At 32.9% G+C, this 72,089-nt stretch overlaps 1 protein-coding gene and 1 long non-coding RNA gene across 4 annotated transcripts; both read left to right on the top strand.

Annotated features, from left to right (window-relative positions):
• Positions 1 to 16,437: 16,437 nt before the first annotated feature.
• LOC127733277 (uncharacterized) lies at positions 16,438 to 18,619 on the top strand. The gene is made up of 2 exons (XR_007997060.1): positions 16,438 to 16,558; positions 18,134 to 18,619. It is a non-coding gene; the product is annotated as an uncharacterized LOC127733277 (long non-coding RNA).
• Positions 18,620 to 26,631: 8,012 nt separating this feature from the next.
• Positions 26,632 to 63,326, top strand: LOC127733240 (uncharacterized). 3 transcript variants are annotated; one of them, XM_052242556.1, is made up of 7 exons: positions 26,632 to 26,752; positions 30,009 to 30,115; positions 32,324 to 32,419; positions 42,136 to 42,569; positions 44,350 to 44,518; positions 53,473 to 53,598; positions 55,266 to 63,326. In XM_052242556.1, the coding sequence occupies exons 3-7, from the start codon at positions 32,326 to 32,328 to the stop codon at positions 57,878 to 57,880; spliced, it is 3,438 nt and encodes a 1,145-aa protein (XP_052098516.1). In that variant the 5' UTR covers positions 26,632 to 26,752; positions 30,009 to 30,115; positions 32,324 to 32,325; the 3' UTR covers positions 57,881 to 63,326. The 3 variants fall into 3 exon arrangements, with proteins under 3 accessions (XP_052098516.1, XP_052098518.1, XP_052098517.1); XM_052242558.1 differs by lacking the exon at positions 55,266 to 63,326 and having other exon boundaries at positions 53,473 to 53,905; XM_052242557.1 differs by lacking the exon at positions 26,632 to 26,752 and having other exon boundaries at positions 29,975 to 30,115.
• The last annotated feature ends 8,763 nt before the right edge of the window (positions 63,327 to 72,089 follow it).

Genomic DNA, 72,089 nt, shown 5'->3' with positions numbered 1-72,089 from the left:
TTCGATGGGTATAAACCCTATATGACGTTCATAAACCAATGAGACAGAGTTATTCGATGGGTATAAACTCTATATGACGTTCATAAACCAAAGAGACAGAGTTATTCGATGGGTATACATCCTATATAACGTTCATACACCAATGAGACAAAGTTTTTAGATAGGTATAAACCCTATACATCGTTCACACACCAATGAGACAGAGTTATTCGATGGGTATTAACCATATTTATCGTTCATACATAAATGAGACAAAGTTTTTCGGTGGGTATAAACCCTATATGAAGTTTATATACCAATGAGACAGAGTTATTCGATGGGTATAAACCATATTTTTCGTTCATACATAAATGAAACAAAGTTTTTAGATAGGTATAAACCCTATACATCGTTTATACACAACTTAGACAGAGTTATTCGATGGATATAAACCCTATATAACGTTCAAACAACAATGAGACAGAGTTATTCGATGGGTATAAACCATATTTATCGTTCATATATAAATGAGACAAAGTTTTTCGATGGGTATAAACCCTTTATGAAGTTTATACACCAATGAGACAGAGTTATTCGATGGGTATAAACCCTATATAACGTTCATACACCAATGAGACAGAGTTATTCGATGGGTATAAACCCTAAACAATGTTCATACACCGATAAGACAGAGTTGTTCGATGGGTATAAACGCTACAATATATGACGTTCATACACCAATGAGACAGAGTTATTCGATAGATATAAACCCTATATGACGTTCATACACCAACGAGACAGAGTTATTCGATGGGCATATACCCTGTATAACGTTCATACAACAATGATACAGTTATTCAGTTGGTATAAACCCAATACAACGTTCATATAATGATGAGACACAGTTATATAATGGGTATAAACCTTATATATCGTTCATACATAAATGAGACAAAGTTTATCGATGAGTATAAACCCTATATGAAGTTTATACACCAATGAGGCAGACGTATTCGATGGGTTGAAAACCTATATAACGTCCATACACCAAAAAGACAGAGTTATTCGATGGGTATAAACCATATTTATCGTTCATACATAAATGAGACAAAGTATTCCGATGGGTATATACCTTATATAACGTTCATACAACAATGATACAGTTATTCAGTTGGTATAAACCCTATATAACGTTCAAACAACAATGAGACAGAGTTAATCGAAGGGTATAAACCATACTTATCGTTCATACATAAATGAGACAAAGTTTTTCGATGGGTATAAACCCTATATGAAGTTTATATAGCAATGAGACAGAGTTATTCGATGGGTATAAATCTTATATAACGTTCATACACCAATAAGACAGTTATTCGAAGGGTATAAGCCCTAAACAATGTTCATACACCAATGAGACAGAGTTATACGATGGGTATAAATCCTATATAACGTTCATACACCAATGAGACAGAGTTATTCGATGGGTATAAACCCTATATGACGTTCATACACCAATGAGACAGAGTTATTCGATGGGTATAAACCCTATATAACGTTCAAACAACAATGAGACAGAGTTATTCGATGGGTATAAACCATATTTATCGTTCATACATAAATGAGACAAAGTTTTTCGATTGGTATAGACCCTATCTGAAGTTTATACACCAATGAGACAGAGTTATTCGATGGATATAAACCCTATATGACGTTCATACACCAATGAGACAGAGTTATTCGAAGGATATAAACCGTATATGACGTTCAAACAACAATGAGACAGAGTTATTCGATGGGTATAAACCATATTTATCGTTCATACATAAATGAGACAAAGTTTTTCGATGGGTATAAACCCTATATGAAGTTTATACACCAATGAGACCGAGTTATTCGATGGATATAAACCCTATATAACGTTCAAACAAAAATGAGACAGAGTTATTCGAAAGGTATAAACCGTATATGACGTTCATACACCAATGAGACAAAGTTTTTAGATAGGTATAAACCCTATACATCGTTTATACACCAACGAGACAGAGTTATTCGATGGGTATAAACCCTATATAACGTTCAAACAACAATGAGACAGAGTTATTCGATGGGTATAAACCCTGTAATACGTTCATACACCAATGAGACAGAGTTATTCGAAGGGTATAAACCGTATATGACGTTTATACACCAATGAGACAAAGTTTTTAGATAGGTATAAGCCCTATACATCGTTTGTACACCAAAGAGACAGAGTTATTCGATGTTTATAAACCCTATATGACGTTCATAAACCAATGAGACAGAGTTATTCGATGGGTGTAAACCCTATATGACGTTCATAAACCAAAGAGACAGAGATATTCGATGGGTATAAACCCTATATGACGTTCATACACAAATGAGACAAAGTTTTTAGATAGGTATAAACCCTATACATCGTTCATACACCAATGAGACAGAGTTATTCGATGGGTATAAACCCTTTATAACGTTCAAACAACAATGAGACAGAGTTATTCGAATGGTATTAACCATATTTATCGTTCGAACATAAATTAGACAAATTTTTCGGTCGGTATAAACCCTATATGAAGTTTATACACCAATGAGACAGAGTTATTCGAAGAGTATAAACCCTATATGACGTTCATACACCAATGAGACAAAGTTTTTAGATAGGTATAAACCCTATACATCGTTTATACACCAATGAGACAGAGTTATTCGATGGATATAAACCCTATATAACGTTCAAACAACAATGAGACAGAGTTATTCGATGGGTATAAACCATATTTATCGTTCATACATAAATGAGACAAAGTTTTTCGATTGGTATAGACCCTATATGAAGTTTATACACCAATGAGACAGAGTTATTCGAAGGATATAAACCGTATATGACGTTCAAACAACAATGAGACAGAGTTATTCGATGGGTATAAACCATATTTATCGTTCATACGTAAATGAGACAAAGTTTTTCGATGGGTATAAACCCTATATGAAGTTTATACACCAATGAGACCGAGTTATTCGATGGATATAAACCCTATATAACGTTCAAACAAAAATGAGACAGAGTTATTCGAAGTGTATAAACCGTATATGACGTTCATACACCAATGAGACAAAGTTTTTAGATAGGTATAAACCCTATACATCGTTTATACACCAACGAGACAAAGTTATTCGATGGGTATAAACCCTATATAACGTTCAAACAACAATGAGACAGAGTTATTCGATGGGTATAAACCCTATATGACGTTCATACACCAATGAGACAGAGTTATTCGAAGGGTATAAACCGTATATGACGTTTATACACCAATGAGACAAAGTTTTTAGATAGGTATAAACCCTATACATCGTTTGTACACCAAAGAGACAGAGTTATTCGATGGATATAAACCCTATATGACGTTCATAAACCAATGAGACAGAGTTATTCGATGGGTGTAAACCCTATATGACGTTCATAAACCAAAGAGACAGAGATATTCGATAGGTACAAACCCTATATGACGTTCATACACCAATGAGACTAAGTTTTTAGATAGGTATAAACCCTATACATCGTTCATACACCAATGAGACAGAGTTATTCGATGGGTATAAACCCTTTATAACGTTCAAACAACAATGAGACAGAGTTATTCGATGGGTATTAACCATATTTATCGTTCAAACATAAATTAGACAAATTTTTTCGGTGGGTATAAACCCTATATGAAGTTTATACACCAATGAGACAGAGTTATTCCATGGGTATAAACCCTATATAACGTTCATACACCAATGAGACAGAGTTATTCGATGGGTATAAACCATATTTATCGTTCATACACAACTTAGACAGAGTTATTCGATGGATATATACCCTATATAACGTTCAAACAACAATGAGACAGAGCTTTTCGATGGGTATAAACCATATTTATCGTTCATATATAAATGAGACAAAGTTTTTCGATGGGTATAAACCCTATATGAAGTTTATACACCAATGAGACAGAGTTATTCGATGGGTATAAACCCTATATAACGTTCATACACCATTGAGACAGAGTTATTCGATGGGTATAAACCCTAAACAATGTTCATACACCGATAAGACAGAGTTGTTCGATGGGTATAAACGCTACAATATATGACGTTCATACATAAATGAGACAGAGTTATTCGATGGGCATATACACTGTATAACGTTCATACAACAATGATACAGTTATTCAGTTGGTATAAACCCAATACAACGTTCATATAATGATGAGACACAGTTATATAATGGGTATAAACCTTATATATCGTTTATACATAAATGAGACAAAGTTTATCGATGAGTATAAACCATATATGAAGTTTATACACCAATGAGGCAGACGTATTCGATGGGTTGAAAACCTATATAACGTCCATACACCAAAAAGACAGAGTTATTCGATGGGTATAAACCATATTTATCGTTCATACATAAATGAGACAAAGTTATTCGATTAGTATAAACCATATTTATCGTTCAAACATAAATGAGACAGAGTTATTCGATGGGTATAAACCCTATATGACGTTCATACACCAATGAGACAGAGTTATTCGAAGGGTATAAACCCTATATGACGTTAATACATCAATGAGACAAAGTTTTTAGATAGGTATAAACCCTATACATCGTTTTTACACCAAAGAGACAGAGTTATTCGATGGGTATAAACCCTGTATAACGTTCAAACAACAATGAGACAGAGTTATTCGATGGGTATAAGCCATATTTATCGTTCTTACATAAATGAGTCAAAGTTTTTCGATGGGTATTAACCCTATATGAAGTTTATACACCAATTAGACAGTGTTAGTCGATGGGTAAAAACCATATTGATTGTACATACATAAATGAGACAAAGTTATTCGATTAGTATAAACCATATTTATCGTTCAAACATAAATGAGACAAAGTTTTTCGGTGGGTATAAATAATGGTTTACTTTTATAACTTTTGACTTGGATGGAGAGTTGTCTCATTGGCACTCATAGCACATCTTCTTATATCTATAAACCCTATATCAAGTTTATACACCAATGAGACAGAGTTATTCGATGTGTATAAACTCTATATAACGTTCATACACCAATAAGACAGAGTTATTCGATGGGTATAAACCCTAAACAATGTTCATACACCAATGAGACAGAGTTATTTTTTGGGTATAAATCCTATATAACGTTCATACACCAATGAGACAGAGTTAATTGAAGGGTATAAACCATACTTATCGTTCATACATAAATGAGACAAAGTTTTTCGATTGGTATAGACCCTAGATGAAGTTTATACACCAATGAGACAGAGTTATTCGATGGATATAAACCCTATATGACGTTCATACACCAATGAGACAGAGTTATTCGAAGGATATAAACCGTATATGACGTTCAAACAACAATGAGACAGAGTTATTCGATGGGTATAAACCATATTTATCGTTCATACATAAATGAGACAAAGTTTTTCGATGGGTATAAACCCTATATGACGTTTATACACCAATGAGACAGAGTTATTCGATGGGTATAAACCCTATATAACGTTCAAACAACAATGAGACAGAGTTATTCGATGGGTATAAACCCTATATGACGTTCATACACCAATGAGACAGAGTTATTCGAAGGGTATAAACCGTATATGACGTTCATACACCAATGAGACAAAGTTTTTAGATAGGTATAAACCCTATACATCGTTTATACACCAACGAGACAGAGTTATTCGATGGGTATAAACCCTATATAACGTTCAAACAACAATGAGACAGAGTTAATCGATGGGTATAAACCCTATATCACGTTCATAGACCAATGAGACAGAGTTATTCGAAGGGTATAAACCGTATATGACGTTTGTACACCAATGAGACAAAGTTTTTAGATAGGTATAAACCCTATACATCGTTTTTACACCAAAGAGACAGAGTTATTCGATGGGTATAAACCCTGTATAACGTTCAAACAACAATGAGACAGAGTTATTCGATGGGTATAAGCCATATTTATCGTTCATACATAAATGAGTCAAAGTTTTTCGATGGGTATTAACCCTATATGAAGTTTATACACCAATTAGACAGTGTAAGTCGATGGGTAAAAACCATATTTATTGTACATACATAAATGAGACAAAGTTATTCGATTAGTATAAACCATATTTATCGTTCAAACATAAATGAGACAAAGTTTTTCGATGGGTATAAATAATGGTTTACTTTTATAAATTTTGACTTGGATGGAGAGTTGTCTCATTGGCACTCATAGCACATCTTCTTATATCTATAAACCCTATATCAAGTTTATACACCAATGAGACAGAGTTATTCGATGTGTATAAACTCTATATAACGTTCATACACCAATAAGACAGAGTTATTCGATGGGTATAAACCCTAAACAATGTTCATACACCAATGAGACAGAGTTATTCGTTGGGTATAAACCCTATATGAAGTTTATACACCAATGAGACAGAGTTATTCGATGGGTATAAACCCTATATAACGTTCAAACACCAATGAGACAGAGTTATTCGAAGGGTATAAACCGTATATGACGTTCATACACCAATGAGACAGAGTTATTCGATTGGTATAAACCCTATATGACGTTCATACACCAATGAGACAAAGTTTTTAGATAGGTATAAACCCTATACATCGTTTATACACCAATGAGACAGAGTTATTTGATGGGTATAAACCCTATATAACGTTCAAACAACAATGAGACAGAGTTATTCGATGGGTATAAACCATATTTATCGTTCATACATAAATGTGTCAAAGTTTTTCGATGGGTATTAACCCTATATGAAGTTTATACACCAATTAGACAGTGTTAGTCGATGGGTAAAAACCATATTTATTGTACATACATAAATGAGACAAAGTTTTTCGATGGGTATAAACCCTATATGAAGTTTATACAGCAATGAGACAGAGTTATTCGATGGGTATAAACCTTATATAACGTTCATACACCAATAAGACAGTTATTCGAAGGGTATAAGCCCTAAACAATGTTCATACACCAATGAGACAGAGTTATTCGATGGGTATAAATCCTATATAACGTTCATACACCAATGAGACAGAGTTATTCGAAGAGTATAAACCCTATATGACGTTCATACACCAATGAGACAAAGTTTTTAGATAGGTGTAAACCCTATACATCGTTTATACACCTATGAGACAGAGTTATTCGATGGGTATAAACCCTATATAACGTTCAAACAACAATGAGACAGAGTTATTCTATTAGTATAAACCGAATTTATCGTTCAAACATAAATGAGACAAAGTTTTTTGATGGGTATAAACCCTAAACAATGTTCATACACCAATGAGACAGAGTTATTCGATGGGTATAAACCTTATATAACGTTCAAACAACAGTAACATAGAGATATTCGATTAGTATAATACGGTTTATCTCATTTATAAGATAAACCAATTTAATGAAAGAGAAATGATTACTGCGTCATTCGGATCCGGTTCTCGTTTCCCGATAATCAACGTCACATGACTCTTCAGCATTACATTGAACTAGCCACTCTTGTAGATATGTAAAAGTTTCAAAAATGCAATCGTAAAAAATCATTGACATCCGCATGTCATATTACAATATTTTGATATGAAACTATCGAAGAGACAAGGTAATTCTCCAAGAAAGGATTTTCATTTGCAAGGGCCAGCAAATGGCGAAATTAAAAGGTAAACCGAACTGTCACCATACGATCCGATGCCATCAACACGAGGAACACCTCCAGTTTCTTTCGACATGTATGGATGTGTAAAGATCATAGAACAATTTAATTAATGTATCTTCGCCATAAAAATTATACAATGCACCAATGACAGGGACAGCTTCCAATTTGTCAGTGGCTCATGGACCGGTGATCAATTTAATGGCAGAACAAAATCGTCACACCAGGAGCCCCCATTTATAATTCCACACGGCACAACATGCACAAGGAAAACACGATTCAAAAGAATAGGAGAACCACTGATCCAAAGAATTCATAATCTGGTTCCAGCGGTTTGCAGATTTCGTCAAACATTAATCTTGGTATGTTGAATTTATAAAAAAGTTGATGTTTTGCGGCGTATAATTATTCTAATTGAAATTTATCTCATAACGAATAAGATTAATCTGATAGTGATAAACATAAGATTACTGAAAGGATTGTTTATTATTATTATTTGATGTCATATATTTAATTTGAATTTCACATGAGCAATATGATCGCACTGAGACTTTAATCAGAGACATAATATGTAAGTTTTACATGTCTCTGCTTTAATGTACAGTATGCTATATCACCATGCAGTCGTTTGAAAGACGCACCTAGCGCTATTACACACAAGATACACACGAGGGCAATAAGTGCAAATTCGTCAACCTTTATCTATTAATAACATTATACCACTTATTATACACAATTATACACTATGTGTTAGATGGTTCAGCTGACGTAGTAAATGAAAAACACTATATGAGATTTAGAAGACAAATGACAAATTTTGTGGCGGATGACGCTATAGCGTTAGAATAAATCCAATCAGAGTCGATGGCTTCGATTAAAGTATTTACACGTGCAAATTCTTTGAACAGTCTTAAATATTTCCTAATTCTGTTTGATACACTTAAATCGGCATTACTATAAATAAAATGTACATAATTTATGCCTACAGTTTTCTCGTTTGACTTATTTAACATTTTTCTTTTGGAGTTTTTTAATTACTCACTAATGCGGTATGGGCTCTGCTCATTGTCGAAGGCTGTACAATGACTTATTGTTATTAATGCGGTATGGGCCCTGCTCATTGTTGAAGGCAGTAAAATGACTTATTGTTATTAATGCGGCATGGGCTCTGATTCATTGTTGAAGGCAGTAAAATGACTTATTGTTATTAATGCGGTATGGGCCCTGCTCATTGTTGAAGGCAGTACGATGACTTATTGTTATTGATTTCTTTGCCATTTGGTCTACTGTGAAGAGTTGTCTCATCGGCAATCATACCAATTCTTTTTTACATGAGTGAGTTACTCAGTTACATGTATATATATATACTTTTCAATTTGCGTTTCTTTTCTTGTTAGCTTGCTTGCTTTAATTTATGCATGTTTGCCTAGCTATTTACATTTATATGCATGTGTTCTTGTTGTATAATATGCTTATAATTTGATATTTGATTTTTATATTAAATATCAAGTCAGTTGAGAGATCTACAGAGCTCATGTTTACGTTGTTGAATCATACATACATGTATCATGCCCGACCCTAAATTTTCTTACTTACGCAAAGTAGAGTTAATATAGTTATACAAGTAAATATAGTTATACAAGCAAAGGTGAGTTGATATTTTCAAAAAAGACCTCAACATATGATATGGTATAGGTTATTCAGATAGCTCACTAAAACTCATTTACCGTTGTTCTTGATAGTATATATATACACAACAGACACTGGACTTCCAGAACAACAGCATAACATGCTACGAATGAATTTAATACGATCAGAATATACCTTGCCAAAATTCACACTTTAATCAGTTCACGAAGATAAACTACGTCTTCTTCAAACCAGTAGTTAATAGGCAACTATGGACAGGTCAATTAATTTATCAACAAGTCAACTTAGAGCAAATAAGGGAATTATGTGCACTTTTGACACAATTATTAAATTACTTTATAAACTCACGAAGCAGCAGACAGAGCATGGTACACAATATCCTCTTTTCTTTGAAGTGCGATAATGTTATTGCATATATACATGTATTGTTTATAATATTTTTGATTGTCATCATCATCTAACACGGATATGTGAACATTGAGGATACCTTTGTATTTTACTATCACATTTCTTTTACATGTCAGCACGAACTATGGGCTTTCCCACAACTATTTTTAGAAACAAAACAAATATGTGGTATATAAGTTACGGTCTTTTACAGACAAACACGTATATTATCCAGATGGGAGCCTCAATGAATTTTTAAATTTATTTCAAATACTCTTGATCTATTTCCTTCTATTAAAAGGAACATTTAGCATTCCTATCTATTCACACAGCTGATGGACTCATTCTTTTTAATTCTAGTCGGAATTAATCAACTATGCATCTATATACACCCATTACTTAGAGTAATACATGGAATTTCACTCTAGCACCTAGTTCTTTTAGGTCACAAAATATATTCGACGTACAACTATTCAAGTTTGAACTTTCCAAAAAGCTGCACGGACTGCTTAGCTGTATCCGAATTTTAAGTACTAGTAGGAATGCATGTGGTTGCCGATTTAGTACAGGAAGTGTGGTACTTTCTATATATTGATTGATACGAATAAATTAATTTTTAAATTGTACGTTATACACCCATGGTTTTAAAATATTGGTCACGATACTTGTTGAAAATAAAAATTAAATATATACAAATGTACACGACTTCGAAGGGGTGCCTAGAATAGCATGAATTATATATACAGGTAATGCATTTTCGTAAACTTTGTAGAGGAACATAGATTTGAAAAACTAATAGTGCATATTGCAGATTAACAAAGCAATTAGGTAGATTCATGGTATTATACCACCATCTTGGATTGTACTTTTGCAGTGAACAAGTCTAGTTGTTACCCAAATCTCCGAATTTGTAGACAGATGTTCAATGTTATTGATTAGACTGTTTATCTCTATGAAGAAAACTTCCTGATTTATCGCATTATTAAAAACATTTTAACAAGTACCAAACATATGTGTTTTAGAATAAATTTGTTCAACTAAGCCGGTTAAGGCGAGATAACTCTTTTAGTAAACCTTTTGATAATTCATGATCGGTTTATCAGTGGATGTATTACTGCTAAAATATTGCGTTTTTATGATGATATTAAATATATATATAACATGGATAATACAACAAGAGAGGTGATATCGTCCAAAACAAATTTTGCTGAGGGGATATCATGGAAGGATAACAGCCCCATTATAACAAAGCTATTACAAAGGGAAAAATATTATTGTCCAAGTTTCAAACGTATTAACAAAGAGTAATGCCTTCTTAGCTAGTTCATTAAATGGACTTTTAGGTTGTGGAAAAGGGGGGGGGGGGGGATTCTGATGAGTGTGTATAGACACACTCAAGTGGCAAGATTAACGGGTTATGATCGTTTCCCGTAATTGTACGTCGGATCATATTAGGTTTTTACTTTCCTGCGGTACCGCAGGAAGTTCTGTTGAGACCATCTCATGTCTACCCTGAGTGGCCGGTTCTGCATTGGTACCAGTTCGAGCTTGACTGTTTTATGATACATAGTATGGACTATGTATTCAGCGTGCATATAGAGTTTTATGATATAGAAACTGTTAATCTTTACTCCCCTGAAACCAGGGGGTGATGCGAATAAGACCCGACGTATTTGGGGATCATAACCCTCGTTCTCTTTAGGATAAACCTTGAGGAACTTGAGCATCTGGTGCACAGATTTGTCAGTTAAATCAATCATGTCGGCATTCTGTTATCATGTCAGACCTCGTCATTCAAAGTGAACTGTGGCCGTTATTTCCACATTAATTATTTGTTTGTTATGTTTTTGCCTGAAACTTGATTCTTTGATTAATACGGTTTATCTCATTTATAAGATAAACCAATTTAATGAAAGAGAAATGATTACTGCGTCATTCGGATCCGGTTCTCGTTTCCCGATAATCAACGTCACAAGACTCTTCAGCATTACATTGAACTAGCCACTCTTGTAGATATGTAAAAGTTTCAAAAACCCACCCACCTCCCCCATATTCGATTAGTATAAACCATATTTATCGTTCAAACATAAATGAGACAAAGTTTTTCGATGGGTATAAACCCTATATTAAGTTTATACACCAATGAGACAAAGTTTTTAGATAGGTATAAACCCTATACATCGTTTATATACCAATGAGACAGCGTTATTCGATGGGTATAAACCTTATATAACGTTCAAACAACAGTGAGACAGAGTTATTCGATGGGTATAAACCATATTTATCGTTCATACATAAATGAGACAAAGTTTTTCGATGGATATAAACCGTATATGACGTTCATACACCAATGAGACAGAGTTATTCGATGGGTATAAACCCTATATGACGTTCATACACCAATGAGACAAAGTTTTTAGATAGGTATAAACCCTATACATCGTTTATACACCAATGAGACAGAGTTATTCGATGGGTATAAACCCTATATAACGTTCAAACAACAATGAGACAGAGTTATTCGATGGGTATAAACCATATTTATCGTTCATACATAAATGAGACAAAGTTTTTCGATGGGTATTAACCCTATATGAAGTTTATACACCAATGAGACAGTGTTAGTCGATGGGTAAAAACCATATTTATTGTTCATAAATAAATGAGACAAAGTTTTTCGATGGGTATAAACCCTATATGAAGTTTATACACCAATGAGACAGAGTTATTCGATAGGTATAAACCCTATGTAACGTTCATACACCAATAAGACAGAGTTATTCGATGGGTATAAACCAAAAAACAATGTTCATACACCAATGAGATAGAGTTATTCTATGGGTATAAACCTTATATAACGTTCAAACAACAATGAGACAGAGTTATTCTATTAGTATAAACCGAATTTATCGTTCAAACATAAATGAGACAAAGTTTTTCGATGGGTATAAACCCTAAACAATGTTCATACACCAATGAGACAGAGTTATTCGATGGGTATAAACCTTATATAACGTTCAAACAACAGTAAGACAGAGATATTCGATTAGTATAAACCATATTTATCGTTCAAACATAAATGAGACAGAGTTTTTCGATGGGTATAAACCCTATATGAAGTTTATACACCAATGATCAAAGTTTTTAGATAGGTATTAACCCTATACATCGTTTATATACCAATGAGACAGCGTTATTCGATAGGTATAAACCCTATATAACGTTCAAACAACAATGAGACAGAGTTATTCGATGGGTATTAACCTTATTTATCGTTCATACATAAATGAGACAAAGTTTTTCGATGGGTATAAACCCTATATGAAGTTTATACACCAATGGGACAGAGTTATTCGATGGGTATAAACCATATTTATCGTTCAAACATAAATGAGACAAAGTTTTTAGATAGGTATAAACCCTATACATCGTTTATACACCACTGAGACAGAGTTATTCGATGGGTATAAACCCTATATAACGTTCAAACAACAATGAGACAGAGTTATTCGATGGGTATAAACCATATTCATCGTTCATACATAAATGAGACATAGTTTTTCGATGGGTATAAACCCTATATGAAGTTTATACACCAATGAGACAGAGTTATTCGATGGGTATGAACATTGTTTAGGGTTTATACCCATCGAATAACTCTGTCTCATTGGTGTATGAACGTTATATAGGGTTTATACCCATCGAATAACTCTGTCTCATTGGTGTATCAACTTCATATAGGGTTTATACCCATCGAAAAACTTTGTCTCATTTATGTATGAACGATGAATATGGTTTATACCCATCGAATAACTCTGTCTCATTGTTGTTTGTGACCTCCACAAGAATTCTTAAACATTCATATATGTGCAAAGAATATTTTTGTCGTTGGGTTGTTGTCTCATTGACATATACCTCACATTTCTGAATAGTCATAGCAGCTGTGCCTTTTCAATTTATTGCAGAAAATATTTGCATTAACATTTTTCAAAATAGGCGAGGTGAAACAGTGATCACAGAATGAGGACATGTAAAACTGAAACAACACAACAGGTAAATATAAACAAGCACCATTGCTAAAGGACTGAAACAAACATAGATGATGACTAATATGAGCGACTAGTAGTGTACAAGTAGAGTGAACATTTCTTGCTTCTTATTCTACACATTTTGTCATTTCATGTAAACAATTAAATATGTTATTTTCCGAGGAGAGGAAGGAATTTGTGAAACGAAATATTTTGCCTTTAGTACTGTCAAGTTATATATTCACAGGAGTGTTGTTGAATAAATGAACATTTTCCTTTTTTTTACATTATGCTACCTTTATGCTACAAAGGTAGCATTTCCATTCTCATGATATACAAAGATATTATAGCATTTATAGAGTGGCCTTCCAATGATAGTCATACATGTAAATCATTGTCTCATTGGCAATCATACTACATCATCATATTGTTATACATGTATGTAAAAATTATGTACATGTATACTTTGTAAACGTACAGAAGGCAAATGAAGTTGAACACAAGATATTTATTTGCATTTTTATCCATATAGTCTCTGCACAACTGCCACTTCTGTTTCAAATTCAATAGATTGAATGCGGAGTCTTGTATTTATTTTTAGTTCAATGATGTCACCATCACTTGCACACAAATCGCATACACATGTACATCAAGTTCGGCATATGAACTATGATATTTGAACTACAATAATGTGGTGTTTTCACAGTCAGAATAAGCACATGTCATTTTCTCTCTTACAAAACCATTTTTTAGTATCACATTGATAGTAGTACATGTAATTGGTCCACTACATGACTGTGCAGTAACATTTGAAAAAAGTCATCACTAATAGTTGTTCCTGTCTGCCAGGGAATCTTTTTTTCAATCAGAAAGGCTAGGGAGTCCTACATTCAGCACATGTATGATATTACATCTCTTGTATGCTGCACTGTTAGGTAAATTTGATCAACATCTTTGTTCTTTTATAACATGCAGGATCCTGTTAAAAAAAAATGCTGTCAGATACTGAATGTAAATATACATGTATATAAACTTGTAAATGTCATCAAAGTGGTAGAAATAATGAAAAAAACAATTTACATACACAAAACCGGTATGTCTTGGGAAAGTAATTCCTGTGATCAATGGTGATGGGTACATTTGTTCTTTAAAGATGGACAATTTTATAAACTGTAGCCATGGACAGGTGCCTGTCTTTATATTGAAGAGAATGAAAATGGCCGACAGCTTGAATGGTCATTTTTAATTGTAAATTGCATCAAAGCTGGTGAAAATATGTAAAAAACAACTGTTATACACAAATCCAGTATGTCATAAGAAAGTAATTCATGTGCTGGGAATAATTATTCTCTAAAGATGGAAAAGTTTATTGACTGTAGACATGGACAGGGGCCTGTCTTTATATTGAAGAGAATGAAAATGGCCGACAGCTTGAATGGTCATTTTTAATTATAAATTGCATCAAAGCGGGTGAAAATATGGAAAAAAACAACTGTTATACACAAATTCAGTATGTCATAAGAAAGTAACTCATGTGCTGGGAATAATTATTCTCTAAAGATGGAAAAGTTTATTGACTGTAGACATGGACAGGGGCCTGTCTTTATATTGAAGAGACTGAAAATGGCCGACAGGTTTAATGGTCAGTTTTAATTGTAAATTGCATCAAAGCTGGTGAAAATATGGAAAAAAACAACCGTTATGCACAAATCCTGTATGTCATAAGAAAGTAATTCATGTGCTGGGAATAATTATTCTCTAAAGATGGAAAAGTTTATTGACTGTAGACATGCACAGGGGCCTGTCTTTATATTGAAGAGAATGAAAATGGCCGACAGCTTGAATGGTCATTTTTAATTGTAAATTGCATCAAAGCTGGTGAAAATATGGAAAAAACAACTGTTATACACAAATCCAGTATGTCATAAGAAAGTAATTCATGTGCTGGGAATAATTATTCTCTAAAGATGGAAAAGTTTATTGACTTTAGACATGGACAGGGGCCTGTCTTTATATTGAAGAGAATGAAAATGGCCGACAGCTTGAATGGTCATTTTTAATTGTAAATTGCATTAAAGTGGGTGAAAATATGTAAAAAACAACTGTTATACACAAATCCAGTATGTCATAAGAAAGTAATTCATGTGCTGGGAATAATTATTCTCTCAAGATGGAAAAGTTTATTGACTGTAGACATGGACAGGGGCCTGTCTTTATATTTTAAAAATTGAACGTGGCCGACAGCGAGAATACTGAATTTTAATTGTAAATTGCATCAAAGTGGGTGATTTAATGAAAAATTCAACATATTTACACAAAACCAGAGTGTCTTGGGAAAAGAGATTCATCTCATAAATGGTTTTATTCCTTTTCGAATGAAAAGGTTTTAATAAAAAATACGTCCGTGTAAAAAAATTTCATAACGTCCATGTCGGCCAAGCTTTCCCCTTATTATTGACCACAATAAAACGTTAATCGTCACAATATTTTAACTAACAATTACTACAAACTGAATAAAACAAGGTAAATAATTTACGAAATTGAAATATGTGTTTTTAATTGGATTTCGCTGACCACTGTTACAGTTGCCAATCTCTGTGTATATATGTCTCTGTAACAGTGGTCAGCGAAATCCAATTAAAAACACGCATCACACGAGACTTTAACGAGATCGCCATTTTGCATCTGATCATGACAAGTTCACCAGCGCTTCGATTTTTATTTTACATCAAGCTTTTCAAAACAGCATAATGTAAGTATATATTTCAATTTCGTAAATTATTTACCTTGTTTTATTCAGTTTGTAGTAATTGTTAGTTAAAATATTGGGAAGATTAACGTTTAATTGTGGTCAATAATAAGGGGAAAGCTTGGCCGACATGGACGTTATAAAAAAATTTTACACGGACGTATTTTTTATTAAAACCTTTTCATTCGAAAAGGAATAAAACCATTTATGAGATGAATCTCTTTTCCCAAGACACTCTGGTTTTGTGTAAATATGTTGAATTTTTCATTAAATCACCCACTTTGATGCAATTTACAATAAAAATTCAGTATTCTCGCTGTCGGCCACGTTCAATTTTTAAAATATAAAGACAGGCCCCTGTCCATGTCTACAGTCAATAAACTTTTCCATCTTTAGAGAATAATTATTCCCAGCACATGAATTACTTTCTTATGACATACTGGATTTGTGTATAACAGTTGTTTTTTACAAATTTTCACCCACTTTGATGCAATTTACAATTAAAAATGACCATTCAAGCTGTCGGCCATTTTCATTCTCTTCAATATAAAGACAGGCCCCTGTCCATGTCTACAGTCAATAAACTTTTCCATCTTTAGAGAATAATTATTCCCAGCACAGGAATTACTTTCTTATGACATACTGGATTTGTGTATAACAGTTGTTTTTTCCATATTTTCACCAGCTTTGATGCAATTTACAATTAAAAATGACCATTCAAGCTGTCGGCCATTTTCATTCTCTTCAATATAAAGACAGGCCCCTGTCCATGTCTACAGTCAATAAACTTTTCCATCTTTAGAGAATAATTATTCCCAGCACATGATTACTTTCTTATGACATACTGGATTTGTGTATAACGGTTGTTTTTTCCATATTTTCACCAGCTTTGATGCAATTTACAATTAAAAATGACCATTCAAGCTGTCGGGCATTTTCATTCTCTTCAATATAAAGACAGGCCCCTGTCCATGTCTACAGTCAATACACTTTTCCATCTTTAGAGAATAATTATTCCCAGCACATGAATTACTTTCTTATGACATACTGGATTTGTGTATAACAGTTGTTTTTCCATATTTTCACCCGCTTTGATGCAATTTATAATTAAAAATGACCATTCAAGCTGTCGGCCATTTTCATTCTCTTCAATATAAAGACAGGCCCCTGTCCATGTCTAAAGTCAATAAACTTTTCCATCTTTAGAGAATAATTATTCCCAGCACATGAATTACTTTCTTATGACATACTGGATTTGTGTATAACAGTTGTTTTTTACATATTTTCACCAGCTTTGATGCAATTTACAATTAAAAATGACCATTCAAGCTGTCGGCCATTTTCATTCTCTTCAATATAAAGACAGGCACCTGTCCATGGCTACAGTTTATAAAATTGTCCATCTTTAAAGAACAAATGTACCCATCACCATTGATCACAGGAATTACTTTCCCAAGACATACCGGTTTTGTGTATGTAAATTGTTTTTTTCATTATTTCTACCACTTTGATGACATTTACAAGTTTATATACATGTATATTTACATTCAGTATCTGACAGCATTTTTTTTTTAACAGGATCCTGCATGTTATAAAAGAACAAAGATGTTGATCAAATTTACCTAACAGTGCAGCAAACAAGAGATGTAATATCATACATGTGCTGAATGTAGGACTCCCTAGCCTTTCTGATTGAAAAAAAGATTCCCTGGCAGACAGGAACAACTATTAGTGATGACTTTTTTCAAATGTTACTGCACAGTCATGTAGTGGACCAATTACATGTACTACTATCAATGTGATACTAAAAAATGGTTTTGTAAGAGAGAAAATGACATGTGCTTATCCTGACTGTGAAAACACCACATTATTGTAGTTCAAATATCATAGTTCATATGCCAAACTTGATGTACATGTGTATGAGATTTGTGTGCAAGTGATGGTGACATCATTGAACTAAGAATAAATACAAGACTCCGCATTCAATCTATTGAATTTGAAACAGAAGTGGCAGTTGTGCAGAGACTATATGGATAAAAATGCAAATAAATATCTTGTGTTCAACTTCATTTGCCTTCTGTACGTTTACAAAGTATACATGTACATAATTTTTACATACATGTATAACAATATGATGATGTAGTATGATTTCCAATGAGACAATGATTTACATGTATGACTATTATTGGAAGGCCACTCTATAAATGCTATAATATCTTTGTATATCATGAGAATGGAAATGCTACCTTTGTAGCATAAAGGTAGCATAATGTAAAAAAAAGGAAAATGTTCATTTATTCAACAACACTCCTGTGAATATATAACTTGACAGTACTAAAGGCAAAATATTTCGTTTCACAAATTCCTTCCTCTCCTCGGAAAATAACATATTTAATTGTTTACATGAAATGACAAAATGTGTAGAATAAGAAGCAAGAAATGTTCACTCTACTTGTACACTACTAGTCGCTCATATTAGTCATCATCTATGTTTGTTTCAGTCCTTTAGCAATGGTGCTTGTTTATATTTACCTGTTGTGTTGTTTCAGTTTTACATGTCCTCATTCTGTGATCACTGTTTCACCTCGCTTATTTTGAAAAATGTTAATGCAAATATTTTCTGCAATAAATTGAAAAGGCACAGCTGCTATGACTATTCAGAAATGTGAGGTATATGTCAATTAGACAACAACCCAACGACAAAAATAATCTTTGCACATCTATGAATGTTTAAGAATTCTTGTGGAGGTCAAAAGCACATAACGTGTACTTATATATTGGTGACCTGGTACATGTATGTACCTATTGATGCATTCCGTCCTAAACATAAATTGTGTGAAGAGACCAAGCAGTTTATATGCTTATAAAAAAACTAATATTAAAATGAATTCCTGCATAACAAATTCCGGGAATGAGACACTATTTTATTTAAACCAGATGAGATATTAGTGGTAAAGGTTTAAACAGAAGCAGGAGATGTCAAGGGGCAATACAAAAAGTACAAGGTCATGTAACACAGATAAAAAAATTACAAATGAAAAGAAAATAACAGCCCACATAGCACTGCACCGAAACATAAACCCACAAAAGATCAGATAAAACTTGTCTTCAATTTTAAATCTTTCTAATTTCAAATTCGAGTTTCACTACCCGATAGGAAAGAGTAAAGATAAGGATGTTGCAGTACTTCTGTGGTCTATGAAACAGAACATTAAAATTCTACAGTTCAGCAGAGCATTTTACTGTACTTATGATACACGTTGTTTTTAATCAGGGTCTGTGATATTAAGTCTATAAAAAACCACAAATAATGACAGATTCATATTCAATATTTCATGACAGCAAAAATAGTGATTTCGACAACACTGTACATAATGTACGTTCATTTAGGAAATTCATGCAAAGGTTCCACAAATAATGTAATTGTAGGTCAATCAAAAATTAATCATTTAATCCGTTTTCCACGAGACAAAATTCTACTGGCTACATATTTTTTTTATATAAAAAAGTTGCTTTCTGATTTCTTTTTTTGACATGTTAAATGACTATTTTTGTTCCTGATTGAATACTATAGAAGAATGTAGGACAGTAAGTCACAGGACAAAAAGTCACGGACGAAAAGTCACAATTCAGTTTTGAGATTATTTTTCTCTGAACAAGAAAACGCTAAATAAGAAATATATTATTTGCATGATTAAAATTTAATAATTTTTCATTTATCAAGGCTTATGAACAATTTCCTGAACTTATAAATGAATAAATGTAAAAAAAATATTATTTGAAGATCTTTCTCTTAAATATTCAAACAATTGTCAATAAATTATTTGTGACTTTTTGTCCTATCCAATTTGTGACTTTATGTCCTGTGACTTTTTGTACTGTGACTTTCTGTCCGTTTACCCTATTCATAGTATAGCCCAGTGTTTCTGTTAAAATAAAGTTCTGGTCATGGTTAAAAAAATGTCAGAATTTGTTTAGTTGTAAAAACAATTACCAAGTAATAATCCACTTAGAACTTCACCTCCGGCAAAATTCAGGTGATCGGAGGGCAATAAATTGCGTAATCGCACACCTGTGAATCCACAGTCACATCTCTAAGGAAATAATGACCGGAAAATCGGACACACATAATTTCACTGTGTAATTTAGAAGCAAACTTTAGCAAAGAAATTGTTCTTGTAATATCATGATCATTACCAGATTTTACTTTTTAAATTAAAAGAAATGCCGAAAAAAAGAAAAAAATATTTTCTCAATCAAATACATTAAAAAAAATACAACTATTTCAAGTAGTTTTTTGGAAAAAGAATTTATTTGATCTGAAATAAGTTTTCCTATTACTTTTCTTGATTAGCTATCGAGGTTATTCATCCCTGACTTGTCTACATGTTGTAGAATAATTATCGACGAGAATCTCATTCCGGGCCGCGTTTTTTAACGGGATTTCACGGAGTTGCCAATCTCTGTGTATATATGTCTCTGGTCTCTGGTATCACGTCGTCAGTGTCGTCCGAAGACATTTGGTTTCCGGACAATAACTTTAGTTTAAGTGTATGGATCTCTATGAAATTTAATGAAAGGTTCAATACCACAAAAGTAAGGTTGGGATTGTTTTTGGGGGTGATGGTCCCAACCGTTTAGGAATTAGGGGCCAAAAAGGGGCCAAAACAAGCATTTTTCTAGTTTCAAGACAATTACTTGTGTATAAGTATTTTGATTGCTCTGAAATTGTACCACAAGGTTCAATACCACAAGTAGAAGGTTGGGATTCATTTTGGGGGTAATTGCCCAAACCGTTCAGGAATTAGGGGCCAATAAGGGTCTAAAACAAGCATTTTTCTAGTTTTCAGACAATAACTTGTGTTTAAGTGTATGGATGTCTCTTAATTTGTACCACATTTTACAAAAAGAAAATTTCTTCAAAATTAATTTTTTTGGAAAAGGGGGGGGGGGGGGGTGGGGGGGAGGGTGTAAATTTTTTTTGGGGGGGTGCAATTTTTTTTTTCTCAAAAGAAAATTCTCTTCAAATATAATTTTTTTTGGAAAGGGGGGGGCAATTTTTTTTTTCCTCAAGAGTTAAGAAATTATCAATTTTCCAAAGAAAAAAATTGGGGGTCACAATTTTTTTGCTAATTCTTTGTATATAGTCTGAAAACAGATTTACTAAGTATTGCACAACAGCACAGTGTATTGCACAACAGCAAAAAATCTTCAATTGAATATAAATTCAAATCATACAACCAATTTCAAGTTCTTTGACTACATTTATTCTGTGGCAGAAACCTATAATGTGTCAAATATTTAATTACAATCCAAATTCAGACCTGTATCAAGCTTGAATATTGTGTCCATTTTTGCCCCAACTGTTCACGGTTGGACCTCTGCGGTCGTATCCAGCTGCGCTCGGCGAAGCAGTTTATTTATAAAGAGGAGACCGATGGTTTTCCTGTTTGAATTGTTTTCCACTAGTCATTTTGGGGCCTTTATAGCTTGCTGTTCGGTGTGAGCCAAGGCTCCGTGTTGAAGGCCGTACTTTGACCTATAATGGTTTACTTTTTACAAATTGTGACTTGGATGGAGAGTTGTCTCATTGGCACTCATACCACATCTTCTTATATCTATTGATAGTTTATATTGTCTAACCTGTGATAAAAGTCACAGAATGCTTGGCATAGGGATTAACATCTGGTGGCAAAACTATTTATTAAAGTAGAAGACCTGGATGCTTCATATCTTGTATGCAGATACCTTATGTTACGAAGTTTCCATCTGTCATATGTCTATTGTCCTTGACCTCATTTTCATGGTTCAGTGTCAGCGGCAATCATAGACGAGACACAGCGTTCTATCTTCCATGAAACCCTTTACCAAATTTTTATTATGTTAAGCTGTTACATCATTGTCCCATGTTAATGGGAGAGTTGTGCACTCACTTCACCTGGCAAACATGTTTAACCCTGCCCCATTCTTTTAGTGCCTGTCAACATACCACCTCTCCTGATTTGTTTATTAACATTATCAATGATCCATGAAAAGGAGGTCAAGGTCAGATGAACCCTTCCAGGCAGACATGTACACCATACAACCAATCTATACACCAAACATAATTGACCTATCGATAATAGTATCTGAGAAATGAATAAATCATGAAAACTTAACATTTACCAATAAACCACGAAAATGAGATCAAGCCTGTCAGACAGGTATGTACACCTTGCAATCATGTTGTGTAATACAATACTATTTACATGTTGCAATCTGTATCTGAGAAACGGATATAACAATGAAAACATTGACCAATGAATTAACCATGCAAATAAGGTTATGGTCATGTTCACCTTACATTCTGTGCACCAAATTTAGCTGACATATTGCTTATGGTGTCTGTGTAACAGAAATAACCGTTAAACTTAAACATTGACCAAACAACCAAGAAAATGAGGTCAAGGTAAAATTAATCCTGCCAGACAGCCATGTATACACTTTGCAATCATTTCATTCACCAGATATAGGTTGCCTTTTGCTTATAGTGTGGAAAAAGACCTAACCACGAACATTTAGCATTGAGCAATGAACCATGAATATGAGGTTAAGATCAAGTGAAACCTGCCAGAGTGACATGTACATATTGGAAACATTCCATACACCAAATATAGTTATTCTATTCCTTATAGAAACCGATAAAGACATTACAGCCAACTTTAAACTTGATCACTGATCCATGAAATGAGGTCAAGTTGGATGATCCCTGCCCAACAAACATTTTTTCTTATAAAATTCATCAAGAAGGTAAATAGTATTCATTGTATAGATGCACGTACTTCACTAGTGACTAATGTCAGTCTGACACATGACACTGATTATTGAAACCTTATCTAACAGATGACTTAAAGGTCAGGGTAAGGTTGCTAGACAGTGAAACAAGCTTATAGTAAACATACCTTCTATACAACTCAAGGACAAAGGAAGGATGCTAAGAAGTATGTCGCTTGTTTGAACTTGACCTCAGAATTTGTTATATACTATTTATCTAATATTAGTTGCCTAGGTTGGACAATTTTCTGTGTCAACTATCCCAATGTAAATCTTAAAATTTAATTTTCAGACCATCAGGAAGAGGGGATTTTGTTAGCGTTTATGCTGAAACTTGTTGAATGTTTAAAAACGAATGTGAATATTGATATCGAATGTTGAATGTGGAAGAACGAATGTTGAATATTAAAATCGAATGTTAGATCTTTGGATATGATAATACTCGTTTAATATGTAAAATTACTGGTTGGATTCTATTCCTCTGTTGTGACATTTTAACAGAATGAATATTCGCATGACAGGTAAAACATGCATAAGTAGAGAAGCTTAAACTGTCGTACATGTAGCACCGTGTCTCGCACCGTTGATCTTGATGCATGCGATGCCCTCTGGCTTTTTATATCTTGATTGTTTATTACAAAGGATTTAAGCGATTTTAACATAGGTATAATTATTACTGTTGCTTTACTCAATACACCACAAACCAGTAAAAATCTGAAATAGGTAATATTTGTATTCGACTATGCTAATTTTTTAATTGGTCTGAATTTTACTCGATATTACTCAACTCTAGTCTGATTCATACTCAATAGTCTGAACTTGTACTCGACCAGTTCTTAACCATTTTAAAGAGTCATACTCGACCCAAGTCTGAACCATACTCGACCTAAATCTGAACCATAATCGACCAAGTCTGAACCATACTCGACCAAGTCTGAACCATACTATACCAAGTCTGGAATATACTCGACCAAGTCTATTTTTTACAAAATTTGTTTCCTTTGGCTAGAAATTTGACCAAAAGGTACGAATTAGGAAAGTGATATGTCAGATAATAAAAATCACTCATGTAATAAACAATGTTGGTTTAATAAACCTTGCAAGAAGTTTACTTATCATGCTAAAGCTTGGCTAAAGCTTGACTAAGGGAACAATAATTTCAAAAGAATCTAAATACAATAGAAATATTTAAAAGGTAGGTAACCCTATCTAAAAATATTTAAATTAATAAAAAAATGTTTTAAAAATTACATAGTTATTTGAATTACGGTGGTTTCAACTTGAGTTGGTCAAGATCTGCTTGTTTCAGAATTTCTAAAACACACAATGAATATTCCTTTTAAATATATTGGTCCACTGAGTCATGCTTTTAAATTTTTCCAGTTGCAACATTTGTGGTGTAAATATGGCCATATAAGATGAGAAGATGTGCTATGATTTCCAATGATCCAGCTATCAAACAGATTTCAAATGAAATTGAATTAAGCATATATATATATATCGTTTAACAAAACCCAACCATATAGTCAGCTATAAAAGATCCTTACATGAATATTTACTATGTCTTATGATGAATCTTAAAAAGTTGCCTATGTTTTATATATTTGAATTGGTACGTTTTACTATAAAACACGTATGCATGAATTTTCTTTGAAAAGAAAATCCTTTATCTTATCAAAATCTTCAGAAATGTTCTGCTATTGAATTATTGTCTTCTTGTACTCTTATTCGCCAATAGCTTTTCCGTATGCAGTGACCTCAACCACGAGACCTCTCGTTAGCACTTCATCAACCACACAGCGCAAGTGCGAGGGAAAAACCATGATGAAAGCAATAACCAACATTGAAGTTAGATAATGTTAATTGATTCTGAAAGAAAAAAAAATAATATACCAAATCATTTAACGACTGATAGGACAAAGTTTAATTAATAATAGAAACGCATGGAAAATAAAAAAGAAAATAATCTTAACTCTATTGCATCACTTATTTTTAACGCTTAATGATTCTGTGCTTATTGTTTAACAGACATGGTAAATAAATGTTTACAATTGACAATTGAGAGAGTCGAAACCTTTAAATAAGGGATCACACCAAGTATTAATTTAATTATTGATTAAAGCATTTTAAATATGTTTTCTACAAATATAAAACATTGTGGGTGAAGTGCAAAAAGAGGTAGGACCTTGATCCCCTTACACTACAGGTTTTCAGGTCAGTACAACATATTCTAAATCATGACTTTTCTAGGAACATTCAAGTATTTTTAAACACCCCTCTCCTTTTCCCCTTTAAAACGTATCCTTGTATTTATCTATATAAATTTAAATGGGAATGTGCAAGGATTAACACCCTCTCCTAGAATATACTATAATCTTCATTTATAAAAAGTTTTTTCTAGGGATGATCGGAATTTATTATTGTTGTGTGTATTTTTGCTTTCAGTGTTGTAAAAAAACGGACCTAAATTTTAACTTTTGTTTTTGTTGGTTTACGTTTCTATGTGAATCTGACAATTTCATGGTACATTCTTTTTCACTTCACGATTCCAAAAGAATCTTCCTCGTTTATATAACCGAGAGGTGATACTCGTCCTGTTTTTCTTTTGTCGGTGTGGGAACATTAAACCGGTTTCTCTGAGTAAAGAAGATCGGTTAGTTAAATGATTGTCACTGGACGTCACAATAACACCTCGGCAATAAAACACGAATTAACAGGGAAAGTTTTCACTGAATGATTTTTTTTGTCGATTATATGTTATGGATTCGTTATATATATAATAGTTTAGTTCCTGTCACGTAATCTTGTCATTTTCGCGGTATTTTTAACATTGACATATAAGCGGGAGGTTTGGCTAGCCATAAACCAGGTTAAACCCAACCATGTTTTCTTGAGATGTCCTGTACCAAGTCAGGAATATGGCAGTTGTTATCAAATAGTCCGTTTCTATGTATGTTTGCGTTTGTTTTTGAGCAGTTCAGTGTTTCTGTTGTTCTGTTGTTTTCCTCTTATAGTTGATGTTTTCCTCGGTTTAGGTTTGTGACCCGGATTTGTTTTCGCTTAATCTATTATGACTATTGAACAGCGGTATACTACTGTTGACTTTAATTAATATATAATACATTATTGGTTCAATGATTTCTTTAACATTATAATTTTAAAAAACTCGTTTCTTATTACTTTAAAGACGTGTATTCTATGTAACCCATGTCAATATACAAATAAGGAAGTCACATAATTATCTGTCTGTGGCACTAAGTGATTTCTTGCATTTTCAGTTTGATAAATCTCGTTCTCATGGATACAACGAGGAACATATACAGTGAACGATTATACGGCGTTGTTTGCAATATTAAAACCAATATCGAAACATTGGTTTGACAGGTAAAATAGGTTTAGTTATGATTCATGATTTGTTTTCCACTTTGAACTTTTACAGGGTCAACAACACAAAAGTAAAAAAAAAATGTTTTTATAGATGTTATAAAGAATATTTTTGCGGAAACAGATATAAAAGAAGTGAACGTAATTTGATATATTTCATACTTTTTTGAGGTTTTGAAACTGGAATTCCCATGCAATTCAATAATTGCAAAATTTAAAACTTGTGAATGTATTTTGATAATAAAAAATTACATATTTTATCTGACACCAACACAGATGTATTATTTAAATTGTAATAAATGAATAAGATATTTCTGAAATGGACATTACAATAATACTGATCAATACTCCAAGTGCTTAAAAAAACAATCACCAAAGATACTAGACTTATTATTTTGTACGCCAGACGCGCCTTTCGTCTAAATTAGACTTGTCAATGGCGCTCAAATGAAAACCGTTTGAAAGTTTTATATTGAACTTTGAAATAGCGATTGGTTATTTTGAAGAAAAAAAATCTAATGTTGAATGTTGAAAAACGAATAATGAATGTTGAAATCGGATGTTGAATGTTGAAAATTGAAAGTTGAATGCTACAAAGAGCAATTAATAATATGAAATACTGTTTATTCTTGTTAAAATGTTATTGCAGGTTTTGGCAACAATATTACAAATATTGATATTTTTGAAAAGATAAATAAATTTTTCTTCATCAGACACATTCAAAAACATACCATAATACAATATATCAATAAACATAGCATGTCTTAGATCCTCATATAATGGCGGCAATGGACATTTGAGAGATAAAAAAGGACATTTGAGCGCAGAAATTTTAGGACATTTGAGCGAAAATAAGAAATAAGCAAGTTATTGATGGGAAAAGAAAATGTCACCACTTCTCAATCCCATTCAGATACTTTTCTTACAAATAAGGCCTCTAATCAATCTTCACACCAACGCAAGAGAACAGCTGGTGGTGCTAAAAAATCTTTCAACAGGTAAAAAATCCAAAGTGATGAAGGGAAAAGTGTAGTTAATGATGTTCCAGTACTGTCTCAAAAACTAGTCGTCCTACATTCAAGTTGGAGGCAGATTAACTCATTTTCTAGATCAGTGGAATCTGATCACTTCAGACAAGTAGGTTCTTTCAATACAGCTTCTATTTTTAAAATTTTATCAGATTGATTTTGGAGATCAGAGAATACTTTTTATTTTCACTACCTCCGTTCTATGCCTCTACATTCAGACAACCTCTATTCTCTGGGGCTTCATATGTCAACGAAAAAGTAAATTTTCCCTCCGAATTTAAAGTGGGATTCAGCGCTACGCTAAATTTTGTTATCTAACTTGAAAATGGAAACGTATTCTTTGGAATAAACACATAATTTTTAGTATTAAAATTTGGGTTTGTAAAATAAATACTTCAAAAATCAGAGGTCTATTCTACCTCCACTTTATCTCTCTTTAATGCTATTTTTTCGTAAAAGCGATAAGGGTAAAGGTCGCGCATGCGCCACATAGGGTTGGGGTTGTCTATAGGGATATTGGCTTATAAATAAATTTGTTGTGTTTCTTTTTTTTTCCTGTTCTTGGGAGGTGCAAGTGACTGTAATCTAAATTTATAATGGTACGTGTTTATTTTACAAAACCAAAATTTAATACTAAAAAATCAGTGATTGACATGGACAACACATATCTACAGAACAATAGATGATTTAAACTGTGTAACAGAGTCGACATTAGGGACTTATCATTTTTTATCTGAGAGGGGGGGGGGGGGGGGGGGGGCTGGTCAAAATGCAGGGGGTCAAGTTTTTTCTGTATGTGGACAAGGGGGGGTTCAAATTTTTTTATAAATTCAAAGTGGGGGGATCAATATTTTTTGCACTTGGAAATAAGTAGATCACATACTTCAAGAGACAAAATGTCAAGAAGAACATTACAACAGTCAATTCGAAATATATTAACACCATTCATATACAATTAAGTAAGACATCACAAGACTTTGGTGATGTAGGAAGCTGCCATTTTGTGTCATTTTGTCCTATATAAAATACATAGGTGCTTCATAATCCGAATAATTCAGTTGTTATATTTAACTGACGTCGATCACTAAATTAACAAGCATTGTTGCCAATGTATCTTTTTGTTTTCATTACAAGAGCCCTTTGGGTCCATTTATACCTCTCACTCCCTCAAAATTTGTACTTTTTAGGCTAATAAATCAAAAATTTGAGGTTACTATCACACATTTATGAATGAAATGTGACAATAAATGAGTAATTGAATTGTTCAAGCTGAAAGCATGAGCTATCCATATAAAAGTTTAGCGACTCAATGGAGGTTTCAATAAGGCCATACGTAAAACTTAAGTTTAAGCAGCGTTCAAGAGAGGGACATATAAATAATGTGTTGTTACTGTTTCAAAAAGTTTACTTTTTAATCTATATTTTTTACAGTGTTACTCAGAATCAAGTTTTCTTTCATAGCCTAATATAGGAAATAAGAAAATAAGTCAGAAAAAGCAACTCAAAGCACTTGCTTGCTCTACCTACTAATATTATTCATAGAAGAGGCCTCATGGAAGAGCCCTATTTCAATGCATTTTCCCCTCAAATAAGTTTTGGGACTCAATCCACTGAGAATATTTCATTTTCAATATTTCCTTGAAATAACATGATAAGTGATTTGCATGTTAAAATTTTGGCATGTTTAATAGAAGGGGGATCACATTTTTTAAATGTTTTTACAGGGGGGATCACATTTTTTAAATATTTTTACAGGGGGGGTCAAATAAAAATAGTGAAATATTATGGGGGGATCAAGAAATTTTATATGTATGATTTCAAAATGACCAGCCCCCCCTCCTAGGTAAAAAATGATAAGTCCCTTACCAATTCATGTGTTTGTTTATTCAACCATCTACTGCAGATAATTTTCTGAAACACACAAAGCATTTAACTTTTATAAATCTAGTTCGGGAAATATCTTAAAACTTCTCAAGTTGCACATGTTTGTCTGTACTAAGAGTAACTGTTGTTGTGTAAAAACTGATTAAAGATACCAGGTTATATTTTAAACGCGAATATATTCAATACCTTATGATGAAACTTTAAACGTGGATTTTCAATGTGACCCATATTTCAATGTGACCCATATTTCAATGTGACCCATATTAAGACATGGAAGTAAAATAACTTAATTCATGTCTACTAACGTCAATTCACCTAGTGCATTCATGTTTTACATTTTTCAGCTTAGTCAAAGCACCTTCTCGTGGATAAAGCGAGGCATATATACAGCTAAAGTTAGTGCAGCGTTCTTTGTAATATGAAGATCACCATCGAAATCTTCATTTGACAGGTAAAATACGTATAAAATGTTTTCATGATTTGTTTAACACTTTTAAAGGGTCAACAGAACAAAAGTTAAAAGAAACAACAACACATTCGATATATATCCTGCCTCGATTATATGTGTATACAGTTTTAAATGTATTTTGATAAAACTGTATTACGTATTTCTTCCAATCTTAAGAAAATGTAACATAAATTTCATTTATTGAAAATTTATTTATTCAGTTACTTTAGTTTTCTATGTTGCGTTTTGTGTACTATTGTTTGTCTGTTGGTCTTTTTCTTTTTTAGCCATGGCGTTGTCAGTTTATTTTCGACTTATGCGTTTGAATGTCCCTCTGATATCTTTCGCCTCTCTTTTGAAATTTGTTTATCAATAATACTTCTCGTGCTATAAAGTGTGACGAATCATGGTTATGGAAATCAAAATATGTTCCTTTAAGACTGTAATTTTAAGCTTTGTGATTTTATTTGAAACGACCTAAATTGCTTACATTCATTTCATTTGAACTCTGGTGGATAGTTGTCTCGTTTACAATTATACCACATCTTTTTATTTTTATAACCGAGACATCGCCTGTCCCTGGCTGAATAAAAGTACCTACGCCTTATATATAGCCTGGATGTTTAGTATTCGTATTGTTATTTGATAAAGTCATGCTGTTTATAAAGTGCACAGATTTCTCTGCTTTCAAAATCTTTCTGTTTGAACCCGTCGACCGGGAACTTGTTAGTTATAGGTAATATTAATTATGTGGAAAACAAAAGGGCTTGGAATGGTGTAATTTTTAATCAACACCATTGTCCAAAATTAGTTAAAATATCTAGTTGAATTCTTTGATTCGTGATTCACAGTCTAATAAATCAGAATGGAAATATATCTTAATTTGCATTTTTAGTCGATTTATGACATGTGAACATCAATAAAATACCGTTGCCTTAATAAATATAGCAAAAATGGACTAAACCTCATAATAAACTCATCATAGATACCAGGATTAAAAAAATTTTCGCCAGACGCGCGTTTCGTCTTTAATAGAATCATCAGTAAATATTTTTACTCAAATCTTAATTATGAAAAGAAAACTAGTAAACTTATTTTATGATAGATTGATAATTCTTTCATTTAACTTTTACGCAGTCTTCTCTATACCTTATGTTCTTAACATAACACCACTTTTAACAAAAAGACAACTAAAACACAAAGTATGTTTGTCGACTAGCTTGCTGCTTGTATATTTTCTGAGCTGCCGAGTTTATTCAATACATATATACAAACATGTCACATCAATACACATTAAACTGTGGCAATCATAATGACTCCTAATTTCTTCTACATTTATATCTAATTATTTCGTGGCCGACCAGGAAAAACTTTTTTTAGAAACCTGTGTCCTTTTGTCAATGCCAGGCGAAACCCAAGTGTTGGACCTCACTTGGTATAAGAAAGTTCAAAAAACATTAAAGAAAACATTTAAATGCAAAAAATCTACTATCAGTCAAAAGACTGCGGCTATATGAAAATAATTTGAAGACAGAAATGAGTCTGAATAAAAACAAATCCGATTTCGTTTGTATAGCCATACAACCTAACCTTACGATCAAAAATTGTAACTTTAATGCCAATATGAACACACTTATATTAAAAAAAAGATCAACATACATTAACGTACATGTTAAAAATTTGATGTTCAAATTAAAGCTCAAGTAAAGCAGGGCTAGATTCGGGGTTTCGGAAAGTCAGTTTCAAGAATGTCCTATATCCAATAACCGTAGAAACCAAAATGTATCGGTCACGCATTGTTGTCAATGTAATGGAATTCTATGCGACTGTCATATTAGTGAGAGGTTAAGCTAGCTATAAAACTAGGGTTATTCTACCATTTTCTACATAAGGATATGCCTGTACCAAGTCAGGAATATGACAGTTGTTTTCCATTCGTTTTATGTGTTTGAACTTTTGATTTTGTCATTTTTGATAAGGGACTTTCTGTTTTGAATTTTGGATTCGAGTTCGGTATTTTTTGTTATTTTACTTTTTTTCAATCAAATCTGAGACACAACCGCCGATATGATAATTAAAGACGATCGCTTTATTACCAGATTCAGTACTTCGGGTTTGCTTCCAGAGAGCATTATCTTTTTAATACGTTATTTACCGTCATCAGTATAATAAAGGTTCTTATAATATGTGAAGTTCATGTATTAATATTAGATATGGAAGAAACAAACGCCAGCTCTACAGTTCAAGTTGAGAGTGATTCTTCACCAGAAATTCCAGATACATACACAAATGCCTTATGTTATCAAGGTAAATATATCTGCTATTTAACTGTATTGCCTCATGAAGGAAATAAGTGTCATCGTTGAATGCAGTTTTGGTTTAGGAGACATTTAACGTGATCATATTCACAGTGGTATAGCTTCCAGTGAGGCGGTGGGACAACTGCTTGACCTAATTTAATAAAAACAACAGAGAGAGAAAAGATTGATAAAATTGATTTATTGGTTGATATATTGTTGCTTGCTTAACGCCCAGTTGTAAATATTTCATGCATATTTAGGACGAGGGTGAGAGACAGTGTATGACTTGAATTCGGTCTGAATGTAGAATGAATATGGTTCCGAACGAAAATGTATTTCCTTAACGTTTGGCGAGATTTACTTGTACATGAAGTTCTAATTATAAGTCTTATAATGTATGTGTTTTTTTAACCTTTGTTAAAAAGGAAATCTTTTACCTTCAGAGTCTCTCTACACAAGGCATCGGATTAACGTCCCAATTCTGACCGGACTTGACTTTGTACTTGTACATCCCGCACAGCCAAATGAACCCCCCACTTTGGCAAGAGTTTTATTGTCGATCGGAAGAAGACCAAGAATTACCATATTTCTATTCCTCAGTCACCCTTGGGGTGGCATGGGTTTGAATCTCAGCGCTGATCTATTATTTTGACAGGAGTAATATCTCTTTGGAATTTTATTTCTATTGAACATTGCATTGTAACCATTCTCACACCGACAATTCTTTTCGAGATGTTATAAATATTAGAGGCTTATTTAATTAAGGTCTTGGTAGAGTTCCGACCAACTTTTTTTACAGGAGTTATTCCCCTTGGAAATAGAAATATACGAAAAAATATCATTGTTAGGGATCGATCGCATGTCTGCATATCTAATAAGATATATACCAAAAGTTTAAAAATTTTCTTTTTTTAACTATTTCAATTTGACATATAAAATATTTGCAACACAGGGGACATAGAACGATGTTCTGTTATTAGTCTTGTTTCCACCCTCTTACGAATGCATGTATCATGTGAATTAATATAAAATGACTCTTGATAGAAGTTAGTGCCAATGAACGAGGAATTTGACAAAATTAAGTATATTGGTCTATTTAATATCTTGAAAATCATAGTGGATAAACAGAAACTGTAAAAACAAATATGATCAGCCGTACAAGATTTACTACTTCATCTCTAAATAGTTCTACACGATTAAAATTTAATTGACTCCTAATAACAATTATTGCACCTTAATCGCGATTGTTACCCATTTTTTTTCAAGTTCGCCTTTATATTATTTTCAAAACTTTAAAGATAGACAGAAATCTATAAACAGCTAAATGATCAGCACTATCTTCAAATAAATCTAATGATTGAAATCGTTAATTGATTTCTTATTGAAGGTATTGCCTATCAGTTTGTTAAGCTTTATGGGCCAATTATAACAACTAATTTTGCAATATTTTTAAATCTACAAAAGGATCAAAAGACATGTACAATGTTTTAAAAGATAAAATAATAAATATTACATCATATGAAAAGTGGTCCTTAATCCTAAATAGACATAATATTATCTGGAATAAAGTGTATAGAATGCCATTTTACCTAACTAAAAATTCAAAATTACAGTGGCTCCAATACAGGATCACTCACAGAATTTTGGGGACAAATGAATTTCTCTATAAAATTAAAGTTATACAAAACAATAAATGTACTTTCTGTACGGACTCAATAGAAACCATAGAACACATATTCTGGACATGTCCAAAAGTATTTGATGTATGGGAAGAACTTAATAGATGGATATATACAAAAGTCCAAGTTGAACTACCACTTAACTTAGACATAGTCTTATTTGGGATATTAGAAAAAACGAAAAAATACTACATAAGAAACCTCATAATACTATTAATTAAAGGGAAACTCCGCAAAAAAATGAAAAATTGATATTTTGTTCTTTAAGCATAAAAAACAACATGTTCATAAATAAAAAAACTTTTATTCTCTATGTAAAGAGATCAAAATCGATTTTTGAAATTCACTATCAGTTCTCGACATATCGCCATCTTGTCGGCATGTTCGATCTAAAAAGTCACGTGATATCTATAAACCACAAAGAACAAAAAGAATCGGGGATTTACCGACCGTGCGTTAAAAACTCCCATCATCAATTGGGGATTACCGTAGACGGTTATTCAGTGTCAAAATGTCTTGTCAAGCATAAGGTTGTTCTGTCAGACAAAGTTATGACAAAAGTCTACATAGTTTTCCCAATCCCACAAAAAAAGAAAGAATTGTATCAGACATGGTTGTACAACCTTAAACTAACAGCAAATAGTTGCATCTATAGCAAGCACAAGTTGGTGTGTGAAGACCATTTTGAACAATGTTGTTTCGAGGGAGATTCGATGGTAATTATCCTTTTTTAATAACAAAATAACCTAGCAGTTCTGATAGCTATAGTTATCAAATCCTTATATGATAAGATCTCCTTGAATAAAAAAATATAGATTTGATGAGGAATAACAGTTTTAATTATAAGAAAGACAAATGCAGTGTTCTTGTAACAATCACTGATTTACAGAAGATTCATTTGTATGCCTCTTTTATATAAAGTGCATTGATTTGTATAAAGAATAGTTCCGTATTTAGACGAGATAATTTTTCAATTAATAAAGTTATACGATATAAAATAACATTTTTTAAATTATGATATTTAACGGCTATTGACAAGGAGCAATGTTAGGAAGAGGTTTAAGCTGGGACATAATATGTTGATATAGTATAATATTCCCAGGTTATAGATATGTAAATATCGAAATATCGGACATCTCAATTTTTTTATTAAAAGTGGGTTTTTTTAACTAATCTTTAAATTATATCAAATTGATACGGGATCAATTCGGAACGTTCACTTATAAAGACACTTAGCTTTACAGTTAAATGTGTGACTCTATCTGGTATGTTCGGTGAACAATTTATAGTTTTTTTTTCTTTTTAAATTTTATTTACGTTATCTTATTATATATATATTTTGGCTCCTACCGAATTGATAATAGGTATGTCAGAATTATTGATAGATGTCGTGTCAGAGCGACACATTCAGTTAGGTATTCCAGGGACGTATATTAGATATACGTCCCTGGGTATTCCAGTGACATCCTGTCAACTAAAAATTCGTATTACACAATTATATAATACAGGTTCATGCATGGCCTCTTTATTGAGGTACCCGGTGTGCACAGATAACATTTATTGAACAATATATTTGTGTCTAACGTTGTTTATCTTGTGTGTGTTTGAAATTATAATTCCACCTTTTAATGAATGATGTTCTGATAATAATATTATCCACTATTTTTGCTGATAATAAGTTTAAAGAAAATTATAAACATGACCTTTGAACATTTTTGTGAAATGAATATTGTTTTGTCATGATTCTGGACCATATTTTTGAAAGAAAAAATTCTTCTTTTGTTGATTGGCAAACATGCAGGTATTTAAAGTAATGCAGCACTTATAGTCACTATCAACATTAATTCATTGAAGATAAGAGAGCCCCTTCTATGTCTAATGTCCCTATCTTTATAAGGATTAGGACGACAGGGGAAAAAGGAGCGGAGATAGAGTGGCATAGTGAAAAAAAAATAACCGAATAGAGAACAATATAGAGAATGATCGACAAAAAGCGAAATAGTTATTGTAAAGGAGCGTAGATAAAGAGAGGCATAGTGAAAAAAAATGTTTGCTTGACAAAGTTATTGCTCGCTTTGATATTTTTAGTTATACAAAATCACACATCGTGTTCCTAATTGGTATTCACCTGCACTAACTTGATGCTGGGAACAGTATATTAATATATATGTTCCTGCTTGATGTGTTAGGTTTCTGCATAGCATGGTTAAAAATAATTAGTATCCCATTTGTTATATCGTAGTGTCACGGTGTTATTTTGTTAAATTTATTTAGTTTGTTAATGATTGTGTAAATAAGAATAAATCTGTATAAAAGTATAAAAACTTCATACCATTTTAGTGATTGCCTATAGGCGTTTGATTATTGTTACATTTAAGATATATATATATATATATATATATATATATATATATATTTAGAACCGTTCATACATCTTAAAGTAAAAGATGTGTGTCTGAGTTAAACGACACAAGAACCCTGTAATACTAGTACGAGAGTAAAGCATGTAAAAATTCCTACTCAATATGGTTGTATTGGAAATCTTTTCATACAGATTGACAACTCATGGTCCGACATGCATGTAATATTTGCCACATGACGCTCATAGTTCTTTCTACCATCATCATCTAATTCATTAAATATTGCGGTAAACATCGATGGTTCACACCCAAACAAAATGGGAGTAATATACCTTCAGATCTTCTCCGTGGTATACACTTGTGAGATATATAGACGAAATTCGGTATTGAAGTGAATCTACATCTCACAAACACAATTTTTGAATTACGATTTTGAGTGAACACCCACCAAACCAATACAAACGTATGGCAAGATATAACCATGCAGGCATTTAGTTTTCGTCAGACATAAGATAAATAATCACTCTCATAAACGTATATATGCATGCAGTTTCAAATATCAAGAACAAGCGGTCGATGTCTATAGATCATTGTTAAATCCGTTTACTAACTGTTCAGAGCCAGATATGTCAATAGTTCATTCTTGGAACCTTCATATACCCCATCCGACGATGGGAACTCTTTCTGATAGTGTTGACAACATAAGCTTGTTTATCTGTACAAGTGGTTGCATGGCCTCTCCTTCCCCAACAAACAAAAACGCTACTAGTCTGCTATCTCTGGAGCTCATCCTTAATGGCGCTTATACGTCAGGAAACTTACAAGTATACTAGTAAAGATTGTTTCAAGAACAACGAGGTTAGGACGAACTGTTCTAAAATCGTCAATATCAGTAATACATTACTAAGATATGTCTTTAATTACAACAACTGTATTACTAATTTGGATTAATGACGGCTATCCTAAAAAAAAATCCTCAAACAAATTAATGTATTAGCTTAGATTTACAATGTATGTATATTGCTTAATGAAATAAACGATAATTGGTATTCTTTTCACAAATAATTTGTGCAAGTGATTGTCAAATGAATTTAATTATGTAAGAATGAAATGTTAATAAGAAAATTAAAAAAATCATGAATGTTGTGCTGTTGTATTTTTTCAATTAACTTGAAACTTTAAAATTGCGATAGTTTTACGATTGTTAGCATTTAAACATCGCCAGATTTAAATACAAGTTAAAGAATTCCGGTAAAGTAAATTAAACAGATGTGCAATGATTATTAATTGAGAAATGTAACATTTAATTTTTAAGATTAAAAGTACTATTCTTTTAACTTCATATCTTAACTTTATGCTAATTGCATAGAACGTAACCGAAAATTGTTCCATTTTAATATTGTAACACTTCCGGAATTAAAAAGTTGAATGTTAATTTTCAATTAATTTATACAATTTAATTATTGTTTCTCTATTGTCATCGGGTATTTCATCTGGGTATATTAAACACGCTATACACTTTCTGTTAATCCATTCAAAATGATAATATACACTCCTGTGTACGCTTGAATTCACACCTGTGTACGCCTGAGGCTAAATTGCTGCAAGGTAAAGTTCAAACGAATTCTCATCAAATCGAGAAATAAACAATGACTTTACAAAATAATATACACACTCTGTTCACAAAGATTTTGCATTGAAATGGTTATCAAAGTTATAACGGTAAATAAAACTTAAAATATTTTCAGTTCAATATCAGTAAAAATGTTCTATAGATATTTTATGAAAAAATCTCAATAATTTATGAAATTAATTCGAAAATATTTATATTTAGATAACTTCATATAGGAAGTTTTATTTAATCAATACAAAACGGTACACACATATTCATTTTCTTTCATTCTTATATTGTGGTTATTAACTACGACCAACGGTCATCTATGCGCTTTTAATTACGTAAAATTCTGATAAGCAATTAAGACTTTAACAGATTTTATTTTTTCCCATGATTCAACAAATCGGGTTAAAACGTCACAACCCAGTGACGTAGGTCAACCAAAAAAGTTACAAATACTTGATTTTCTCCGTTATTAGAAAGAATATAAATTTAAAACTTTGTGAATGTGTTTTTTTATGTTAAGATGAACATATTTAGATGATAAGTAAAAAATCGCGGACTTTCCCTTTAAATATTATATACAGAATAAAAATGCAAAGTGGACAAGTAAATATTGTAGCTTTAAAAAATTATCTCAAAGAAAATTTGTTTATTGAAAGAATAATATTTTATAAAAAAAATAAAGCGTACTCCTGCTGAAATCCCTGGCTCCAACTAATAGAATAATTACACAAGTAAATCTTTAAGTAATAAAAATATCTTCCCAATCTAGGCTGCCTAGGTTTTTTTTGTACCATTATTAATTATTTATAAGTTTGTCAAATGATTAAAAAAAAACAACTTTATGTATTTGTCTTGATTTTGCTGATGTACTATGGACTTACTATCATAATTATACCATATACTATGATTATTTATATATGTAGTTTTGCCAATAAACAACTTACAAAAAAAATAAAAACATTTTTATAACAGCATATAGTGCAATAAACTTGATTTTAGAATTGAAAAAAAAATGTGTAAACAATGAAGATGTTGATCTTAAAATAAAGTTGTTTTATGGTCCCGCAACAAAGTTGTCGGGGCCATATAGTTTTACCCTTATTCGTCATTCTGTCATTCCGTCATTCTGTCATTCCGTCATTCTGTCATTCTGTCATTCCATCATTCCGTCATTCCGCAACGATCGAGTTTACGTTTGATTCCGTTCCGATGATGTTTGCCGAAATTACGGATTTTCTTTTCTAAACACCTTCACATATTAAGCTGATTTTTAGTATGTGAGTCTTCTATGATGAGTTACAGATCGAGTTTACGTTTGGTTCTGCTGCATTAAATTTTGCTGAAATTACGGGCTTTGGACATTGAAAAATTTCGTGAGATTAACAGTTAAACGGATTTTCAATCTCAAATTTCCACTCATAAATATGGCTCCAAGCTTTTTATTGCGAGCGGGGCCATTCGTGTCGTTCCGACACATCTATTTTTTTTTTTAATTATTTCATATATTCACCAATAAGATATGCGTATAGTTTAAGAAAGAGAACATAAATTAAATTCTATTAATGTTAATAAAAATCTGGAGAGAGAAAAAACACATTTGAAATTATTTACCAAATTCACTACAATTTAAATGTGATTATTCTGGTAACGTTACATGTTATACATAACTGAAGATAAAAAAAAATAATGTTTTTTATTGTTATCCTATTTTTTTATGTCGAATCCTATTTCGATCGGATACTGGATATAAAGATTAAGATAACATATGACCATCGCACAGGATAACCCATTAAACAGCCTTATTTGCAAAAGGTTACCGGGTGAATGTGGATCCCACAATCACGATTTCCCACACAAATACAGTTATTCGATCGGAATTAGTTTTAGAAAATAGTATTATAACATCTACAATTACTACAGACTTACCATTGTATCACTTACTAGTGTTTTTTTTAAACTGATTCGCTTCAATTTCATTCTGTAATCTATAACCTTTGAAATGATCGTGCAATGCAGGTTTTTCGATCAGTTTAAGGGAATACATAGAAACATGTTGGGAACTATAATTTAAATGTTTTGATTTTTTTAAGAATTAAATACAATTGCGACTGTTAAAAGAAAATTTAATGGTAAAATGCATTGAAATATAACAATATGTACAGCTTGAAAGTATCCAAACGAAGGAATACCCACATTACGGGAAATTTTATATCGCGTTGACATGCAGCCAAAGTTTTCCACTGTCCTTTTTGACCAAATATAAACTTGACTGAGGGTGGGAATGATGATTAACTATGGAACTTTTTAACGATATATGTTTTACTCTATTTTACGCAAATGGTAACTGACAAACACGATCTAAAGAATAACAATAAAAAATAAGCTCATGTGACGTTTGCCATACTAATAGTAGCGAACAAATGGGGTGTATAAACGCATGGCGAGAAAGAACTTCACAACCCTCTTTTCTATCAAAAATTGGCAAATGTCCTATCGTTGTCAATATAATCGAATTTGATGCGACTGTCATACAAGTGAGAGGTTTAGCTAGCTATAAAACCAGGTTCAATCCACCATTTTCTACATAAGAAAATGCCTGTACCAAGTCAGGAATATGACAGTTGTTATCCATTCGTTTGATGTGTTTGAGCTTTTGATTTTGCCATTTGATTAGGGACTTTCCTTTTTGAATTTTCCTCGGAGTTTAGTATTTTTGTGATTTTACTTTCTATATTTACAAACAACGAGTTATTCTAATCATAAACTTGCTTTGAATCAAAGCAGTGATCGATACAGATCAGGATTCCCCCTTTTCTAACAATTTATTTGTACAAAAATGTTAAAATATTAATATAAGACTGGTTTCAAAAGAAATTTATTAGAATACTTTGAAATATCTGCTGGATCTTTCCATATGTATTGTGAAATATATTGTTTTAAATTCATCTCAACAGTATCAAGGAGTATATATGCAATTTGAGATGGTCCTCAGTAAAGCCTGTTGTAGATTTAGTATTCATCAGCGCCGGCAGCCGTATTGTATTGACTTTTCTAACACGTCTATTAAATCATTCAATTTAATTGGAGACAAAGCGATTTTAAGGATTACATTTTGTTTTGTATCAACTGAATGTTTATTTAATTTTTTTATGACCACAAGGCATAAGAAAGGTATTTTTCACGTTTTTTTTTTATCACATTAGCCAATTATATATGCATATTTTCAAATTGAAAAAGTACAAGATAGACGTAACTTTGCTCAGCTCAAATAATGCAGCCAACAACAATATATAAGGTTAACTATCAATTATACAAATTTAATACATCAATGTTTTTAAATATTTGCCATTTTATACTCAAATAATACTAGAATATTTTTTCTCATCACCAGCACATTATCAAGACAATTTCGTTTTGCGAATGTGCACGACCTTTGCTGCTGGACTGTAAGTCCCCGAGGGTATCACCAACCAAGTAGCCAGTACTTCGGTACTGGCATGAAAATACGGATTTTGTGTTATTAAAAATTGCTTTTTCCAAATTTTGGAAATTATTTTCTTATTCCTTGCCCGGCTTTGGCGATACTTGTTTGCCCTTTTTGGTTTATAGCTCTTCATCTGTTTAATAAGCTTTGAATTTTCAAATATTTTGGCCATCACCATCCCTGAAGAGACATTTATTGTCGAAATGTGCATCTGGGGCAGAAATATTGGTTCCGTTAATGTTATTGCAATAAAAAGTCTCTGTTAGTGACATATTACATATTGGTGAAAAAGTAAACAACATAATGGTTGTTTTATTGCCGTTCTGATTCAGATCCAATATAAACAAATTCACCAGCACCGATCAGAACATTATCTCGCAGAACAACCTTACTCACCGTGTATATCCTGTGGGATGAATTATTGATTTGAGTTATGAACAGCCAAATGGATAGACAGGTTTCTATTAAAATTAATTTAACAGAATACGAAATAAAAGTTCCACGTACACGTTCATGCCATTGCATTCTCGATTTTATTTTGAAACATCAAAGATAATCGCTCTTTTGTATAATTTACAGATGTACCAAAAGATTTAAGTGGCAACCAGAAACGATGGATGTTAGTCGGCATATGTCTAAATTGTATTATATCCCCCAATTTAAGAACGTATGTTAAATCCGTTATGGTTCAATTGTATTCCTCACTGACGAAATCATCAACTATGCAAATTGATTTACAAACGTATCCTAACCACCTTAAGTATTACCCATCTCCGTCTAAAGGATATTTCCTCAACTATGAAACAATTAACAACAACTACAAGTTACACGGGAGGCAAAAAGAAAAATATGATTACAAAGTACAGAACGAACTAGATTTGTCTAAATTATTCCTACCAATGAACATGACTCAGTATACAGCTTTTGATGGCACATGTGACTCGTCGGCTTTACTTGGCATTATTATCAACAATACCATCTTCCCGTCATCTCTACAAAATGATGCCAAATTGGTGAGTTGTAGTGTTATGACATTTTTATTTTGTTTGTTACAATACAATTTGTTGAGTGCTAAGTTACTTAAATGAATATTTCTATTACATTTAAGTATACTCAGTATTTTGTAAAAATGTTTACAGCTTTGGTAGTGATTTCTTCAAAGATTACTTAACGTAAATATATATACTTACCATAAAGGACACGGTCATACTAATTCACCCCGATATTTCTCGAACTTAATTATATATGTAAGCCGGACACATGGATATATGAGTTAATTTGACTAAATTCAATTCTTCAGATACATGTAATTTTGTTTTAAAAAATACTAACTGGAAATATTAACAATTGATTTGAAGTTGGAGTAACACGTATATTGCTTGAATATCATTTCGCTGTTGATTGTACAAAAATACAAATTCAAGAATCCATCAACAGGTCTGAAATCGTTAGTCATCTCCGTGTAGTAGTTATTGCCTTTAAAGGATTATATACCTTTTGGGGCGTTTTTGATGGAAACATTTTAAAATATTCTCATTGCATTGTATTAATTTTATGCAAACGTGACAGGTGAGCGATACAGCTCATTGGAACCTTTAGTTTTAGTAGATATCTATGAAAAGGAGTAATAAAATAATGTTCTATTTTTTGTTGGAAGATATTCAAGTTTACACCACTTTCCCTGTTAATATGTAATTTTTTCAATAAGAACATATTTGTTGTGTGAAAGGCTTTTTGGCATTCTTTCGAAGAGTTCCTAAAATAACAACATTTGTAAGATAAAAGTATAGACATTTCATTTCACATTTAAATGTTTACCTTTTGAAAAACAGCCGTTTGAGTGAATTATTTCCTTTTTGTAACAATGCTTTTCGTTCTATTTAATTGTTTTTGACGTGAGAACTTTTATTACACCAAAGTAGGGTCCGCAAATGAATTTCATATGAAAGACATATTTTACAGTATACTGTCACATTTTCGATGTGTCTCACGGATGTAGGTTTCTAAGGTATGCATTTGATCCTAGTGTGGACAAAACTAGTTACAGGCGTTCCGTAAATTTACTCACCTGGGCCCTTTTGGTCCGGGTAACCATAGGACATTGCCTATAATTTGTACATAGTGTGGACAAAAGTTTTTCCGTCGAAAATTAAAAAAAAAACGAGGCTTTTTCAATTAATTTTCTACAAATTAGCAACCGCATACACTACTTGGCCATAGCATAGTAAATTAAACAGAGAGGAAATAATATTTTCCTCTTTCTGCTTTGAAACATAGAAGGCATAATTTGTATAGTGTACACATATTAAGATGGCCTGTGCAGCACCTGAAGATTTATTTACTTTCTCTCTATATTGTCATGGCTATACTGAAAATAGTGTTTGGTTTCCTGTCGGATAATAAATACAACAATAAATTATAATGGTAGTTATAATTTATTTCCATGCAAGTCTATAAAATTATTTCAGAGTTTAAACAATTACTCCTTTATTAAGAATTTATCCTGACGTGTCACAATTGTCACCAATTCACCTTACATATCATTATCCCTTTCCCGTGATATTTCTATACGAGTTGTTGTTTATACGTGTAATATGGGAATAAGACTTTATAGTTTTGATCACAAGTGATGTGGCATTTCTTTTGGGTTTTTTTTTTGGGGGGGGGGGGGGTGGTTTTATCAATGTTTTTTTGTCGATGGCTTTTAAACATTTTCATATTCTGTGCACCATATCATTAGTAAGTAATACATTCTATGCATGTTTATAATTCTTTTTTAATTTCATATTTTAGATGAGGTCAGAAGTCAGACATCCCTGGGCACACTGTGATTTTAAAAAGTGGGACAGTATAGAATATTCCAAGTCATTTAAGTCAATGGAAAAACTTGTGAAAAGTTTGGATTTAATACTTTCGGAAGAAAACAGAATTTTGGCAGAATTGAAAAAATGGGAAACAACAGGTAACGTTTAAATGTACAAATTCATATGAAGCCATATCAATTAAAAATAATAATTTCTGAATTACGAATGAAAATAAGACTTTTGGGAAATTCAGTTGATCTGCAGCACATATGTTATCAAGATAATAGTTTGATATTACGCTGCAAACTAGATTTAAATAAAATAAAAAAAGGATGACAATAGAAGTCATATTTGTATTAACACTACAAAAATATATTAATTATATTATAATTGTGAACTTTCCATTTCTATGTAGCAACATTCCAGCAGCGCCTCCATATGGAGTACATATCTCCAAATTGATACGATATTCCAGAGCTTGCATTTCCTAACATAATTTTCTTGAAAGAGGGTTGCTGCCAACAAGGAAGCTATTTAATCAAGAGTCCAAAGTGATGAACATGAAATCATCCTTTTAAAATTTTTACTGACATCATAACGAGTTGGTTGAACGTTATGGAATATCTGTTTCACAGATGACGAAGGATATGTTACAGCTATCGTAACCACAATCCCATTCTCTTTTCCTCGAATGTGACCTACCGAATTAGACTTATCACAGGGTTTGTACTTACATGAGCAACACGATTGGTGCTATATATGGAACAGGATATACCTACCCTTCCAGAGCACCTGAGATCAACCGGTTTTTGGTAGGGTTCGTGTTGCCCAGTCTTTATTTTTCTATGTTGTGTTTTGTATTACATTGTTTTGTTTTTGCCATGGCATTGTCAGTTTGTTTTCGGATTATCCCTTTGGTATCATTCGCCTCTTTTTGTGACTTATACTCATGATAAAAGTAAATAAACTCATCATATATACCAGGCTTAAAATGTTGTATGCCAGACGCTCGTTTCGTCTACAAAATACAGCTGAGGTAATCTATTCAAGAGGTCGAACATCTGTAGTATTTCGAAAAATTCCAAGATTTGCAAAAAGTTAATTTTATTATGACAATATCAATGATAATTCATGTCATCACAGAAATGCTCACTATTGAGCTAATGATACCCTCGGGGAGGGGGGACACCTCCACCAGCAAAGTAACCCATCTTAATATAAAAATTACTTATATGCAAAGGGAAATAAGTCATGCAATTCTTTTTTTGTTTGCTTACTTAATAATCCTAAAGAAAAAGGTGTGATTTTTTTAGTTTCGGCTGATACGATTTAACAATTCATTCAAATTTATTTTTTCTTACTCTTAAATGTTACATATTGTAAAAATTATTTAATTTTATTTCCAAGTTTTGATGATGACTTAAATGCTCAAATACAAAACGAAGGGAAGAAATGTTTACGAATTTGAAAAAAAAATGCATCAGTCAGGTTCGGTTTTTGTTTTGCGAAGTAAACTGTTTGAATATAAGTATATATTGATAAACAGTTGAATAGTTCATCGTGGTTTAAAAAATTAGTTGCAAAATATGATTTTCTTACGAACTTATTTAAACTAATGACACACTTCGACTTTTCTTTTAAATATTTTAAAAATGAATTTCTTCAACATTTTGACTAAAACATGTCATTATTTGTTGAACATTTACCGTTTATGCGTGCGTCTTCCCAAACTACGCTTCGTCAATAACCGGTTACTTGATCTTGCGCGGATCAGATTAAGATATGTAAACTCTGAGCAGGTTTATTATCTCCGGTTGTTCATGATAGCTAGTAAAACTAAGATTGGCTATACCTTTTATTATCATTGAAGTCAAATTTGAATACACTCATATAAATTAATAGATGAGATATGTATTGTTTCCCTAACACAGATTCAGAGATATATGCATTTCTTATGATAGATGAACCTACTATCCAGACTGACACGTTTTGTCCTAAAATGTATAATATATTGACAATATTAACTTAAATGACCGTACTATTTAAATTATCGGATTCTTCTATAACTTCTGAAAGCTATCAAACTCTAATGACCAATTACTTTGATTTGTTCCTCAGAGAAACTAAGCATAATTGCAAAGGTCACACCATCGATGCGAAAAGAAATAGTTCCATACTTTGATTGGTCAATGCCAATGTGCCCAATTTGTTTAGAACCCCTGGAAACTGGTTTCGAGTCAGCGGGGAACCATCAAAGTGACAATATAATACTAGTATACCACTTATACACTTTTAATTTTTAAAGACCTAAATGTTGCAAAACACTTGTCCTACCTCCATGACAAATATGTTGTTGTCCCCGCAGATAAAGCCCCAAACAACATCGTTTTTGTGTGTAAATATCATTACATAAACTGCTTGATAAATGAATTAGGTATTGACAATTCATTTTGAAACTCAACATATACCCTCACGACACTTACCAAAGAGGAAATCCTGGATAATCATAGATCTGTTCTATGTTCCTTTGGAATTTCAACCAAAGATGAAGAACTGGATCTTCCATCACTGTATTGGATACCTAAACTACATAAGTGTCCTTACAAACAACGGTATATTGCTGGGTCGTCCAAGTGCTCCACGAAACCTCTTTCTAAATCATAAACATCTATTTTATCAGCAATCAAAACCGGGCTCCAAAGTTATTGTGAAACTGCCTATTCTAGAGGTGGCGTGAATCAGATGTGGATACTAAAAAATTCCAAAGATCTTTTAGAGTACATACAATCTAAGACTCTCTCATCTTGCAATAGTATTAAAACATTTGACTTTTCTACACTTTACACAAGTATTCCCCATTCCAAACTAAAAGACAAATTGAAAGAGTTGGTATTACTTTGTTTCATTAAAAAGAATGGCGAACGTAGATACAAGTATCTTGTCTTGGGGAGGGATAAATCTTACTTTGTAAAAAATCACTCTGATTCAAACAAAAAATTCTCTGAAACTGACATTATCAAGATGCTTGATTTCTTGATTGACAACATATTTGTTACGTTTGGAGGACGTGTTTTTCAACAGACTGTCGGAATTCCAATGGGAACCAATTGTGCCCTCTTCTTGCCGACTTGTTTTTTTGTTATTATGAGGCTGACTTCATACAGGAACTTCTTAGGAAGAAAGATAAGAAGTTAGCAATATCCTTTAACCTTACGTTCCGCTATATAGATGATGTTCTCTCACTAAATAATACAACATTTGGTGACTATGTTGAACGAATCTATCCCATCGAACTAGAGATAAAGGATACTACAGATACAGTTAAGTCTGCCTCATATCTTGACTTACATCTAGAAATTGACAATGAGGGTCGGTTGAAAACAAAACTTTACGACAAAAGAGATGATTTCAGCTTCCCAATTGTGAACTTTCTATTTTTATGTAGCAACATTCCAGCAGCGCCTGCATACGGAGTATATATCTCCCAATTGATACGATATTCCCGGGCTTGTATTTCCTATCATGATTTCCTTGATAGAGGATTACTGCTCACAAGGAAGCTATTAAACCAAGAGTTCCAAATGGGGAAGTTGAAATCATCCCTTCGTAAATTTTACGGACGCCATCACGAGTTGGTTGACCGTTATGGAATAACCGTTTCACAGATGATATCGGATATGTTCCTTATGTCGTAACTACAATACCCTTCCCTTTTCACGAATGTGACCTACCGAATTACACTATTTACCGGGTTTATAATAACATAAGCAACACGACGGGTGCCACATGTGTAGCAGGATCTGCTTATCCTTCCGGAGCACATGAGATCACCCCCAGTTTTGGGTGGGGTTCGTGTTGCTTAGTCTTTAGTTTTCTATGTTGTGTCATCTGTACTATTATTTGTCTATTTGTCTTTTTATTTTTGGCCATGGCGTTGTCAGTTTGTTTTCGATCTATGAGTTTGAATGTCCCTCTGGTATCTTTCGTCCCTCTTTTATTGGATGTCGAATCTTTAAATGAATTTGCACAATGTTAATCTGACATATCTCATTACTTGATTGTTTGGCTACATTAATTGCTGTCCCTCTACCTTACTATTCATTTTTTGAAGACGCAACATATATTCTGACATTATATTTTGTAGCATGAACTTTTATAGCAAGATTCGTTCCATTAGACCCCGTCCTACGAGATGCAGTTGTTATTTCACGAACTCGAAAAAATAAAGAAAAACAAATAAAATCAAAAATGCACTAGAAAATAATAAAGCTTCGTAACTGGAGTTACAGAGTGAATTAAGAAATTCTTACGATTTCTACTAATAAATCATTTGTCAATATACAGTATGATCTTTTACCCTAGACTTTGTCATTCCATCCAACATTTTTTTTTCTTCATTGTTATCAATCTTGTTGTAACAACTAATGCCCGAAATATAACACGTTACTTTAGATGGCGCTAGACATAAGCAAGACAAAAATGCAATAAACTACACAATGTGGATCAATGGTATTGGAAAACTTTGCACTAATTTCCAAAAATCCCTTTGTTTATAAAATGCATTCATAGATTACTGGTAGATTGGAATTGGCAGTAATTGAACAATTGACCAATCTGTTCGTTTCAGACTCGGCATCAGATACCTTGTTTAAAACTAAGCGTCACCCGCCTGAAACTGAAATTGATGTCATACACAGAATTTCCAACATTTCGCTTCAAACTGCATCTTACAGTTTATGAAACAATCCATTTCACCTGAAACTTGATTGGCTATAAAACAAGGTGCTTTGTCACAGATCCCATCATAGTTGTAACTGTAACAGTTGTTTGATTGCCCAAAATTACTTTTACTTCTAGCAGTACTGAAAGATTTATTAAATGAAACTTTTGATACGTAAGATTACCTTAGCTGTATTTGGCAAAACCTTTCGGAATTTTGGGTCCTCAACATCCTTAAACTTCGTACTTTATTTGGCAATTTTAACTTTTTTTTAATTCGAGCGTCACTGATGAGTCTTTTGTAGACGTAATGCGCTTAAATTCTGGCGTACAAAATTTTAAGCTTGGTATCTATAATGAGTTTATTGATTGGTTGCATATATAAAACCCAAAGCTCAGTGTCCATATTACTCAGTTTTTATTGAGTTTTTAGTACGGAGTTTACGAATGTATCAACGGCACAAAAAGTGACGTATTTTTTGTGACGTTTATATTATCACAGGTAAATTTCTAAAAATAGAATAGATTTGTGTTAATATTGTAGACACGTACAAGAATAAAAAATTGGGATTGAGTTTGTAATGGTGTTGTTGACATTGACATGTCATTTCTTGATAATTAACTGTATGCGAAATGTTGATTTTATCATAGCACTACGGTTTTTCTACCCAGACATAAGTAACCTTCGCCGTATTTGGCACAACTTTTCGATTTTTTTGGTTTTTAATGCTCAACTTCGTATTTGATTTGGCCTTCCAGCTGTTTTGATTTGCGCGACATTAATGAGTCTTATGTAGATGAAACGCGCGTCTTGATTATCAAATTATAAACCTTGTATCTTTTATTACTTTTTACAACAACTGGGTGGATGCCACTGCTAGTGAATGTTTTGTCACCGAGGTTATCACCAGCCCAGCAGCCCAGGACTAATGTGTTGACATGAAATATCATTGATAATTTTTTATCTGTGTAAATTTTCTGTCTATAAAATATTGAAACATTCGAAACACTAATGTTTTTTCTACCCCAAAACATAGATTGCCTCAGCCGTTTTCGGCACAACTTTCAACTGATTTGATTTGAGAGTCAATCTATTAAGATATGAAAATATGTGCATGTTCGGCGGCACACGTGTTTACAGATGATTAATGAGAAAAGATGATATTCATGGAGTCAGGAAATCAAAAAAGATCATTATAATAATGTATTAATGATGAAATAAGTAAAAAACTATCTTCTTCCCAGTGGTGAATTGTAGCCAAGGAAGATCGGTAAAAATAAAGATAAATATACAAATAGATAAATAAACAGATAGTGTATGCCTCTCAAAAGTACGAGAGACACATGTAAACACCCACTTCATATAAACTTGTCATAGCTACCCGGCTTAAAAAGATTTTACGCCAGACGCGCGTATCGTCTAAAAAAAACTAATCAATTAAGCTCAAATCAAAATGTTAAAAAGGCCAAATAAAGTACAAAGATGAAGAGCATTGTGACCTATACAAATTAGCTTACAAAACAGTCTATTATATCTATTTCATATAGGTAATCAACATTTTTTTTTAGTAATCAGAATCAATTTTTCGCATCTAATAAAACAGTTAAATTGTCACTTATTTACGATGTTAAAATTTAAAAAAAATATTTATATCTCAACTATTTATTTATATTTTTCTCTATTTTCATAAAAATTGTCTGACATATTTTGGTTCTTATACATCCTTGGCTTTCAAATATTTGTCTTGATCGTTCCTAATGAAGGTAAATCCAGAAAAGCGCTTCGGACGCATGAAATTACAAAACGTTGCTTTCATATACATATGTAAGAGAGATTTTACCAATAATAACAGTACGAATAAAAAGGTCAAATTATAAGATAAGACAATAAACTATGCCAAGAACAAAATCCTGCTGTAAAGATCGATTTCTTGTATAATAATGATTTATTTTTAAATCCTGAAAGAACTTATAAGAAATCAACACAATTTTGACATGATCCAGGAATTTTTAAAGAGGAACGTAATTTCCGAAAAATAGATTAAACACAATTTTATTCTGCCGGGAAAAGCGATGCGAAAATATTTCGACGATATTGTGCAAACAATTAATATATCTTTTTCCCAATCAACAGGTTGCGTAACTACGCCCCCTGAATCCGCCACTGGTTAACGTATATAATGAACACCTGTAACATGTGTGTAAGAAAGTCGCTCATAGATAATATTTTAATTATTCCAAAATCTATTTATACATATAAAGGTATTCCTGTACCTTTTTTTCTTAATATAAACAAAACCAAAACAAAACCAAAAACAAACAGAAACGAAAATGTATATTTAGAATCTAAAGTCAAATGCGTTCATGTAAGGACTGTTTGATTCACGCACTTGAACACTAACTAAATATTCTCATTAAGAATCAAAAACAAAGTATTCTAAAAAAAAGTTAAGTCATTTTTTACTGATATGTCATTTGATTTCTTTAATTTGATCATGATGAATACAACAATCCCATGCATTAAATAAATATTATCTCAAAAACAACAGTAACGGTTAAGTTACGTACCAACCGTACCTGATACGTAGAAAATCGGGAAACCTCTATTAAGATGAAGCGCACCTCTTGCGTACAACATTAAAAACCTGGTATTTTTGATGAGTTCATACACATCATTCTAATATGACGTGCTTCTTTCGCTTTGTAAAGAACAGCGTGATAAAATTCTCGATATATCTATACTTAGCGCAGACTCAGAGATGTACATATTAATGGCTGTTACTATTTACCTCCCACGTAAATCCACAGATATCGTAACCTTAGTGCGAACACTATGTGGATTTCGTTGTTTTCAAATTGAAAATAAAAAAGAAAAAGAAACTGCAGAACCGTTATTCCTATTCAAATGCATAACAAAAAGAATTAATGCATAAGAGCTTAAAAAACTATATAAACTCCAAGTACTCGCAGAGCGGTTTGTGTTCGTAATGTAGTGGTGGTATGACACATATACTACACGGAAGTTCTTCAAAACGAAATTATTAATTCCTCTACATTCAGGTCCGTACGCACCACTGAGAGTCAAATCGTTAACAAGCATATCACTGCCACTACCCAGCTTAAAGCCTCTTCCGAACATTTGAAAGTCCCTACCATGTACTGGTTACCGAAATTACACAAAAAACGATTTAAATTCCGTTTCATCTCCGCATCTAGTAAGTGTTCTACTACTAATATATCAGTGCTTCTTACTACCTCCCTTACTACTACCAAGTACTATCAAAGAACTGGTTATTAACTTTTGTAATAAAGCTTATAAATTATGGTATTAATTATTTTTTGGGGTGTTAAAAATTCTTTAGAGGTTTTAGATAAAATACATCCTTTTGATGGTCCTTTTGGTTCTGTTGACAGTTATGATTTTTCTACTCTCTACACTACACTTCCACACAATCTAATAAAGAAAAATTTTTCATATTTAATAAAATGGACTTTCGAAAAATCTCATTGTAAATTTATTTGCTGTAACTCGTTTAAAGCCTTTTTCTGTAACGAAAAAGGAAAGTATGCTAGATACACTTACTGGAAATGTGAGGATATGATTACAGCTTTAAATTTTCTCCTAGATAACATATATGTACGTTTCGGCGATAAAGTGTATCGTCAAGTAGTAGGTATTCCTATGGGCACTAACTGCGCCCCTTTAATAGCAGATATATTCCTGTATTGCTATGAATCTCAGTTTATGACCAAACTCAGTAGAGACACATCATTGTTACATTTGGTTGATACATTCAACAATACCTACCGTTATCTGGATGATATTTTTTCGTTAAATAATCCAGAGTTCTCTAAATATACTACCGAAATTTACCCAAAAGAACTTACTTTAACTAAATCTAACATAAACAGCAGCAGTTGTCCTTTTCTAGATTTAGACATTACAATTTCTAAAGGGAAACTCCATACTGAAATTTACGACAAAAGAGACGATTTTTCATTCCCTATTGTTATTTTTCCTTTTTAGACGGCGATGTGCCTTTGGCTCCATCATACGGTGTTTATATATCCCAACTCGTTCGGTATGCCCGTGTGTGTAGTGATGTCATAGATTTTTACGAACGAAATCAATGCATCACTAGTAAATTATTAAGTCAGGGAGTTTTCTCAACTGGATTGTTTCATATTTTTTCGCGTCGGGGTCTTTTATAGCCAACTATACGGTATGGGTTTTTCTCATTCTTGAAGACCGTACGGTTGCCTATAATTACTTACATCCACTTCATTTTAACTTTGGTGGATAGTTCTCTCATACACAATCATACTACATTTCCTTATTTTTAGATTATTAAAATTTTGACATGTATTTTCAAACGTATCAGATTTTTTTCAGAGGTAGCCAGTGTTACAGTTGATACCAACCTATATGATAAGCTCACGACTTTGGAGAATGAAAACATTGCATTGAAAGCAGAAATGCAGATACGAGATAACAACCCTATTCCAATCAATATCAGAGGTATGTTACCAATGAGGATGTGAATGGGGGTTTACAAAATAGAGAATAAAGGGCAAAAAATATAAAGAATAGAGAAAAATGGACCAAAAAAGAAAGAATAGAGAATAATGAGGTGCTAAATATAAGGAATAGAGAAAAATGGCCTAAAAAATTAAAGAATACAGAAATGAAGGAACCCCCATCCAGACCCTCAAAAATGGATTACTATTGTCGCATCCTTAAAGTACATTAAGCGATTGTTGAAGCATGTTCCTGAATTAATTCCTTAAAGTCTTCCTCGATGCAACATTACAACATTAATTGGAAAAATGGCAAAGAAAAGTAAATTCAAAATTGCAACTATTATGAATATACTGTTTACGCATAGATATATATGTTTTGTCGAAAAAGCTTAGGCGTGCTGTTTCTGGTGGTGGAAGCGGCAGCGTCAAATAAAGGAAACAGTAGTATAACGCTGTTTCATAATCATAATTCGATTAAGCGAAAACAAATCCAGGTTATAAACTAAAACCGAGGGAAACACATCAACTATAAGAGGAAAACAACGGAACAACAGAAACACTGAACTGCAATAAAAACAAACGCTAACATACATAGAAACGGACTATTTGACAACAACAGCCATATTCCTGACTTGGTACAGGACATTCTAAGAAAAAAATTGTGGGTTGAACCCGGTTTTATGGATAGCAAAACCTCCCGCTTATATGGCAATGTTAAAAATACCGCTAAAATGAAAACACTATGTGACAGGAATACAATATAAAAAAAAATGCAAGAACACTCAGGACAGAGAAATACATAAATAAATAAATATAATCGTACAATGTATATTACAACATGTAAACCGCAGAATAACAACGGGCACCTCCAATGAATTTACGACAGTACACCAGGACACCACAAACAACAGTTTGAGATTATGGGGAACCACTCATGGTTCGTTAAATGATATTTGGTATAAGTCTTGGCATTTCTCATTTCTATGGAGATATTTGGTATTCGATTGTATAAGCATTTGCAAGTCTCATTTCCGTAGGGATTATATGACCCCGTTCCCTCATCATGGTTCATTGACTTTGAAACTGTTGCATAGTTTACATGTTAAAAGTTTTGTGTTTTGGTTACTTTAAAGGAAACCATTTATGATAAGTCAATTTTATTCGGTATGCAGTTTTAAAAATATTGGTATTCCTCATTTCCATGGAATTTATTTGACTCGGTCATGTTTCAATGACTTTGAATGATTTGCAAAGGTTACGTGTTAAAATATTGCCATTTTAATTCAAATTATACAGAAGAATTCTTATTTGAAACATTTTACCATATTTTCACGGTATCGTCACCTTATGCATGACGAGCGTTATATGTTATTCGGTGTCATTAAACTTTTCTAAACATATTTGCGACTAAACGTACCAGATATTGAAAATTATGAAGTACAAGCTAAATATTTGGTCTAAAATCTGAAGGTCTACAACAGCGATTTAGTGAAGAGGTTAATCCTTGTTTATTGTTTAATTACTGTTACCTTCAAAAGACAAATCACTCTGTAAATCTCAGAAGGAAATATCAGAAGTCAATATAGGAAACTATGTTTCAAAACTCTCCTTTGGTTTGAATTTGAGTTTCCCGAACATTTCGACTTTTTCCTTTTTCTTTCGCAGGGCAATATAAACAGTACATCACAGAATGGATTAATGATGATGAAACCTTTGTTATAACAAGGGCAACAGAATCGTCGTTAAAACAAATATTGATCGATAATTGTGTTGTTGTTACTGGAAGCTCAGGCAATGGAAAATCTTCTATCATCCACCATGTAGCTTTACAATTACAGAAAAGATACGGATATGAAATAATACCATTTATAACAGGACCTTCAGACATCGTTCACTACCATGATACGACTAAGAAACAAGTTTTTGTTGCAGATGATGTGTGTGGTAAAGAATTGATTAATTTACAAACAGTTCAAATTTGGAAAGATTATTCTGAAAAATTAGGCAAAATATTTCAAACTGACGACAGCCACACAGATACGGCTTCATCCAATCAAATGACATCTTCGAAATTACTTATTTCATGTCGACTTCACGTGTACAAAGATTTCCGATTACAACGTGTGAAATTGTTTACAAAACAAGAATGTAACTTGCTATCACCAAATCTGTGCCTACTGCCGGTTGAGAGATTGATGATGATAAAGCATTACCTTTCAGATGAAACGATTGATCAAATTAGGTATTTAATAGAACTGTTTGATTTCTTCCCCCTGCTGTGTAAATTTTCAAAAAACAAAACATCCGAAGAATTGATAAACCTGTTTTCTGTCCCATTTGACAATATTAAAAAAGACATTTCTGACATTGTTTTTTCGCAAGAGGATGTACAATACTGTGTTATTGTTCTTTGCGTCATATTTGACGAAACGTTCAATGTTGAATGGCTGAGATTAAAATCGGCACCAAAAAAAAATAGATTGATAATTAAAGATATTGTTAAAGAATTTGATATTGACTTAGATATAGAAAAATCAAGAAAGCGGTTGAAAGATGGTTTTTCTATATTAGAAGGGACTTACTTAAAGAGGAGAGGAACAGAGTACAGAATACTGCATGATAGAATATATGATGTCGCAGCTGTTGTCTGTGGACAAAATCTCCAAGAATGTGTCCTTAAGCATGCTTCTATCTCATTTGTACGAGATAGATATATATTCGAATCAATGCAGAGTGACTTGGTAGATAACATAATCGTTCTTTCAAAAGACATGGAGGATGACTATTTCGAACGATTGGTTAATGATTTGAAACTTAAGAATGTGCAAAGCATCTTACACAATAAACAACTAGTGCATGAGTCATTTAGACGAAAATTAATGCAATATCTTACAAAAAATCTTCAAGAAGTCAAATTTCTTTTTGAGCAAATGGTGACGCTCTGTGTTTCTGAAGAAGAGGAAACTGATTACGGAAGCAAATTTGTAGAAATGACAACGCCTTTGATAGAAGCATCAGCAGAGGGTTTTCTAGATATAGTACAATTTTTGGTCGATATCAATTGTAGTGTTCATCAATTAGATAGTTTCGATAGGTCTCCTTTACTTGTTGCATGCTATTATGGACATATGAATATAGTTAAATTGTTACTGAATATCAATGTGGATGTTCAGCAGCGTGACAAGTATGGGCAGACACCTTTGTACACTGCTGTCAATGCGGATTATTTAGATATTGTGAATCTATTACTTAATAACAACGCACATGTCGATCAATGTAACAATGATGCAGAATCGCCCTTATTTTTAGCTTGTGAGGAAGGATATACAAGAATAGTGAAAATCTTAATAGAAAATAGTGCTGATGTTGCTCTGTGTAACATGTTGGGTCAGTCACCTTTGTATGTAGCTTGTAAAAACGGACATGCTAATATTGTCCAGCTTCTACTTAAAACCAGTGCTAATCCAAATCAGAGTGACTGGGCCGGTCAATCACCACTGCATATGGCAAGTAACAACGGACATACAGACATAGTGAAACTTTTAATTAAGTATAATGCAAATATCTTTCAGTTTGATATCGAAGGTCAGTCACCATTACATATGGCATGTAGACATGCTCATATACAAATAATGAACCTCTTCTTGGAGGCTGATGATACCTTAACTAAATTTGAAGAAAAAAAGAAATTACTATTGCATATTGCTTGTCAAGGAGGGTATGTAGATGCAGTGAAACTGTTATTGAAAAAGAAAGCTGATGTATCGAAACGTTTACCAAACGGGGAGTCATCTTTGTTTGTGGCTTGTAAATGGGGTCGTATCGATGCAGCACAACTGTTGCTAGATCACGATGCTAACGTTTCACAGTGTAACAAAGGAAAGCGGTCGCCATTGTTTGAAGCTTGTCATAGAGGACACATTTCTGTAGTGAAGTTATTACTAAAATATAAGGCGGATGTCTCCAAATGTGACACGAAAGGGAGGTCCCCTCTGTTTATGGCTTGTAAAATGGGATATACAGATATAGTAAAACTGTTAATAGAAAACGATGCTGAAGTCGATCAAAGTGACAAGAATAGACGGCCCCCCTTGTTAGTGGCATGTGAAGGAGGACATACAGATATTGTTGATTTGTTATTACAAAATAATGCTGTCGTTTCTAAATGTGACAAGTTCAGCCAGTCACCATTGTATGTTGCCTGTGATTGTGGATATGTTGATATCGTAAAATTATTGCTTGCAAGTAACAATGATTCTTCTCAATGTAACACATTTTGACGGTCACCATTGATTGTGGCGTGTAAAGGAGGAGACAAAGCTATAGTGGAAATGTTACTGAATAATAAAGCTGATGTCTCACAATGCGATAACCGTGAACGGACACCGTTACACATTGCTTGTGAATATGGACATGTTGACATAATACAAATGTTATTACAGAGCAAGGCCAATATCTCGAAAGCCAACATAGATGGCGAATCACCACTATACGTTGCTTGTAGAGAAGGAAAGACTAATGTAGTAAATATTTTACTGGAAAAAAATGCTGGTATATCGCAATGTGACAATTTTGGACAGTCGCCGCTGTATGTGTCATGCAAAGTTGGACATGAAGATATAGTAAAGATTTTACTTGAACACAATGCGGATTATGAACAGTGCGATGAAAATGGGGAGTCGCCATTGTACGTGAGTTGTGCAGGAGGATATGAAAACATAGTGAAACTTTTATTGAAATACAACCCTGATGTCTCCAAGTGTAACAAGCAAAGTCAGTCGCCATTGTTCGTGACTTGCATAGATGGGCACACAGATATAGTGATACAATTGTTGGAGAAAAATGATGACGTCTCGCAGTGCAATGCGAATGGATGGTCTGCATTACATGTGGCATGTGATGGAGGACATACAAATATAGTTAAAATATTGCTTGAAAAGAATTCAAATGTAAATTTATGTAATAACGCAGGCGAAACACCATTAGATCTTGCTCGTAAGTTCGAACGCTTAGATATAGTGAGGCTATTTGAAAGTCTTCAACGTTTCTATTAAGTTTTGGATTTTTCAAATAATTTTGGCCTTTCGCATCAGTGAAAACTAACACATTAATTGCCGAAATGCGCATCTGGTGCAGTAAGTTTGGTATCGTAAACGTAACGATATGATAATAAGTTAACGTTGATTATGTTATGCATTCAAGTTCAGAAAATTTATTGGACAGTGTTATTAAAAATGTTTTGCTTCATGAAGGAAGCTTTTAAACTCAAATCGGAAATCCAAGACAAGAAAAATGAAAAAGAACAGATCTACAGTATAGAGATTGTGACCTCAAGTAACAGTTTTCAACTCGTGATGAAAACAAATAAAATTGGTACGTCACATTCGAGGCAAGGAGACAGGTTGTGGTTAGGAGAATTGGAACATATCCGTCGTCATCTGTGAAACCGATGGTGTCCATAAAGTTTTCAAAGGAATGATTTCAACTTCACCACTTGGAACATAGAATATGCAGCAACCAAATGAGACCAAAACACGTTAAACATGCTGAGCAAGAAAAGTAACATGAGGGGAAGCATACCTGTAAAGTCAAAAGAGGGGCATGTACTAACTAATAAGAAGGAACAATTAGCGAGATGGGAAAGGCACTTTCAATAGATTTTAAGCTGGCCATTTTTCGTGGCGACTCCCCTGTTAGTACTAACAGATATTCAACCTGGAGATGTTGTTGATATGAATATCTAACAACCAACCATAGAAGAGTTAATAAAGAGTATAAGGGCACTCGGTAATGGTAAAGCTCCTGGTATAGAAAACATGCAAGCTGAACTATTAAAAGCTGATGTAGGAACAATAGCAAAAGTCTTTTGTCATCTTCTACAATTTAGTATTCAAAGTGATTTGGAACAGGGAAAAAAACCCACAGACTGGCAACAGGGAATTATAATCAAACTCTCTAAAAAAGGAAATTTAAAAGACTGTGACAACTGAAGAGGTATAATCTTACTGTCTCTGGGAAAGTCCTCTGTAGAAAACAAATCTAATAGAATAAGAGATGCTATTGACAACATTCTACGGAAAGAACAAGCTGTAGATGTTGAGGCTGTATCAATCAAATGTTCATCCTGTAAAATAAAGTAGAACAGTGCATTTAATGGAACAGTCCCCTATTTATCACCTTTATCGACTACAAAAGGGCGTTTTCCATCGAGAAACCTTAAAAGAGATCATGGCAAATTATGGAATTCCAAGTAAAATCATCAGAATGGTGCAAACATTGTATGATGACTTCAGTTGTGCAGTTGAAACATTCGGAAGGATTCCACATTAAATCTGTACTGGGTATAGACTGGACAATGAAAGGAACAACACAGAAAATGCGTGGTATTAACTGGAGAAGATAAGGCGTAACAGAAGATCTTGATTTTGCAGATGGTATAGCTCTCCTGTCAGCAACAAGGACGTATTTGCATACAAAACATGATATACAAAGGATAGCTGCAACAACTGGATTAAAAATAAACAGGAAAAAAAGTAAAATAATGTGTGTAAAGGTAAACAACATCCAGCCTATTACGAAAGAATAAAGTTGGTGGGCAGTTTCACATACATCGGAGCAGTTATAGATACCAGCGACTATCCAACAGCCGACATAACTAATAAAATAAAAAAGCAAGATCAGCATTTTACAAGCTAAGAAAACTATGGGTATCAAACCAATACAGTAGGAACACCAAAATGAAAATTTATAAAAGCAATGTAATATCAGTGATGTTATATGTAGCAAAATGTTGGAAGATACACAAGAGCGATGGAGACAAACTTCAAAAACTTGCGTAGAATCTTTAGGATATTTTCGCCAGCTACGATTTCCAACACAAAACTGCTGTAAAGAGCCAACATGTGTAGCTTCTGAACACCATTTAGACCAGGAGATGGAGTTGGATAGGTCACATCCCGAGGATGGTCCCATGGAACGATTGGCAATTCGCTTTGACGTGGACACCACCAGGAAAGAGAAATGTAGGAAGACCAAAGGAAACTTGGAGACGAATGATAGACAAAAAAGAACAGACATTGAATGGAAGACATGTAGAGAAGTATAGCAACAAGCAGCAGACATACTCAGATGGAAGGCTTCAGTTCGCGCCCTATGCGACACATAGCGCTTACGGGAATTCTAAGTTGAGCTTGGAACTCTAGTTTTAAATGCTTTCTTATAAGCAGCAACCTTTTTTCACAACTTTTAAATCGTAATATTCACGAAAAGGCAATACTTTTATATAGAAAGTTCAAGGGACAAGAGCAGACCGGCGTACTCGAAATTTTAGATGAGGAAAATAGGTATATCTTGGGAAATTGTAACATGCTAAGGAATATTTGGAATACTCCAAAAAATGGTGACTTGAAAGAGCTTTAGATTTTTTATGCACCTGATTTTTCCAAATTTTTTTATTATCAATATGCAGCAAAGATTATATTTTTTTAAATTTCAGTTTCACAAGCTTCTAATGCAATTATCTTGATAATAATGAAAATAAAATATTTGTATATTGCTAATAACACAGTTTACTGTTGCCTCCGATTTATATTAAAAGGGGCATTAGCTACGAGATATGAAAAAGATTAAAATATGATTTTTTTTTTGTTCAATCATGAATGAATACGAAATACTGAAATAATATTTCGCTTTTAGCAGCTAGTTTGGTTCAATTTTGTCAAAATAGTAAAGAAATATCGCTGATAAATTATTCACTTGCAAGTGAATAATTCGACATCATTGAATCCGTATTCATGTGAACTTCAAATTAACCCCTTAGCTAGAGATGTGAAACGCATGAACTAGGCGTGTTCAGCTATTAAAAAGAAAAGAATGTCAACATTGAAAGTGAAACAAGGGTAAACCATTTGGTTGACTGATTCGATCCACAAATACTCATTCTTATACAGGTAAAAACAATTATTAACATATCGTTTTATAATATTAAATCAAACAGACCTAGATAAATCAAACCGCACGAGTTCGTTATCTATTTATATCTTTATTTGTGTTTAAATCAGGTTATATGACCATCGGCATTATTCGGAATTCACATCGATGGTTAATAAGATGTCGTCTAGACTAAATTACACACGAAATGTTGATACACGTTATCGAATTCATGCATCGTAAATTGTTTATTTTAGACTTTTTATTATTTGGATATACGTTTTAGTATGTTATAAGTCGAATATGAGAATTTGAGTAAAATCGGTGAACTTGAATTTGACAGCTAATGCCCTTCTAAACTAAACATTGGTTTATAGTGTTTATTTAATTGTCAAAAGTGTTTCACCTATCGGAAAATCTTGTATTATTGCATGTTAAACACATTTTTATGAAAAATTCTGTTGAAGATATTTCTTGTCCAAATGGAAAGAAACTTTGTTCATTAAATACTGAAATGTCTGCAGTTTCTTGCAATGATTATGAAAACCATTTATGGTTTATGATTTTAGGGAATTTATTATATAAAGACCGATGGCTTAAAAGGAAAAAATAAAACTTAATTTCAATACTTGAATACAAATAATGATTTCTCGGTAATTTATTTCATTATAAGCTAAAAAAAAAAAAACTGTACACATTTATGAGCTAAACATTAAAAAAATTTCATCAAAGCCGGACCTCAAATTATTTTTTGACAATGTTTTAAAAGAAATTATTTATATGAAATTATAGGGGAATTTCCTGAAGGTGAAACACTTTTGACCTAAGACTGTATATTTAGTCATTGCAGTTTTGCACCAAAAGCAAAACTGTTATAGGGTTTAACGTGTAAAATTTAAGTATGGTAATGTATTCTTATTTGTAATGTATTGTGAAAAAAATATGTATTTGTCTGTGATATGTACAAAAATGAATATATATGGTATTTTTTCATAATATTTAAAAGGCCCAAATAGCAGTGAAAATATTTCTTCTAATTTTTCATAATTTGGTTGTACTGATTATGAAGTTTAAATCTTTATTTCATTTCTAAATGTTCTCATTTTGTATGAAGATTTATTTTTGAATATATTTTTTTCATTTTAACATTTAAATAATTACTATTGATTAAGTGATATAGCTATGGAACAGAATGTCATGTAAGTGCAAAAATATTGAATTTTGATTAATTAATGACCTTACATATTTATTAAGGTGCTTTTTGGATAACATTTTACATCACTCATGTATGAATTTTGTTAAATGAACCTGCCACCCATGACATGGTTATGATTAATTGACTAAACTAGTAAACAGGGAGAACGAAAATGTACCTTTTGGTTGGTGAAAACTCAAGAAAGTCTATAGTGCCAGAGGCGGATTTAGGGTGGGGGAGCAGGGTGCCCCCCCTCTTAGTGGGAAAAATTTGGTTGATTATTCAGTGAATCACTGAAGCATGACTAAGCGGGCCCCCTCTTATGGCAGTCAGTGGGCCCCCTTATGAAAATTTCTGGATCCGCCACTGAGTGTATTGTGAAAATTTTAGTTTTTATCGGCCACGTTTGATTGATAATTTCAAGAATTAACATCTATATATTTAGATTTGTCTCTCTGTTTTATCTCGGTTAAGTTTTTAAATTATATTTAAATGTCTTGTTTATAGTGTAATGAAAAAAAGATATCACTTATGTGTGTTTGTACATAAACATGAAATATATCGTTACTTTTTATTTTTTTAATAAAATATTTGTAATTTTTTGTATGTGGATTTGCACCTATAAGTCTGATTAAAGGTTTCAAATCAAACATTCATTCGCATGATTTCAGTTGATTACTGAAACATCAGCATATTTTGATTGACTTAGGAGCTTACTTTCCATTGAACTCGGTTAATCTTGTTGCATTTCAAAAACGATATTTAAGTTTATGTTTTAACTAAGTGACAACGATGTGTTCTTACTTTATGAAGAACCACATTGACTCCTACAACAAATACAGCGAATATGATAACATCAAAAGGCTGATTTTTTTATATGCGACAAATTTGTTGAGTTGATTGATATTTCAGCAGACAGTCGGTATTCCGATACTTACTAATTGTACACCACTACTGACCAACTGGTTGTTTGTGCTCATATGAACCAGAATTCATACAGAACCTTCTCAAAGACAAAAGAAAAAAAAACATCTTGCAAAGTTCTTCAATTTCTCTTCCTAATATATTGATGATGTCCTGTCACTCAATAACCCACATTGAATGCTTACATCTCATATATCCTAATAAACTTGAGTAATGATATTACCGAAAGTAGGTCTACTTCATATCTTTATTTTGTCCTCGATATTGACACAGATGGACGACTTCAAACTAAAATCTTTGTCACCAAGGAGGAGGAGGAGGCATAATATATCTGTATCAGTTCAATTCCAAATCCTCCGTCGTCTGGGGTCTATTATAAAAACCGAGATACAACGATCAAACTGCACTTCAAACTTGTTTCATTAAGTTCACGCATCGAGATTGGAAAACAACTGCCACATTCCTGACTTGGTACACATATTTACTTTGTAGAAAATGGTGGATTAAACCTGGTTTTATAGCTAACTAAGCTTCTCACTTGTATGACAGTCGCATAAAAATTCCATTATATTGACAACAATATGTGAACAAAACAAACAGACATAATAGGTAAAAACAAGGATACAGCAGTCAAAACTGTGTTATAATCTCACTCGCTATAAAAACAAACAAATATGTCAACAAAGAAAACACAATGAGTGCACACGCTGAAATGTCTCTCTTGCTTTACTGACCATTGATTTTATGTTGAAAGTCTTAAAAATAAGGTTTTACTATAAGCATTACAGAAACTCAACATTTTTAGAAATCTATGACAATGAGGTCGAGGTCAGATAAATTTTGTCAGACAGACATCTTACAATTTTTGTATTCACCAAATATAGTTGACCTATTGTGTATGCTAATTGAAAAACAGACCAAAACACAAAAACTTAACATTGACCAATGAACCATTAAAATGAGGTCAAGGTCAGATGAACCCTGCCAGACAGACATGTACACCTTACAATCTTTCCATACACCAAATATAGTTGACCTACTGCTTATAGAATTTGAGAAACGAATCTAATCACGTAACTTTAACCTTGATTCACTGATCCATGAAATGAGGTCGATGTCAGGTGAACTCTGTCTGACGGACATGTAAACGTTGCAAGGAACCCATATACCAAATATAGTTATCCTATTACTCATAATAAGTGAGGAATTCACATGACAAAAAAAATCAAATTTTTTCAAGCAGTCGCTTAACCATGAAAATGAGGTCAAGGACAATGGACATATGATTGATGGAAACTTCGTAACATAAGGTATCTGCATACAAGATATGAAGCATCCAGTTCTTCTACCTTCAGAAATATAAAGCTTTATACAAATAGTTTACGCCGCCGCCGCCGCCGCCGACGGATAGTAATACCTATGTCTCGCATACTGCGACTGTCGTCGCAGGCGAGACAAAAATGTCATATAAACAAAGCACATACGCGAAAAAGAAAGACAAGAATACACAAAATTACCATAGCACAATATCACAATGGCGGGATGTATATACCGAGCCACTTCAAAAGGATATTACCAAAAATGGACTAAACAGTAAAAGTTAATAAGACAAGTGAGAGGTTTAGCTAGCTATAAAACCAGGTTTTCTACATCAGAAAATGCCTGTACCAAGTCAGGAATATGGCATTTGTTATTCATTCGTTTGATGTGTTTGAGCTTTTGATTTTGCCATTTAATTAGTACTTTCCGTTTTGAATTTTCCTCGGGGTTCGGTATTTTTGTTATTTTACTTTTTACAGACAAATAAAAGAACACTTTAACACGTAATTAAAAAGATAAACAACGTCAGTACCTAGAATCTATACTTCACAAGAACATCATGTATCATTTGTGAAGTTGAAACGGAATATTTAACAACAAGGTCTTGATATCTTCCGATGAACCTTTTCAGAAAAAGGACGAGCCGTTCTTTGACAGAACCCTGGTTCATCAACTTTTTGCTCAGACACTGGTAACGTTTTATAAAGTCTGAGTAGCAGCTGCAAGCTCTTGAATACCGAATGAGATGGGAAATGTATATTCCAGATGAAGATGAAGTTGGTATATTGCTACTAAGGTGGGGGAAATTAATTATTTCAAAATTAAAATCGTCTCGTTTGTTATAGATTCTGGTACTGAGATGACCGCTTATGTCAAATTCGAGGTATAAGTCTAAAAATTTGGCGGAGGAAGCCTTGTTTGTTGTTTCTTTAATTTCTAGTTCTGGAGGATATATTAATGTAACCCATTCAGAAAAGTTTGGATTGTCAATGGAAAGAACATCATCAATATATCTGAATGTGAAATTAAATGATCCGGCTACTTTGATCTTCTTGTTTTGACAAGTGTCTGAAGGAACTCCGACTCTTATGAAAATAAGAAAGGGTTGGCAAAGAGAGGCGCACAGTTCGTTCCCATAGGAATGCCGACAACTTGTTGAAACTGTCTACCTCCAAATTCAACAGATATGTTGTCAATAAGAAACATCAGCATACTGATCACTTGTTCCTCTGTGTAGCATGTTTTACCTATTGTTCCCTATTAACAAAATATGCCGTATGGTATCCCAAAGTAATAAATTTATAGCATATGCTTCCATTTTTATATTGAAAAGCATTGTGGATTATTTCTTTAAGAAGATTTTTCAATTTCACATCGGGAATAGTGGTATACAGGGTTGAAAAATCAAAAGGTTTGATAGAATTAATTTCAGAGAAACATCGAGTTTTGAAATTATCCAGAAGTTCTTTAGAGTTTTTTAGAAATTGAAACCACATCTGGTTAATACCACTGCGCTAGTCAACAGTTTCACAATATTTCTGAAGAACCTCTTTCACTGCGGACAGAATTTTTGTCAATCTAATGGAAAATTCCTTTGTAGAACATGCAGAGGACATGGGGTATGATCGCCAATTAGATAACTATCTACCATAAAAGCAATTATAGGTCACCATTTAGCCTTCGACAATGAGAAAAGCGCATAGTGTATAGGTAGCTATAAAAGGCCCCGGAAGAAAATGTGAAACAATTCAAACGAGAAAACTAACGGTCTAATTTATACAATACAATTTACGAAAAACAAATATGACAGACATGAACCAACAAAAACTACTGAATTACAGGCTCGTGACTTGGGACAGATACATAGAGAATATGGCGGGTTCAACATGTTTCTGTGCGCTCAAACCTCCCCTTTACCTGGGACAGTAGTGTAACGGCACAACATAAGAGCATAGAGTAAAAAATCAGTAGCAAATGTTAACTCATTAAATCGGTACAAAGCACAAATAAACCAACAAACATAAAAACAATAGACACATAATACTGATTTAAGAATACTAGCAGTTAATGAAATCCAGTTCAAAGTCAATTACAACTAAAATATAAATCACGTTTACCCAGATTTAGAGTATGGAATTATTGTAAGGTCTGTCTGTCAGTCTGGCAGGGTTCTTCTGACCCTGACCTCATTTTCATAATTCATTGGTCAATGTTAAGTTTCCATGAGTATGTCTGTTTGTAAGATACTATAAGCAAAAAAACTACATTTGGTGTATGGAATTTTATGGTATGCATGATTTCTTGCAGGGTTCGTTCATTTGACCTTGACCTCATCTTTATGGTTCATTCGTAAATGTTCAGTTTTCGCAATTAGGTCGCTCTCTCAGTTGCCACGGTATCGTCTGCCTATTGTAGAAAGTAGTATATAAAAAAAAGCAAAATATTGACAAAACTTGTGATTTAAGGGAAATAGCTCCCTTAAAAATTCTAACCACGATTTCAGTCTCATGTGATTTATTGGTATTTGGTAACGTGGACGGATTTTAAGCAATTTTTATAACCCTCCCACCCACACCAATAGTATTATTGGCTGGTAGCTTGCTTTGCTTTCGTCTTAAGCTTTTTTAAGTCTACTGCCTTTTCAGTTTTGAGCTGAATTAGCTCATGCTTTATATAGCGGAAGCTTCAATATCATTCTTATTAGCTTATATTATTTTAATATCTATATTGCTGGTATTATTGATATATAAAACAGTAATGTTTTTATGTAATTTTATTTACTTAAGCAGTTATAATAGCTCACATGGGGTAGTAGTTTTCATATTCTACTTATAGCTTATATTATGCCTATTTTGCTTTTTAAGACTTGTTTAATATTCATTGCTCTAATGTTATATGTGTAATTTGTGTTTATTTGATACTTGTAATAAATTGTTGCACCCAGTACTCGTTTTGTATGAAGGTCATAATAAATTTACTGATTTGGGAGACAATATCCAAACAGGGATGATCTTGCTTTAACTTGATGATCGGTTTTTTTTCTGTAACACTTTAAAGGGGTTGATTAACAAGTTCGGTCATGTTGATATATTTGAAACTCTTGGTTTGCTGATAATTTTGACTGCCTACAGTAACCCTCTATCTTTAAAGTTTTCAAGAAATAGGTAAAAATGTCAGTTAAGTCCAACAACACATAAAAGTATTCCATAGACAAATTTGGTCATGCTGACTTACTTGTTGATCTTATGCTGCCATGCGCGTAGCTACGTTTACGTCAAAATGCCCGGGCGTGCACATAAGTTTGGAAGAAAAAAATATTTTAACCCAAATAAATTAAAAGAACTGATTAAAAGTACAAGAGCCTTGTAATTCTTTCTTAAAAGGTCTTGTAATTGAAGATAAAAGACAAAGTGATGAAATTTACTTTTTAATATAATGGTATCATATTATTTTTATGTACGTTTTGGTCATATAGCTCTGCAACTGTTTCCTTACTTATGCATCCTCGGCTTTCAAATATTCGGCTTTGAACGTTCCTGGTGAAGGTAAATCCAGAAAAGCGCTTTGGACGCATGAAATTAATAACGTGTTGTTTTCATATTTGATATTATATATTTGTTAATTTTCTGTCAAAGTCTGAATCTACTGTGAATTCTACTCAGTTTACTATTGTTTAAAGCAATTCATTATCTGCCGAGATACGATGTGGCTTGCATATATATCTATTATATTTACGTTACACCTGACCATCTATGAAAATTTAATTAGGACATGTGTCCATTAACAAAATTTGAGTGTAAAAGGTGACTAAATTAGATAAGGTAAAAAATGAATAGAATGACAACATTGAAATGGAGACTTGCTTTTTACTACCTCTTTAAAGTTTTGATTTTTTGTAGATTGGTTGTTTATCTCTTTTTAAGCATATTTTTAAGCAACTGGTTTGGACATTTTTCTCTTGAATAAATTACCATTAGAATCCAAATCAACACAATGGATATATTTAACATAAAAAAAAATAGACTCTAAAAGAGAGGCGAAAGATACCAAAGGAATATTCAAACTCATCAGTCGAAAACGGACAAACGGACAATACCATGGCAAATAAACGAAAAACTACGAAAAGGCAAACAACAGTATACAAAACACAATATCGAAACAAAAGACTGAGCAACACAGCCCCACCAAAAACTGGGGGTGATCTCAGGTGAAGGGTAAGCAAATTCTGCTCCACGTGTGGCACCCGTCGTGTTGCTGATGTAAGTACAAACCCAGTTATGAGTCTGATTCGGTAGGTCATATTCGAGGAAAAGAGGACGGGTTTGTGATAATATAAACTATTGGAACATATCCGTCGACATTAGAAATCTGTGAAACAGATATTCCATAACGGTCAACCTACTCCTGATGTCGAACGTAAAAATTTCGAAGGGATGATTTCATTTTCACCACTTGGAACTCTTGGTTCAGTAGCTTCCTAAGACTTATAAGCAGCAACCATATATCAATATAATCTATATGCAGTTGCTGTTGGAATGTTGCTAAATATGGAAAAGAAAAGTTCACAATTGGAAGCTGAAATCATCTCTTTTGTCGTAAAGTTTTGTTCTTAACCGACCAAGTATGTTGCTATTGATATGAGTTTTTAATGACAGATATTGGTATCTTTTTCTCAATAACGCTTGAACTTCCAGAGGGTTTCGACTCCTGCCAGAAGGTCTTCTGCTCTGGATCAGCTATGGGGACCTGAAACCCCTCGATGAAGTTCGGGCGTTCACTTAAAAATGGCCTAGCTAAGCCACTGGCTGCTAAGTAGTTTTTTCTGCTTACAGTTTCTCTCTATCAAAGGTTCCTCCTTTGAGGGGTTCCTCCTTTGAGGGTTTAATTGAGTAGTTCAGTTATGTTGACTTATTTGTAGATCTTATCCTGTTTCTGTCCAAGTTTTGTGAATTAAACAAGGTTATTGATGTCTCATAAATTTATCTCCAGAATAAAACTAATTAAACTCCTGATTTTATGTCATGTTAACTGAAAACATAATAAAATGCTCCGCTGGGCGCAGCTTGATACGACCGCAGAGGTCGAACCCTGAACAGTTGGGGCAAGTATGGACACAACATTCAAGCTTGATACAGCTCTGAATTTGGATTGTGATTAAATATTTGACACAGCATAGGTTTCTGACACAGAATGAATGTGGTCTAAGAACTTAAAAAAATTGAATTTACCTATTCAAACCATATCATTATTGTTTGCTTTTATATATAAATCAGAAATAACCAATTTAAAATGGAAAATTTTAAAGAAAAAAAAGGAAAAAAAAATCCCCCCCCCCCCAATTTTTTGAACCCCCTTAGGATTCATCACCCCAAAACTCAATAACAGCCTTCCCTTTGTGGTATGGTACCTTGCAGTACAATTTCAGAGAGATCCATACACTTGAACACAAGTTATTGTCTAGAAACTAGAAAAGTGCTTGTTTTTTTGGCCCCTTTTTGGCCCCAAATTCCTAAACGTTTAGGGCAATTACCTCCAAACTCAAACCCAGCTTTCCCTTTGTGATATGGAACCTTGTAGTACAATTTCATAAAGCTCCATACACTTACACACAAGTTATTGTCCGGAAACTAGAAAAATGCTTGTTTTTTGCCCCTTTTTGGCCCCTTATTCCTAAAATTTTGAGGCAATTACCCCCAAAATCAATCCCAGCCTTCCCTTAGTGGTATGGTACCTTGCAGTACAATTTCAGAGAGATCCATACACTTGAACACAAGTTATTGTCTGGAAACTAGAAAAATGCTTATTTTTGGCCCCTTTTTGGCCCCTTTTTCCTAAACGTTTTGGGCAATTACCCCCAAAATCAATCCAAGCATTCCCTTTGTGATATGGAACCTTGTGGTACAATGTCAGAGAGATCCATACACTAACACACAAGTTATGTCTGGAAGTTACAAAAATGCTTATTTTTGGCCCCTATTTGGCCCCTAATTCCTTAACTGTTGGTACCATAACCCCCAAAATCAACCTCAACCTTCCTTTTGTGGTATTGAACCTTATGGTAAAATTTCAAAGAGATCCATTCACTTAAACTAAAGTTAGAGTGCGAAAACCAATGTGTCTTCGGACGACGACGACGCCAGATGACGACGACGCCAACGTCATACCAATATACGACTGCAAAATTATTTTGCGGTCATATAAAAACTCCTGATTTTATGTCTTATTAACTAAAAATAAACTTAATCCATCTATCAGTAAAATACAGGAAAATTTTTAAACATATTTTCAAAATTGTGCTTTAGATGTTATCTTTTAATCATTAAAAAATATTTTGTTCAATTTTTTGAAATTCAATGAAGGTTGGACAAGTTTTTTTTTTTTTATGTCCAACACCTTTTATCCCAAATCTAAATGTTAATTTAAAAAAAAATAAAAGTCCATTTATCAGTCAAATATGGAAAATTAAATTTTTTTCTCAAAATTTGGCACTGGATCCTGTCTTTGATGCCTTAATTTGGTCATGATGGCTTACTTGTAGATCTTATCTTGCTGTTTTTTTTCCTTCTATCTTTTATAATTTTAAGTAAGTTCAAAAACAAAACTAGAGGCTCTCAAGAGCCTGTGTCGCTCACCTGTATTTACTGATGCTTTGGAAATCATGTAAAATAAGGTTAAAATCATAATTAATAGTATTAAATATTAGATATTATAATGATATCTAAGATAATAACAAAAACTGCAAAATTTCTGTAAAATTACTAACTCAGGGCAGCAACCCAACAACGGGTTGTTGGATTCGTCTGAAAAATTTCAAGGCAGATAAATCTCAATCTGATGAACATTTTTGTCACCTGTAAGATTTGCTCTAAATGCTTTAGTTTCAGAGATATAAACCAAAAACTGCATTTTACCCCTATGTTCTATTTTTAACCAAGTCGGCCATGATGGTTGGAAGGCAGGGTCATCGGACAAATTTTTTAAACTAGATACCATAATAATGATTATGGCCTAGTTTGGTTTAAAAGTCTCAGTAGTTTCAGAAAAGAAGATTTTTGTAAAAGATAACAAAAATTTACGAAAAATTGTTAAAAATTGACTATAAAGGGCAATAACTCCTAAAG

Source organism: Mytilus californianus, unplaced genomic scaffold (assembly GCF_021869535.1).
Source record: "Mytilus californianus isolate M0D057914Y unplaced genomic scaffold, xbMytCali1.0.p SCAF_3, whole genome shotgun sequence".
Taxonomy (NCBI): Eukaryota; Metazoa; Mollusca; class Bivalvia; order Mytilida; family Mytilidae; genus Mytilus; species Mytilus californianus.
The sequence above is the reverse complement of the archived record's forward strand: the minus strand, read 5'-3'. Positions and strand labels throughout refer to the sequence as shown.

What these genes read in the sequence shown, in the direction of transcription:
- LOC127733240 (XM_052242556.1), top strand. Translation starts at nt 32,326, where the DNA reads ATGGAAGAAACAAACGCCAGCTCTACAGTTCAAGTTGAGAGTGATTCT. An exon ending in AAATGCCTTATGTTATCAAG is followed by an intron (nt 32,420 to 42,135) that starts GTAAATATATCT and finishes TATAATTTACAG; the next exon opens with ATGTACCAAAAGATTTAAGT. An exon ending in GAAAAAATGGGAAACAACAG is followed by an intron (nt 44,519 to 53,472) that starts GTAACGTTTAAA and finishes GATTTTTTTCAG; the next exon opens with AGGTAGCCAGTGTTACAGTT.